This window comes from Panthera onca, chromosome D4 (genome assembly GCF_046562875.1).
Source record: "Panthera onca isolate mPanOnc1 chromosome D4, mPanOnc1 haplotype 2, whole genome shotgun sequence".
NCBI lineage: Eukaryota > Metazoa > Chordata > Mammalia > Carnivora > Felidae > Panthera > Panthera onca.
In genome coordinates, this window is record NC_138351.1 from 5655563 (window position 1) to 5727224 (window position 71662).

General features: G+C 48.8%; 1 protein-coding gene and 1 non-coding gene across 3 annotated transcripts; both read right to left on the reverse strand.

Moving 5' to 3' along the window:
- Positions 1-2434: 2434 nt before the first annotated feature.
- SPTLC1 (serine palmitoyltransferase long chain base subunit 1) lies at positions 2435-56573 on the reverse strand. 2 transcript variants are annotated; one of them, XM_078436075.2, is made up of 15 exons: positions 56443-56573; positions 53750-53857; positions 51961-52055; positions 41238-41331; positions 40595-40667; positions 32548-32680; positions 24580-24709; positions 20364-20453; positions 15857-15964; positions 13832-13927; positions 13091-13187; positions 12002-12056; positions 8578-8695; positions 5264-5337; positions 2435-3789 (listed from the first exon to the last, which is right to left on the reverse strand). In XM_078436075.2, the coding sequence occupies exons 1-15, from the start codon at positions 56497-56499 to the stop codon at positions 3534-3536; spliced, it is 1584 nt and encodes a 527-aa protein (XP_078292201.2). In that variant the 5' UTR covers positions 56500-56573; the 3' UTR covers positions 2435-3533. The 2 variants fall into 2 exon arrangements, with proteins under 2 accessions (XP_078292201.2, XP_078292200.1); XM_078436074.2 differs by having other exon boundaries at positions 3612-3821.
- On the reverse strand, positions 28400-28506 carry LOC132664012 (U6 spliceosomal RNA). The gene has a single exon (XR_009603383.1). It is a non-coding gene; the product is annotated as a U6 spliceosomal RNA (small nuclear RNA).
- Positions 56574-71662: the final 15089 nt, after the last annotated feature.

The following is a 71662-nucleotide window of genomic DNA, read 5'->3' on the forward strand; positions in this document are numbered from 1 at the left end:
CTACAAACGTAAATAGGTCTGCTCCAGTCAGTTGACTGTACTGTTCAGGACTTCTTTACGTATGATTTTCTTTCTTGTTCTCAGTTATTTAGGGTGGGCTTTTTCAAATCTCCCAACTATTCCTGATAAATTATTCTTTCAATTATGTCAGTTTCGCTTCATGTATTTGAGGACTCTGTGTTTACGAGCATATATACACTTACAATTGTTGGGGTTTCACTACATATTGATACTTTTATCATTCCGAAATGTCTCTGTTTGTCTGTAGTGATAGTTCTTGAAAGTTCTTTCTGATACTGATACAGGCCACTCCAGCTCTTTCACGGTTGTTTGCATGGCATACTTTTCATCATTACTTGTGTCTTTGAATGTGAAGTTTCTTATAGACAGCACAGGTTTTTTTAAAAAAAATTTAGTCTGCCTGCTAACCTCAGCCTTTTGAATGTTTTGTCCATTTACCTTTGAACGTAATTCTCTATATGGTTGGGTTTTTGCTATTCATTTTTGCACCTCTGTCCTTTACTGCTTTCTTCTGTGTTGAATAGTTCTTAGTTTACTATCTTAATTCTTCTCATTTCCCCAGCGACTTCTTGACTTGATGGAGCTTCCCCCTGGCAGATTCCTCAGAAGGGCTTATGAACATAGTACCGAGCTCTTATTTTAAATTGTTTTTCTACCAACTTCTTACTTGAAAGACAGCTTTTCTGGATATTTGATTCACATTTCTTTTTCCCTTGAATCTCTTGAAAAGGCTGCTCCCCTTTTGTTCTGCTTTGCAAGTTGCTTCTGGAAGACGACTTTTTGCTTTACGTGTGTTCCGTCATCATTTAGCCGCCTACCCCGTTTTCCTCTCTACTAGGCACTAGATAGGAAAATAAAGTTTACGTATTCTCCACAGCATAATCCGTACTGTGGGTGTGGGTAATGGGTGGTTTTGTTTGATGTGCTCATAAGGACAATGTTTTGGAAGGGTAGAGATAATGGAAGACTAGGTGGCTACAATCGTCCTCACACACCGTGTTCTGGGACACAAAGGTTTTACATCCACAAGGAAAGAGGGCATCAAGCCCGCACAGCAGCAGATCACTGACTTATCCTGCAGATTTTAAGATGCACCTTTTCCACCCATGTGACGATACTTGTTACTGAAGTGCATCTTACAACTGGCATATTACAGAGCCGTTCTAGTGGTACCTAAAACAAAAGCATCCAGTCCCGTTGGTGCAGTTCTAGATTGGAAATACCGCTCTCGTTTCTGTCCCAGCTTGCTCAGAGCCCCACATTTCCTGAGTTGGAACCCAGCTGTAGACATCACAAAGGGAGGAGTCGTTTGGGTACTTCCTCTCCTGTGGATGACGATGCCGAGTGAAAACGGTCCCCGAATGGTTTCCGTGCTGCCCACCCCAGCCGCCGATGGAGCCTTCCAGAGCCCTCTTGTGGTTTCTTGGGAGAAATATGTGCCCTGCTTCAGGTTTGAGGGGAGTTTTCTCTCAGCATTCTGCCTCAGTTTTACGCAAGTTTACTGTTCCTAGCATATGTTTCTTTTGTGGTGCATGTACCTGGATGCTGGTTATTGTACAGTTTTAACAGAAAGACTTTGGTTTTGGGTTTTTGTTCAAACTGCTGCTATGTTTCAAGGGCTGATGTCAGACAACATGCGTTGTTTTCACCATCTTTCCCAGGCACTTCTATCATTTTTAAAAAGTAGCAATGAACATCTGGATGTTGATTTACAAAATATTTTAGAAGTAGCTGAAAAGTTGCTATCATCATCTGCTAATAAAAATGATAGCTCTGGGGCACCTGGGTGGTGCCCAGAGTTGAGTGAGTTGAGTGTCCAACTTGATTGTGGCTCAGGTCAAAATGGATCATGGGACTGAGCCCTGCGTCGGGCTCCACACTGATCGTGGAGCCTGCTTAAGATTCTCTCTCCCTCTGCTCCTCTTCCCCTCTGCTCGCACTCTCCCTCTCTATTAAAAGAAAAACCCCACAGCTCTGGCATACGTGTAGTCATAGAGGCCTAGGCTCCCATCAATAGAAGTCTAGGGAATTCCAGATAACATACACTGAAGAAAGACACTAAGAAATGTACTTAATATTCTTTTGTTTTTTTTGATTTTTAAATGTTTTTATTTATTTCTGAGAGAGAAACAGAGGACGAGCAGGGGAGGGGCAGAGAGAGAGGGAGACACAGAATCGGAAGCAGACTCCAGGCTCTGAGCTGTCAGCAAAGAGCCCAACGTGGGGCTCGAACTCTCAAACCATGAGATCATGACCTGAGCCAAAGTTGGAAGCTTAACCGACTGAGCCACCCAGGCACCCCTGTACTTAATATTTTCTAAACACAGACACCAAGACTACTACCCTACCTAGGTGGAAAAGTGAAAATCCAGAGGCTATTCTGTTGAACACATTACACATGCATATAGACTGATTATCAGGAATGTAGGTTTATTTCATTAAAAAATATAACGAAAAGATACATCCCCCAAAGACAGTACTGTATCCTTTAAAGCAGCAGCAATCACAAGGCACATATGTACGAAATACCTCAAGCAAAATAGAAACTAAACATTAAAAAATATGTTATTTAAAAAGATGTTGAAGACCATTTGTTAATATGAACTTCACATATTATAAAAATGGCATTATTACTTTTTTTTTTTTTTTTTAACAATTTTACTCCTTTACCTTTACTAAGAGAAGAAACAACAGTGTAATATTTACACACTACCTTGTGGCACACGGCACAAGAAAAAACAGATAGCTAAAGTCCAGCTTAAAAATTTTATTTTTAGTGCATTCACATTTTTAGATATTTGGAATTCATAAGCTGAAAATAAAAATAATTTTGCTTCGTTTAGAAAAAGACAGTAGTTATATGTCCTTAGGCAAACCCACTCTACAAAAAAGGAATACATTCAAGATATTCTAAAATATCAAGGACATGATTTCTATTCTGGGATCGTCACAGTAACCCTCCTCCTAAAACAGATTAGAAGTCAACACACAATAAATGTGAAGGTCAATTATATTAAACTAAAATAGTATTTGATTTAAATTATTGCTCACTTAGGAAATACAATGAGTAGTCATTCTCCAGTTAGGGATGCTAAGGTAAGCTGTTAGAAATGTATATAAAAACTCTAGGATTCAAATATAATGAAAAGGTTGTCGCAACAGCACAAAGAGTGCTTCCTTACACGTTAGCCACCACTGGGCTTCACAGGATGGAGACCGCGTAAGACGTGGCTGAATTAGATCCTCACAGATACGCTTTGTCTCCTAGACGGTGAAGTGCTCCTCTAAGCTTTAATGCTGCAGAGATGCTTTGCTAGGAAACGTTAGGAGTGCTCGCACAATTACTATTAGAGGGAGAAGAGATAAACTGAAGCTCCATTTTTAAACGGCAACAACAAACGAATATAAAATACTAGTATAATAAAACATTTAAATAGTACTAAACCGCACAATTTAAATATCGGTTATATGCTGTCATTAGTTTTCTTCTTAAAAAACCAGTTCCTGGGCTTTTAGGGGTGTGTGTGTGTGTCTGTGTGTTTAAATAACCAGCATCCTCCTCGTGGCGGCCCGCCGAGTCCACACCCACGCGATTGGTCGGTGGCCACCCTGCCAGGTACCCACAGGCCTCTTCCAGGTTGCTCGGCGGCAACTGGGAGGCCCGCGCGTGCCGCACGGCGACTGCCCACCTGGCCCTGGGACCCGCCTACAGCAGCACGGCCTGGGCCACCTCCTTGATCGTGCGTGCGGCTCTCTCCAGCTCTTCGTCTGTCTGTTCCACCGTGACCACGACCCTGATGCTGAGAAACAAGGACACAGAAAATCGTCAAAGGAGGCTGTGCCACCTGTCACGGCACGGCAGAGCCGAGCGACTGTGGCAGGGACCCTCTGCCCGCAAGCCCGAACCCTGACGGGCCATTTTCAGAAGTCTGCCACTTGAGGCCCGCCTGCAACCTTGTGGGGGGCTCTGGGTGCCGGGGGCCCTGCCTGAGGAGCACCGGGCCCAAGGCAGGAATTCACGTTTCTCAAATCGGGGAGTGTTTACGTGCTGACGCTCGCATTTACAACTCCGTGGGTCGTGTGCAAGTTCTAGAATACTCGGAGGCAAGGCAGACATTTTTAAGTTTTCAGGAAACTGAACACAAAACAGTATCAGCCCTCCTGGGCACTCCTCCCTCTTCTCTCCCACCCCCCCTGCAGACGTCCGGACGGTCCACTGGACACGTGCACTGAGCTGCACTGTGCTGGGCAGGGAGCACTGAGGGAACAAAGCAAGCAGGGACCCTGTTGTCCTGAGACAGAAGACCGCACCTTGCCTGGGCGCAATCAGAACGGGGTAGGCTCGTTAAGCCACTCGGGGCTGCTGCCCGTGGGCTGGCCCTCCAGGTCCGCACAGGCTCAGACTCCAGTCTCCCGGGTCCTCCCTGGGCCTTCCCTGCTCTCCAGCGTCTCTCTCGTCTCCCTCAAGCCTGTGTTCTGTCTCCCCAGATGCACCTGAGGGTCTCCACACCACTGCACAGCCTGCCGGACGCCGGCGTCGACAAGTCTGACTGACACACTCCATCTTCTGGGCTTGGCTTAAGTATCACCCGCCCTCGGAAGCCCGAGTCCCTTCCAGGCCAGAACGAATCGTGCCCTCCCCCTGTGACCTCACGGACCTCATGCTGTGACCCTGACACTTCATGCTCTGGGTGTCTACCTCCTTTGACTGTATTTTAAGTGCTACTGAATAGCGCCGATTGTAAATCAAGAGTCAAGGTGCCCTCCCCCCCTGCAGGGTTTCTCGAACCTCTCTAGATTTTCCCCACTGTTGCTTTCTTTTTCCCTGGGCAGTCTGGGAGCGTCTGCACTCCCAAATGCACCCCATGGCGTTCCAGCCAGCGGCCGGATGTGCCCCTCCCTCAGGATGGTCCTCCCGGTGGACGTGGCTGGCACAGCCCGTCACCTTCGAGGTGTGACAGACGCACATCTGCTCATCAGAACCTCGGCCGCCCCCGTCCAGTCCTGGGATCGCGGACACCTCTTCAGGTTAACTGGGAGGGTCCGGCGAGTCCTGGGGGGGCTTTACAGGTAAAATCTGAAAATGGCTACTTTAAGAACAGGAAAGAGGATGAGCTACATTTTAGCGACACACTTCCTTATCCTGTGGCAGCATTTCAGACGTTTTCGCAACAGAATACGCTTTATAGAGTTTTTCAAGTAGCAAAAGCAAGAGTCACGTCACATTTGAACGTCCACCCACCTCGGCGGAGGGAGGCACTTCTCCTCTTTCTCCAGGTAGCGTGCCTGAGTTAACGCGATGCTCCTGTCCATGCACTGCGTGAAGAGAAGGGACACGTTTGCGAGCTGGGCCGCAGACACGGCGGGCATCCCGACGGGAGGTACTCTGCAAGGCCATCCTTAACCGCAGGTTAGTTCATTTTCCCAGTCACAACAGCGAGAAGGCGGAACGCCACAGACGTGCCCCCAGCGGCCCCGCCACCTTCGGCGCCTCCGCCCAGACCTCCTGCCGGGCGTTCGCTCTGCGAGGCCCCGTGAGTGGCCCAGGCCGTGTGGCCGTCAAGCACTGTGAGTGAGACGCAGCCAGTGCCACGGACAGATGGGACTTTTCCTTTTCCTTCATTTACGTTTAAATAGCCACAGAGGACTAGGGGTTTCCATTTTCAACAAAGCACAGTCAGGACAAGGGCAACAGTACCAGCAAAGCCCCGTAAACTAACCAAAGCTGAACTTGGTCGTAAACGGAGGACGGTTTCACAGCCCAACAGCCTACACTTCAGGTACCAGCAACTCCTCTGACGGCCGTGGGCACCTCTGCCCAGGCGCTACCAGGCTTCAGAGTCTGGTGTCACCCACGTTTTGCACAGCGTCTCCACACATTAACCACTTGTTGATATTTTTACAAAGCTAAGATATACTCCTTCAAAATTAAGGATAAAAATCCTATCGAAGTAATGGTTCATCAGGGTTTCTTTTTGGGGGATGAAAATATTTTGGGCTGAGGCAGGGGCACAACCTTGTGGTACATTAAAGGCCCCTCAACTCTATCTTCTAAAAGCGAGAAGTTTCTGGTATGCGAATTGTATTTACAAACAGTCAGAGGGGCACCTGGGTGGCTCAGTCGGTTAAATGTCCGACTCTTGGCTTCAGCTCAGGTCACGATCTCGCGGTCCGTGGGTTCGAGCCCCACGTCGGGCTCTGTGCTGACGGCTCAGAGCCTGGAGCTGCTTCCGATTCTGTGTCTCCCTCTCTCTCTGCCCCTCCCCCGCTCACACTCTGTTTCTCTCTCTCAAAGGTAAATGAGCATTAAGAAAACTAAGGAAAAAAACAAAAACAGAACAATCAGAGCAGGGGTGGCCTCAAGGAAGGAACCGCTGCTCCCAGGCTGGGCAGTGAGGGAGTCTGCTTGAAGAGGGGCCGTCCCGACCGCTGCCGGGCGGGTCTCCCTCTGCGGGAAAGACGGGAAACGGCAGCGGGCAGCGCGGCCAGACGGATACGGATGATCCGTCTCAATGGACTTGGAGAAGTTAACTGCCTGAGAACACCCGGACCGGCTCTGACCCTAGGCCTGGCTAAGAAACGTCCTAAACCATCGCTCTTTATAAAAACAGTGTCTCGTCAGGCAACTCAACAAGAACTTAGCGAAACCGGGTTCTGCAAAGCTTAAGTGAGAGTTCCAACGCCACAACCATCCCTTCTCAGATACGGAACACGGAGTGTGGAGCGGAGCTTAGCGTGGGGACGCAAAGACACCGCAAGACCCCGCGTTTCTGCACAAATGCGGCTTCCGGACCGTGTGCGCGCCCCTCCCCCGAGCCCTGCCCGCTCTCCTTCAGCTCTCCCCAGGATGTCCTCCGGCTGGGGCCTCAAACGGGGTCCGGCATCGGTGAGCTGTGCAGACTGTCGCCTTCTCCTCCGTTCTGAGGACGGGCCCCCCTTCCGTCGCCTGCCCTCTGCAGTGTCTCTGACTCAAGGAGAAGGAGGCCCCCACGGCCACGACGTCTAGAGGACTGAGGACGGGGGCTCCCGTGGCAGTGCGGCCCTGGCCCTGCGGCGTGAAGCCCGTGTAGAGCCGTCCCGCGGGGGCCGGAGGAGGCGGGGGGGGGGGGGGGGGATCCGCGCGGGGGCTCGAGGCCCCGACAGGCTGCTCCGGGCTGCGTCCATCACACCAGCGGGCACTCCTGCTGAGAGCACAGGCTGGGCCGTCACATGGAGCTGGTGTGACTGACCTGACTCTCCCTGTGGCATCCACTTAGCCTGCGTTTAATGTACAAAGCGGTCGCGGCACGTCTCTAAGAGCCCTAACCTCGAGGATGCCGTCCTTTCTCTTCGGCCCGTACACACGTACGTGACATCGCAGTAAAAACGCGGACGGGGTGAGAGGCACCAGCGGGAGGTCGGTTCCCGTGAAAGAGAGTCTGTCTTTGTCGAGTTCGCAGAGCCGCACCCGGGGGGGCCCCTGTGGCACCTGGGCCCTGGGGAAGGGGCGTTGTGCCAGCCGGACTGCTCATCACCTCACACGGTTCCTGAGATCCCCTGAGCTGGGGATCTCACGTTCTGGGTCTGGTTCCGTTTTATAAGCTGACGGACTCCAGAAGGCCACCAACTGCATGAAGCCCCCCACCGACCTGTCCTTCCTGATGGCGGCTTCACACACTGGAGGAGGGAGGGCAGCTAAGAAGCCGAGATCGGCCTCAGCCCCGTTCTCCATACCGACCAGCCACACCACCACGGAGAGACCCGACCTCCCGGCCACGGTCAGCCAAGGGCACACGACAGACAACAGCCATCATCCTGACGTCCCGGTGACCTCGGGGCAGAGCCCCTGGACGGGACCACCAGGACAAGCAGGACGAGAAGGCAGAAAGAAGCCTGCCCCATTCCCAGGCGCATGCTAGCCGCACTGCAGTCGGGGGAAAGGCAGGGCCGTCCCAGCACGGGTGCTCGCGGGGTCCCAGGCCCTTCCATCCGAGCGTGAGCACGAGCAGCATGCGGGGGGAGGGGGGGGGGCGGAGGGGGCAGGGCTCCAGGGAAGGGGCCGGTGGTCTTCCCCAGGGAGCCATTTCTTAGTTAATAATGAAGTTACAATTAGTAGTAAAATCACTTTCAGGAGACACAGATATTTAAATCAACCTCCAAACTAGGCCTGGTGAAGAAGCGATCTTTCTTCCTTTCCAGTTCCAGTCTCAGCTGCGTTGGGGGTTCACCCCAGACGCCTGTCCAGTGCTGCCTGTGACCAGCACTCATAATGCCATCCCCACCCACAGGTATGAAAGCCTGGCTTTGAAAATGCCGTGCGAACGGGTTTTCTGGAAGGCTAATTATGTAGAGCGCAAGGAAAGTGTATTTGATACAACGGAGCACAGAACACGACAACTTCAACGCGAGCGGAACCTGACCGGGCAGATACAGTGCGGCCTGTCAGCACAGATGTGTCCCGAAGGCCTGGGGACCAGAACGGTTCCACAAGAGGGCTGCGTCCCGGGGCAAAGAGATCTTTCCTAAGACGGGACACAGAAGACGCTGCTTGGGCTCAGGGTAGAACTACACACTTACGTGATTCACAATCTCCTGAAGAAGTTTAACATCTTCTTCTCGAGACCCAGTGCTCTCTTGTAGCTGCAGGTGAAATGCGGGAGAAAATGACTCTCCCACCACTTTTAGCCCAGAAATGCTGAAAGGAAACACACAGCGTAAGTCCCTTCCGGGTGCAACGGTGTCTCGCAGAAAAATAACTACGAAGTCTGCATTCATGAGCGGAGCAGAACCCTGTGGTTTTCCCAGGAGGCGTCACACGGCGGGGCTCCGATCCCACAGAGACAGCAGGGATCCGTGCTCCGGGCGGTGCTCCCTGGTGTAGACGCCCCTGCCCCTGCAGGGCCCGCTGTGAGTTGGCGGGAAGAAGCCTCCCTGTCCTGGCGGACGTCACTGGCTCACACAGCACAGAAAACAGGAGTCATCCCCAGGCTTCCACCGGGAGGGGAGGCCCGTGGGCCCTGCTCCCGCCTCCCCGCCTCCCCAGCTCTGGCGGCCCCTCCTCACACACCCGCTGGGTCCCGAGGCCTGGCCCTCACGCCCTCTCCTCGCCTGTCCCTCGCTCTGTCTTCCACTGCTGGCTAGTAAGCCGGGTCCGGCCCCAGGATCACCTCCTGCGGCCTCCCTCCCAATTCGCTCCTTTCGGGAAGCGTCTACACATTCATTTTCTATTACTCTGCCTCCTTCACGACTACTTACTGAGACTGGTAATGTTTCCTTGCTCATTTATCTTGTCTTTCATAAATGATAGAGATGAGTTCTAACACTAAAGACGCTGCATCTTGACCACCGGAAGTATGATCAGATTACGAAGTTCCTTTCTTATTTGCATGTTTACTGTTAAGTTTTACTTGGATTATGATTATCTTCATTTTAGGATTAATAGCACGGACATCTGCAGCTTCTCAGGGAGGGAGAGAGATTTCTTTAGGCGTGAAATCTCGTGTTTTCAAATCATTATTACAGACGTCATGAGACCCGCACATCAGGTTCATTTACAGTCTGTGTTTATCCTGTGATGATAACGGTTTGATTTTTGACCCACCTGCTAGACTGACTACAAATGGTGGCATATGACTGTCAGAAACTGAGCTGCACGTTTTAAATTGCCTTCATTACCCAGCTTCCCTTAGAAAGATCTGCTTTTCCCTCAGAATATAATGGGCGCAAGAAGCACTTTCTAGTACACGGATTCCTTCAACATGTTTAGGACTCAATGAGCTTTCCGAAATGACCGTGTGCCATGTATCAAGGGAGGTGCGAGAAGCTAACTTCGCTGGCCTTTCAGACCACCAACCAAGACCGGTAATCTGGGTCTCCTTTCCTTAAATGTAATACGTGCTACTAGGCTTCTCAATAAACCAGGTAGCAGCACAGTGCAGAAAAATACATCATCAAATAGGGGTTTACTCCAGAATGCAAGCACGGTCTAACAGGAGACAATTCTAACAGTGAAATTCAGCATGAGACAAGTCTATGATTTTTTAAAAAAGTCTCCAAGTCTAGGAATAATCTGATCAATACCACCTACAAAAAAACCCGTAGTGCAACATTTCGTACTTTAAAACAACCAACTGAGCTACCCATGCGGCCGTGATGTTTCACACTTAATGAAGAAAGACTTTTAGGTTGGAAATGACAGAAAACGTCTATCACTACTATTACAGAAGATGTCTAGCGACCTAGAGCAACGCAATGAAAGAAAAAAAGAACTAAGATGTTTAAGAATTTGGAGGAAGAGAGAATAATTGCCGCAGACCATAGGACCTCTACATACATCATCACACACAGAATGATACAAACGTCTAGAATAAATAAGAGCTTGGAAAGACTGCTGGAGATCAGATCATGAGGACACAGCACAAATGCCAGAGAAGACTGGCTACCAGCTGGCGGGAAGGTGGGGTCACGGGAAAGAGGCAGTTAAGAGAAGAGAGGACAGAGCGTGCTTGAACGCTAATCAAACCGCTCGGAACGGGTGACGGCAGAAAGGGGACGGCCGAAGGCGCCGAGTCCTTACGGAGGAAGAGCTATGACTGCAGGAGGCAAGCCTCCCAGCCCACCCCCCGCCCCCGCCCCGGTTGTCACACCAGGGAGGAGCGGTGTGGATGCCTGCGTGCATGCACGTCTGTGAGGGAAGATGTGGAGGTCTGAGTGACAGCGTGAGGCCGGGCTGTCTGCCAACACCGGGCGCAGGGCAGACAGGGATCTGGGGGCTTCGGAGGAGAAGACGGGAGGGTGGAGGAGGGCTGGGCTTACAAAAGGGGCACACTGCTACCACCGGACAGAATGAAGGGCACTTCGGTTGGTGTTCCTGAGTCTACAGTGGCTCCAGTGTGCCGTGTTGGCACATTAACATTTCATAAGGCAACGTAACTGGAACCGACACGAACAATGGCTCCCAACCATAAATCATGCAAGAAGAACTTCTGTTACTATCGTGCAGACACACCCAGAACGGTAATTATTTCTGCCCCTACTTCATCTGCAACAGCCGCGATCTGCTCATTCATTCACTGTCCTTTCCTTTTAGAGAAGCTTCTAGTTCCCACATCTGGCAGTAAGTGGGACTTTCATGACTGAAAAGACACGTTTCCACCTTGGGAAAGACAAAAGGAAACACCTGGGCGACTGAGATCATTTTCGGTAAGACCAGAACTCTGCCTGGAGGCGTCACCTACCTGAATTTTTTCTTGACGCCAGAGCAACCTTAAAGAACTACTCTTGTGTCATTAAGACAGACACAAGCCAACACTCCTATGGTTCATTTCGATTTCACTTGTTTTTCTTCACTTAAAATAAACCTTAATAATTTTCTAAAAAGTATGGACGATATGAACCCACCCACTGTCATCTAATGACGCAGCATATAATGATATCATTTATGCGTACAGACGAGGAAAGATTCTCCATGTTGACCCGAGTTCTTACTGGTGACAGCGCGTTTGGTGCTTATCTTCACCTCTGTCCCTTATATACTGCTATCGCATTAATTAGCTTGTATCCCTTTAGAAAAACAAAGTCACGGTTCGTTAAGGCAACAACAAAGCAGGGCACCTGGGTGGCTCAGTCAGTTTCGTGTCCGACTCTCGATTTCGGTCCAGGTCACGATCTCATGGCTGTGAGATCAAACCTCACGTTGGGCTCTGCCGCTAAGCGTGGAGCCTGCTGGGGATTCTCTCCCCTTTCTCTCTGCCCCTCCCCCTGCTTGTGCGTGCTCTCTCTCAACAAATTATAAGTAATAAAATAAAACAACAACAAAACGATGCTCTGGTTTCAGGCCCACAAATTTGAAAGAACCGAGTTCCTCATTTCTTAGCCGCGAGTCAAACTGATCCAAGCCTATTAAATACACTCAAAACCAAAGAGGTGACATTCAAAATTTTTCACTAGTTGTTTAAACGTGGTACAGACTTTCAGTTCATTGAAAATATAGTTAACTTACCCTTGTAGAGCTTTATGGATTCGTTTGCACTTTTCCCTCAACACTGAAAAAATACCTGTGTGAAAAAAAAAATATTTGGAAGATGTGATATTACTAATCTAAACGTATCTCTAAAGATGTTTAGTGTTCAAGCTCATCAACTTAAAATGCGGCCACCCCCCCAGACAGGAGCGCCTCTGGAGGCCCCGGCCCGGTCTCGGCGTGCCGCCCTCACCTCCTCGCCCACTCTGAGCGCAAGCTGGGGGAGGTTTCCCGCAACAGAACGAGGGCTCTCGTTCCCATCAGGAGTCTATAAATAATCTAAGAATAAAAGGGTACAGATATAGTACTTATTTCTGGACCCTTAACGATTTGATAAAAGAGAAGACGCTATACTACCATTTGCTATCTTTTCTTGGACGTTTTCACCTCATTCACGGACAATTAAAAAACTAAAACGTGTGACCAAGAGGCACTCGTGCTGGGCCTTCTGACAAGCAAGCCAATCGATGTGCACGCAGACACACGTTTCCTGATTCTCTGAATTAAAACCAATGTTAAACATTTAAAGAGTTAAAGAATCTTAAGTTTAGAAATACCGGGTTAAGGCCTGCTTTTCCATTTGTTTCAGGCTCTGTGAGGAGGTGCCACCCCAACCCAAGGCCACGTTTGAAATGTAATCAACCTGGCCTAATAAGGAAGCTTGAACGGCCGGTGAACCGGATTTGGCTTCAGTACCAAATAACGAGTCAAAGGCTGAAGGGAAAACTGGGTAAGCTATAAATTATGTGCAAGGGCACCCGCAGCAGCACACTTCAGCTGACTTCTCGAATGACAACAGGCCCGGAGCTGACCCCTCCTCCTGGCGTCTCGGCCCATCCGCCCAGCCTGGGAGCCGGCCCAGCCCTCCGGCCGGGAGAGAAGCCCACACAGAATCCCCTGAGCGGACGACATCCCAGCCGCGATTCTCCCCACAAACGCCAGGCAACATCATCCGGAGGCACCGGCGTCTGGTGCACACGCCCCTCCGGCGAATGCCTCCGAGAGCGCGCCAGCAGCCTGGCTGACGTGAGCCGTGAGGCCCAGGGTCCTGGGGGCAGAAGACCGTACCTGGGTTCTCCTCCATGATGTTGAGAGCCTCGATCGCAGCGGCAGCCAACAACGGGGGCAGCGAGGCTGAAAAGCAGTAACCCTGGCCGGAGAGTCGCTGAGAAGAAACAAACAAGGTAAAGACATGAATACGCTTTTTTTTGGGGGGGGGTGGGGGGGGGGGCTAAAAACCCTAAAGGCACCAAATCTGCATGACCTGCTAACGGTGCCTACAAATGGTAAAGTGGGAGGAGCCATGCACGTGTAAAAGATACGCGTAACAAAAACGAGACCTTTTTCAGAAGATATTTTCCAAATACAAACATGTCGAGTCATTCTCAGACAAATTGACTTACTTTTTATTTATTTATTTATTTATTTATTTATTTATTTATTTATTTTTTTAAACAAGTTTCTTTAATCTTTATTTTTGAGACAGAGAGAGCGTGAGCAGGGGAGGGGCAGAGAGAGGAGGAGACACCGAATCCAAACCAGGCTCCAGGCTCCCAGCTGTCAGCACAGGGCCCGGCGCGGGGCTCGAACCCACGGACCGTGAGATCATGACCTGAGCTGAAGTCAGATGCTTAACCGACTGAGCCACCCCGGTGCCCTGACATATTGACTTTTAAATAAAGATTGCGACAAACCACGTCAGAGTGAAGCTGTGTGACTGGAAGTTACAGCTGAGTAACTTCTAACACAACCAGGGGGCATTAGTTTCAGGAGCTACTGTCTTTTTTTTTTTTTTTTAAAAGAACCCACCTGATGGTCAATTACAAAAGATCTGCCACAGCAGAAACCTCCAATAGAAGCGAGAGAATTCTCCATGTTGGCACTGATAAGGTCAATATCATCAATCTGCCAAAAAAGCAAGACGGTGGGAGTTATTCCTCAATTTAAAGAAAAAGTAAAGACCGACGTCAAGCCTGCAGACTGCAGCACTGATCACGTTAACATCTTGGTTCAAATGAACCACCTCTGTGCCGATGAAGGAGAAGCCACACAAAACCTATGGTCACAAGCACGGAAGGTTTCGAAGCGTGTCTCTAAAGAGGCCCTTCGGCGATTTACCCTCAGTGGAAGGACAGAAAGAAATTAAAAGAATAAACCCAAAGCTGCTTAGTACTGCATATATTCTGAGGTTCAAAATCAGTCATTTCCGTGCTTCAACGAGGGTCTAGTTGGCCATGCCCCCAGAAGGTACCTGAGATAAATACGAACAAATCTATCAGAGTTTTGAACACTTTATCCCTACGTTCACCTTTTCAAAAATGCAAGGGGAGTTTTTCCAAACATGGCAACTGGTTCTTTGGCCACGCTGAACCGGGCAACGGACAAACCCCACTGTGCCACGTGGCCTTCTGAGTCGCCACCGTCTCCTCCCCGACTCCGTCCTCCCGCTCCAGCCCCGGCACCAAGGTGCACCTGGGCACACAGCGGCCGTTCAAAGCCACCCACTGACGCCACGATGGTGAGTGGTCCAATCCCACCTGGGGCTTCTCAGTGGTCCACAGACCCAACAAGGAAACCTGTTGGCTCTTACTTTCTAAAAAAACCTTTTATTATGAAAAATGTCAAAGACACACAACGGTAGAGAGGACAGAATAAACAACTCTCATCACCAGATTCAGTCACTACCAGCTCATGGGACAGTCTTCCATGTACAGCCTCCTCCTGCTCTCAGCATTTCTTTAGAGCAAATCCCCCAACTTCTTAAGAGTTTCATCTGTAAATATTTCAGTGTGCGTTTCTAAAGGACATGGACCCTGTCAAAAGCATAATCGCGAAACCATTATCACACCTAAAAAATGAAAAATTTCTTAATGTTGCCGAATACTCAGTGTTCTAATACCTGCCTCACAAAGCTGGTTTTCTGCAGTATTTGCCGGAATCAGGATCCGATTGAGGTCCATCTACTCTGCACTTTTGCTCAGTGCATTTAATCACCAAATAGCAGTCTGCCTCTGGGGAAGGAGCATGTGTCACTCTAACTGGGGATACTCGCTCTGCTTCGTTATCGGTAGTGAGACGCAGATAACCTAAGGTGACTTCGTGTTCTTCAGTTCAACGTTTTGCCAGAGATCGGAAAGCTTTGATGCACAGGATCTGCAGAAAAGCTCCCCTCAGCTCCAGCACACGGGGGTCGGTGAACACAGGCTCTGTGGGCGGGCAGACGCTGCTCCTCCCCGAGGCTCCAGGGGCTCAAGCCGCCGAGACTGGGGCAGGTGGGGCTCATTTGAACAGAACACGCGACCAACTCCCTCCAGCTCTCTGGGACCTGAGGCTTGGTGGCGCGTCTGCCTCCAGTGTTTCTGACTCCGCGTCTCCCTCCGTAGAGAAGTCACGGCCATCTGACACCCGTACACAGAACCCACTGAGAACACACAGTTGTAAATATCGGAGAGAACATCCTTTCACTGCCCCCATCGTATTTTCTAAGGGACTACGTTAGGGAAGTCTTACTGACTTTAAGAAACACACGCAGGCAAGTTTATCCGTTTCTAGAGAAAAGACACGGAAAGCCAAGATCAAACGCTACAGGCTACACAGACCGCATCCTAGGAGGCACCGCCGTGAGTTTCCAGGCTCTGAGGGACGACAGGCCCTGGTCTGGCGGACCTGGTGCCCTGTGGGCTCAGTGAAGGGACGGAGCCCAGGGCGGCACGACCCCGCACGCTGACGGGGAGCACCGCCTCGCGCCCGTGGTACGTGAACGTGGCCGGCAGGACGGAACCGCGTGTTTTCCGCATGAGGACACATCCCAGAAAAGGAGCAAGGGGCACTTACGCTGATTCCAAAATGTTCGGTGACTCCTCGACCATGTTCTCCCAGGACTCCGAACGAGAGGCTTTCCTCCAGAAAGATTCTTGCTTTGTACTTGTACTTTAACTTCACCTGAGTGGTAAACAGAACGCCACGTTACAGTGCTGGTGACCAGCACCGTCAAGAAGATACTGGGGAGAACAGTTACACCTAGGAGGGAAAAAGCACATCTGGTCCCCAACACTGGTGGGTCTGTAGCTGTGCACCTGCCCGCTTGCTGGGCGCGTCCCGAAACCCCGAATCAACACACAAGGCAGAGTGCGGAGCGGCACGCACGGAGTCACCCGACCTGCCTGTCCCCAGCCGAGGCTGACTCCTGCCTCCGCTCACACTGGAAACACGTGTCCTTTTCAGCGTCTATTTATCGCTGTGGTTTTGTGTATCTTGTGCTTTTGGCCGGTGGTTCCGGTTAGGACGGCCCAGCACAGCGCTGAAGTGCGGGCTGGCGATCTGAAGCGCCAGAAGGCTGGGATGCGTCTCACGGAGGAAACGCGTGTGTTAGAGAAGCTTCGTCCAGGCATGAGTTACAGCGCCGGCGGCCCTGAGCTCAACGTGAACGACTCAACAGTATGTATTAAACAAAGGCGTTTCTAAACAGAGAACACATATACTGAGCAACTGGGGGCAGTGCCACGACCAGACGCTCGCAGCAAGTGGACGGCACTTACCCCAGGAGCCACAGTCCTGCGGTCGGCAGCTCGGTACCTGTGGCCCGCTTACGCACGTTTCTCAGAACTACACTTCAGAACACGGCCACGTACGCACGTTTCTCAGAACTACAGCTGGCCCTTGCGCGGGTCTGTTTAGATGTGAAGTGTTTTCAATAAATACAGTCCAGCACTGTAAATGTATTTCGTCTTCCTTACGATTTTCTTAATGTTTTCTTTTTTCTAGCTTACCTTAAGGATACGGTGTATAATACGTATGACATACAAAACACGTGTTAATCAACTGTTTACGTTATGAGTAAGGCTTCCAGTCAATAGTAGGGTATTGAGTTTTCGGGGAGTCAAAAGGTATGTGGATTTTCAACTGCATGGGGGTCTGCATTGTTCAAGGGTCAAATGTGTCATGATGGTGAAGAGATTATATTTTATTTACTAAAAAGTTTTTTTTTTTATAATGTTTATTTTTGAGAGAGAGACACACACACACACACAACATGAACAGGGGAAGGGCAGAGAGAGAGGGAGACACAGAATCGGAAGCAGGCTCCAGACTCTGAGCTGTCAGCACAGAGCCCGACGCGGGGCTCGAACTCACGAACCGTGAGATCGTGACCTGAGCCGAGACCTGAAATGAAGTTGAGGCTTAACCGACTGAGCCACTTAGGCGTCCCAAGAGACTGTACTTTAGATGCTCTAAATTTAACAACAATATAGACAGTATAAGGCCAATTTTTAAAGACAAAACTGTAAGACCTTATGAATGTAGACAGCATGTGTTAAATACTGGTTTGAGTACACATAAAACTCCTGAGGAAATGTACATATTCTTCCCTCAGTGGCCTTATGCTTTAATTTGAATTCATGGCACTGTTTTCTTAATTCAGAAAAAGTTTTCATTAATATGCCTTTCAACCTGTTTTCCCTCTTTGCTTTCAGGCTTGTAAGTCAGTCCTTTCCCTTCGAAGGTTTAGATGCATCCTTTTCTGAATGTTCTTCTAATTACTTCATGTTACTTTTCCATGTACATGTTGGGAAGCTGAACATACGTATGTTTGTATAGCTTTTGCCCCCTATTTTTTAATGTATTTTTTGAGAGAGAGATAGTGTGAGCGGGGAAGGGACAGAGAGAGAGGGGGACAGAGGATCTGAAGCGGGCTCTGTGCTGACAGCAGAGAGCCTCATGTGGGGCTGGAACTCACGAACTGTGAGGTCATCACAACCCGGGCTGAAGTCGGACACTCGACCGACTGAGCCACCCAGGTGTCTCCCCCAAATGTTTAACTGATTTACTCCTAAATGATATGAATGTGATCAGTTCCACAACTGAATTAAAATACAGCGATTATCAACCACTAAATATAGATGGATTTTTATTAACAATGAATCAGCTAATTTGGAGAGAATTATACCTTTGCAACACTGTTTTCCATCCATTAGTATGTATGAGATATTGTATGAATGAGACAATTTCTAAATATCATGTTTCCGGGGCGCCTGGGTGGCTCAGTCAGTTGAGCGTCTGACTTCGGCTCAGGTCACGATTTCATGGTTCGTGAGTTCGAGCCCCGCATCGGGCTCTGTGCTGATGGCTCAGAGCCTGGAGCCTGCTTCGGATTCTGTGTCTCCCTCTCTCTCTCTGTCCTTCCCCTGCTTGTGCTCTCTTTCTCTCAAAAATAAACAAACATTTTAAAAAAATCATGTTTTAGGACATATTTAAGAATATTATGCCAGTACTGGTACACAAATAGACAAGTCAGTGAAACCAAACAGGAATCCCAAAGTCATAATCCTGTAATCTTTACATATTCAATGCTAATACATACTTGACCTGTTCCTTATGCTTTATATTTTGTTTCAAGGCTTGGCTGTATATCTATCTATCAGTACTGCTTTACTATCGTAGCCCTACATATGCAATTCTGGTATCTTCTGGCCCACTATACTATCTCCCCCATATTATTCTATCAGTTTTTGACACTCACAAAAACAAGGAAAGGAAAACCAATACAACACATCTCTTTCACTGATATTTAGAATGTGTCTAGATTTCCTCAAGAAACAGTAAAACACTTTAAAAACAAGGTATGAAATCCTTATTCTGAATCCTCATTCAGTTGACGGGCTCAGACTCAAATTTCAATGGCTGAATTCAAGGGCGGTTCAACACGGGAAAATCAACTATACTAATAGGATGATGGAAGATCACATGATCAACTCATCACCTGATTCAGAGAAAGCGTCTCACAAAATCCAAATCTCTCATGGTACCAACACTCAACAAATCAGGACTAGGAAGGAACTTCCTCAACTGATAAAGGGCATTTATGGAAAACCATAGCTAATATCATATTCTGTGGTGACAGCCTGACAATCTTCCCCCCTCACCTCAGTCTAAACTGTACAGAAGGTTCTAGCCAGAGCAACAGGCAAGAAGAGGAAATACAAGACATCCAAATTGGAAAGGAAGTAAAACCACCTCTATTCACAGATTATAGGAGTTGATATATAGAATAAGACCCATAAAAATACTATTGGAGCTAGTAAGTTCAGTAAAAGTTCCATGATATAAGATCAAAACACAAAATCAGTTGTATTTCTATAAACTATCAGTGAACGCTCACCCCCCAAATCCCATTTATAATAATATCAAAAAGAATAAAATACTTAGGAATAAATTTAACCAAAAAGATGTAAGATCTGCACAGTGAAAACCACAAAACACTGCCAGAGAAAATTAAAGAGGATCTAAATAAATGGAAATACTCCCGTGTTCATGGATTTGAAGACTTAACATCAGTAAGATGGACAAACTTTCCACAGCAATCTACAGATTCAATACAATCTACAGATTCAATATAATCCTGATTCAATATCAAAATCCAATCTCTATCGAATATCTATTATCTGTCAAAATCTCAATGGCTGTTGTTGTTTTTTTTTTTTACAGAAATGGAAAAGTTGATCCTAAACTTCAAATGGAATCTCCAGGCACCTCAAATAACCATAACAATCTTACAAAAGAACAAAAGTGGAGAACTCACGTGTCTTGACTTCAAGATTTACTATAAGGCTACAGTAACTGAGACAGTGTGGTAGCAGCATAAGGACAGACATACAGACAAGTGGAACAACCCTGAGAGTCCAGAAATGGTCATAATCTCACGGGCTGTGAGTTCGAGCCCCACATCGGGCTCTGTGCCAACAGCTCAGAGCCTGGAGCCTGCTTCAGATTCTTTGTCTCCCTGTCTCTCTCTGCCCCTGCCCGGCTTGCACTGTCTCTGTCTCTCTCTCAAAAATAAACATTTAAAAAAAAAAAAAAAAGCAAGAGTTTTACAAAACACATCCTATATGATTTCATTTATAGGAAATTGCACAAAAGTCAAAACTACAGGCACAGAGAGCAGATCAACGGTGGTCTGGGGCCAGGGCTGGAGGTACTGACTACAAAGGCGTATGAGTGAACTTTCTGGAGATCGAAATGTTCTGTAACTTGACTGCAGCGGCAGAGATGAGGGTGTACAAATCTGCCAAAACTTACCAAACTGTACTGACAGTGAATGCATTTCATTAGCATGTCAATTACACCTCAATAAAGCTGGTTTTAAAAAGCTGAGTCTTGACTACCCTTTAAAGACCGGGCTGGCACGTAATGTTAATGTACTTCCCCGGTATGGCCTGAATGTGCTCCTGAGACCCGTTAGGCAAAGCGGTGCAGATGCGAGGCGTCACAAGTGCTCAGGGACAAGAGGCAGCACCGCCCGACAGCCCGAGTTCTAGAATCTGGAGTGACCGCGGCTGCTCACCAGCTCCGGGAGAGGACAAATAGTTCCCGTGTTCATGTACAGCCCCTCCACCACGATGAAACGTCGTGTGACCCGAGCCTTGCGAGGATTCTTTAAAAGACAAAAACAAACAAACAAACAATGACATTTTAAATTTCAGTAATTCCAAATGCAGAATCTGTTAGACGCTCCCTAGCACTCCCATCTGACAAGACTGATTCAAGAAGTAAACAGTCCGGATGCGTTTCAAGCCCAAGGTTTCGGACCCGATTATTCTGAGATGAAGAAAGTGCTTTCTTCTCTGTTTTTCAGTTCACACCATGCACTAGGTGACCGCACGCATGCACGCACACACGCACACGATTTAGGCACTCTGAGAATGACTGAGAAGGGGCCCAGGGGAACTTCCTGGGGAGATGGCAGCGTTTTAGGTCACAATGGAGCCCTCGTGGCTGGGTTATCCACTGGTCAAAACGTATGGCTACGATCTGCTCACTTCAACGTCTGTGAAGTTCACCTAACCTAGAAAGAACTGGAGCGCCTGGGTGGATCAGTGAGTTAAGCGTCCGAATTCAACTCGAGCCACAATCTCGCGGTTTGTGAGTTCAAGCCCCGTGTGGGGCTCTGCGCTGACAGCTTGGAGCCCGGAGCCTGCTTCAGATTCTGTGTCTCCCTCTCTCTCTGACCCTCCCCTGCTCTCTCAAAAATGAATAAATGTCGGGAAAAAAACAAACTAGGAAGAACTGAGGTGGGTGAAGGCAATCATCACCAGAGTTGGGGTCGGGAGACGCAGAGGCTCCGGTGATACGAGAATGGCAGGATGTTGCTACCAGAGCTGAGAGGAGGGTAGGGGCTGCACTATACTCCCGTGCTTCCTCTGAACCCGCCGGAGATTTCTCATGATCAAAACCTAAACAGACGAACCCTGCTCTCCATCTACCAAAATGCAGACAAGACCCTTTCCTTCCTTACTACTGGGTCAAGTAAAACTCAACTGTGCCCTCATCCAGGCATGTCTGAGGCAGCGGGCGAAGGGCCTTTTCAAAGGACACGCACCTCCCTGCGCCCCACCGATGGCAAGCCTACTCATGAAGCACTCCCCGGCACATGTGCACAGGCCGTGGGGGTGTCGGGCTGAAACAACAGCCAGATCCATAGGGAGGGGGCACCGTCTTCCTACTCCAAGGTTTCTTGCCTCTAAGCTTTTAACGGACAACCAGAAACCCAAACAGCAGAGCTAGGCTTTCAAGGACGTTTCAGAACCCACAGCTCAAACACTCAGAAAAGTGTCTGTTGAAGCATGCGGAAGGACATGTCGCAGAGTCTGCTCGGCCGCTTTTACTCAAACCGCAGTGACCATCGGTCTGCTGGGGGTCACGGGGGAGGCCATGAGGAGAGGTGAGCCTCTCCCTACCTTTCCAAAATAAAGTATTTTTATTTTTATTTATTTATTTATTTTTTTAACGTTTATTTATTTTTGAGACAGGGAGAGACAGAGCATGAACAGGGGAGGGTCAGAGAGAGGGAGACACAGAATCTGAAACAGGCTCCAGGCTCTGAGCTGTCAGCACAGAGCCCGACGCGGGGCTCGAACCCACGGACCGCAAGATCATGACCTGAGCCGAAGTCGGCCGCTTAACCGACTGAGCCACCCAGGCGCCCCCAAAATAAAGTATTTTTAACACGGCTTAAAAAATATTCAATGTAGGAATCTTGGGAAATGGGAAAGTACAAAAAAAATTTTTAACAATATAGCTAGTCACAGTACACATTGATAATTTTTGTCTCTCTTGCAAATACGTACCTTTGTAAATTACTTTGTTCAAATCAGGATTTTACTGCAATAGTTTAAGGACCTGAGCTTAAAAAATTATTTTAATTAGTAATTACTTAATGGGGCGCCTGGGTGGCTCAGTCGGTTGAGTGTCCGACTTCGGCTCAGGTCATGATCTCGCGGTCCGTGAGTTCCAGCCCCACGTCGGGCTCTGTGCTGACAGCTCGGGGCCTGGAGCCTGCTTTGGATTCTGTGTCTCCCTCACTCTCTGCTCCTCCCCCGCTTGTGCTCTGTCTCTCTCTCAAAAATGAAATAAATATTAAAAAAAATTTTTAAACATGATTTCCATGGAGATCTACTATTCTATCTGTATATACACCATAAATTAACTATTTCCCCAACACTGGATGTAGGCTGTTTCCCTCGTTTTGCTTTTTTATATCACGTTGTATCTTTAATCTTTAACACCACTTCTGATTCTCTTCTAAAGACAACACCCCAGATACAGGTCCAAAGGTACGGACATTTAAGAATTCTGGAATATCTTTGTCCATGTACCCTCTGGAAAAGGTGTCCTGACGGGCACTCTCCCCAGAGTTATAGGAGGGCCTTTGTTTGATCACCCAGACCAGTGCTGACACAGATTATTACCATGAAAAATGTCCTCTGGTCAGATAGGTGAAGGCTCTTTGCCTAATTTTGCTAATTATTAGGAAGGCTTGAGTAATTTTCACTTGCTCACATCTATTTGTACTTCTGAGAACTGCTGTTTTTGCCTACTGTCCTTTTTTAAAAGAAGAATGAATATGGAACAAGAGAACCTTATACGGAAGTGAATGAAAAAACATCTATGAACTATTTGCAAAGTTGACAAAAAGAACCTGGATGAAACGTTTTAAGTCACTTTCAAATAAAAGACAAGTATCTAAGAAATTTTTCACACATTGAGCATTTATTATTTATGTGAAAATGAAACTGAAAAAAAATTCTTTCTAAATACCAAAATGTAAAGTGACTTAGAAAGCCTGCCCATGTCGGGAAAATGTGGTATAAATTAATTAGTAAAAGGGTAAAACTATAAAATAGAAACACATTTCAAGATAATTTTATTTCTTGTTATTCATAAGAAAAAGTTCCAAGGATTATAAATCTAACAAAACACGTGCGCGCGTGCACACACACACACACACACCCCACCTCTTTTCCAAATTAGTACAAACTTAAGAAAATAAACGCTGCAGGGGACTCGCTCGCTGGTCACACTGCCGAGGCCGTGTTCTTCAGTGGGGTAGCATTCTACTGCCGAATCAGAATAAGGGACACCTTTTTACAATTTGTCAAAAGAAACTCATCAGTGGAATGCTCTCCACTTGAAGACTTTCCCGACAGATTTTTCTAAATCCTGCAGCCAAGAAGCCCCGGCCTGCAGCAATCCAGCATAAACCAGCGAGAGCCTAGAGCCTATGCGCTTTCATCGTGACAAGTGCATATTCACGAGGGGCCGCTCCTCAGGCTGTCCCCTGAACAAGGAGGCCAGAACCTTAAAGGAACAATGCGTGTATCTGGAAGGATGAAAGTTAACACAGAATTGAGGAACGCGGGAGCACTCCTTAGCAGGCACCCTGGGAATGACCGAGGTGGACCGGGAAAGTCCTCTTCAAGTGGTGTTTGCGAGGAAGGATGCGGCTTCCGTGCGGTCTGCGCACGATGGTCCCTACCGCGGAACCACAGACAGCACCAGCGTCCCCCTCCACGCCATCGCGGGGCCGTGAGTGACAATCCCGCCAGAGACGCTCTGAGCGTACGTCCGCCGCGTTGGTTGCCGTCTCTGATCAGAAGGCCGAGGAGCCGGTTCCGCCCCCGGCCCCCCACCCCTCAAGGGTCTCTGCACAAGCAGGTGCCTGCGAAGCGGCAGTGTAAACGGGCTGCGGTGTGGAAGGAAGTCGCGCGGGGCAGGTGGCTCGCACAGGAGGAGCTGCTCGGAGCTCCAGGGCGAAGGTGCGGGAGGGAGAGAGTCACTCTGTTCACACTTTCATAAATGAAGATGGGCCGCTGTTTCTTCCAGTTACCGGACACGTGACTTATCCTGATATAAATAAACCTATTTTGAATTCACGAGGTGCGCCCTGCTCCCACCCTAATGAGCTCCGGTGTTATTTCTGCAGAGTGGAGAGCGAGCCCCTCCCACCCCCACCGCCAAGGGCGCGCGGTTTCTGTCTCTTTTAGAAAGCTGCCTGGATTGCCTGCCCGCAAATTTGCCAGCTGTAATTACGGCAACGACGAGGCAATTACAATCAGACCCGGCTCTCCGACACGAAGTACATTTAATCAGCAGGAATGCCCTCACTTCATATCCAAATGCGATCCGCAGGCAAGTTTTCATGACAAATTACCGTTTCATATATGATTTAGCCGGTTACCGAACACAAAAGAGCTGTATAATTTTCTTGCAAAGAATCGTACCTTTTGATCTTCGATCTCTTGTTCTTTCAGTAGTCGCTCCAGGTCGGCCATGTCGTTATGCTTAAATAACTGAATGTCACTACGTGACGCCTGTAATCCTTTCTGAATAGCAAAGCACGCGGCTCTGTCCCTGCAAGGAAGAGAGACCCACAAACCGGGGTTTAACAGCCTCGTCACCATTCTCGGGAAAGGAGAGCCTGCTCTGGGCCGACCAGCACCTACCCGTCGGCCTGAGCACGGCCGATGAACAGAACACGCTGGGCCCTGGACGCACGCGCTCTGCGCCCATCTCCGTGGGTCCTTCTCTCGGAACGGCCTCGCTACCTCTACTCCACCAAGCGCGCCCTGGCCACACTGTAACCGCTCCAGAACCAGCCTCCTGTGCGGCCTACTGTGGGGGGCACGTCAGTTTACTCAGCAATTTTCTCTTTCTGAGAAACACAGGAAACACTGGTGGTCTCCCCCCCCCCCCCCCCCCAGTGGCGTCTCTGGTTTGAGTGGCACAGACTCTGCCGTTAACTCTGCTGCAAGAAGTAATACTGAATCGTGGACTCTATCCCACTCAGTGCAGAACTCTGGGTCCTGCAGATTAAACTTTGGTGAGATCTCCTAAACGGAGTTAATCAGGGAGGGAATCACTTTTGAAATTAAGGTATAGTATTTAAAAATATAGGGGCGCCTGGGTGGCTCAGTCGGTTAAGCAGCCGACTTCGGCTCAGGTGATGATCTCAAGGTCCATGAGTTGGAGCCCCGCGCCGGGCTCTGTGCTGACAGCTCGGAGCCTGGAGTCTGCTTTGGATTCTGCGTCTCCCTGTCTCTCTGACCCTCCCCCGTTCATGCTCTGTCTCTCTCTGTCTCAAAAATAAATAAACGTTAAAAAAAAATAAAATTAAAAAAAAAAAAATAAATAAATAAATAAAAAAAATAAAAATATATATAACACTTGTTCTGCCAAGATGGGACAGTCCTATCTTCCCTATCTTTCCAAGTACAACCCCCACACCGGATATTACGTATAAAACAAACACAAGGAGACTCTGGAAGATGGAGAGAGATGGCAGACAGGCCGAGGACCCGAGGATGACGCGACAGGACTCTGGGGCCCTCCCTCATCTGGAACCGACAAGGCCGGCCACACGCAGGTGCCGGGGCCACGGGCGAAAAGCGCTCACAGAAGCCTGCTCTGTAGCCAAAGGGCAGGACAGGGGGCGGCCGGGTAGGTAGAAATGACGGCAGCCGGACCCCAGGAAAGCTGGGCCCCGAAAGTCTGATCCTCACGGAGCTAAAAGGCACCCCAACAATGGCCATGGTGGTATCGGAGAAGGGAGCCGGGACTTTTATCCCTGCGAGGTGGTACCAAGCGAGAGCGGGTGGGGAATCCTGCCGTGGCGGCCGTGTCAGAGGAGGCCTGAGGGAAAGCAGGACTCTCACCAACACCAGCAGAAACGAAAACGCCCCCACTGTGGCATCCATGGAGGCAGAAAGGGGACCGTGGACTTGGACCCGGCAGCGATGAGGCAGCAGTGCCCCCCTGCCCCGACCGGAAGACTGACGGAGAGAAAGCCCGTTACAACATGAGGTTTAAATAAAGCACAGGCTGTAACAGCATAATATGAAATCGTCCTGGTTTCAAGTATCACTTGCCGTACCAAGAACCAGGAGATCTCAAACAGAACGAAAGAAAACAATCAACAAACGTCAATCCGGAGAGGACAGATGTCAGGGATGACAATTTTAGAGCAGTCAGGACAAAAATGCTTCAATGAGCACTCACGAACATGCTCGGAACAAGTGAAAACCAGAAACCTGAGCAAAGAAACAGGAGGCGGAGTCCTGCAGAGATACTAGAACTGAAAAACACGGCAACCTCAAGAAGAGCACAGTGGGTGGGCTCAGCCGCAGACTGGCGGCGGGGGTGGAGGAAAGAATCAGAGAACTGACAGATGTAACAACCGAAGCTAGCCGTGTAAACCTACCCGCAGAGAAAACGGACGAGAGAGGGCAAGCCTCAGGGACCCGTGGGGCCACGACAAAAGACGCCACACTGCGTCAGGGGATGCCCAAAGGACGCAGATTTGGCAAGAAGCTGAACCCTATGGAAAAGATGAGCGCGGGGCGCCTGGGGGGCTCAGTCGGTGAAGCGTCCGACTTCGGCTCAGGTCATGAACTCGCGGTCCAGGAGTTCGAGCCCCGCGTCGGGCTCCGTGCTGACAGCCGGAGCCTGGAGCCTGCTTCGGATTCTGTGTCTCCCTCTCTGACCCTCCCCCACTCATGCTCTGTCTCTGCTCTGTCTCTCTCTCAAAAATGAATAAACATTAAAAAAAAATTTTAAATAAAAAAAGCTGAGCGAAATTCATATGGGTAAACCCAAAGAAATAAACACCAACATTATAGTAAAGCTTCTGAAAACTGATGACCAAGAAAAAGTCTTGAACGCAGCCCCCTAAAATGACACTCTACATAGAAGAGAAAAATAACAGAGCGACAGATTTCTCATCAGAAACCATGGAGACCAGAAAAAAGTGCCAAAATATATTCCAAATACTTGGAAGAAGAGAGCTGTCAACCAAGAACTCTGTAACAAGCACAGATATCCTTCAGGACTGAAGGGGAAATCAAGGCTTTCTCAGTTGAAGGACAACTAAGAGAATCTGCCCCCAGCGGACCTCCCCTAAAGGAATGGCTAAAGCAAGTTCTCTACCTAGAAAAAATAAGTAAAGAAAACAAAAGGAAGAATCTTAGATTATCATGAAGCAAGAAAGAACACTAAGTAAAAAGTATGAACAAGCACACTAGGGTTTTGTCACCCTCCTGAAGTTTTCTAAATTATTTTGGATGATTTAAGTAAAAATTACAACACTGTCCAGAGGCACCTAGGTGGCTCAGTTGGGTTGCGTGTCTGTCTGGCTCTTGACTTCAGCTCAGGTTATGATTTCTCAGACAGAGAGACGGAGCCCCAAGTCGGGCTCTGTGCTGACAACGCGGAGCCTGCTTGGGATTCTCTCTCCCCCTCATTCTCTGCCCCTCTCCCACTAGTTCCCTCCTTCTCTCTCTCTCTCTCTCAAAATAAATAAACAAACATAAAAAAAATTACAACACTGTCTGATATGGCTTTCAATGTATATACCAGAAATACTTTAGCAATTACATTAAAGGGACGCCTGGGTGGCTCAGTCAGTTAAGGATCCGACTCCTGATTTCGGCTCAGGTCATGATCTCACAATTCGTGAGTTCGAGCCCCACACTGGGCTCTGCACTGACAGTGTGGAGCCTGCTTGGGATTCTGCCTCTCTTTTTCTAGCCCTAAATAAATAAAAAAATAACATTAAAAAAATAGAACAATTATATTATAAACAAGGAGCAGAGAAATGTAAAGGAAGGTACCGGTTTCTCTACTTGAACTGGTAAAATGATGAGACTGGCAATGTGATAACTTATGTGTGTACATAATGTCATATTCAGAGCAATGACTAAAAACAAACAAACAAAAACTATGCAGAGCGAAACACTCAAAAACACCATGGGTAAGTAAAAATGGAATTCTAAATAAAACACGTTCACTTAACTCCCAGAAAAGAAGGAAAAAGAAAACAGACAAAAAAAAAGATAACAAATAAGAAACAAAAAATAAAACGCCATAAGAAATGCAATAATGATTTTAAATGTAAATGGCCAAAATACACAATTTTTTTTTCTTTACAAGATTTAAAAAACTTCAAGTTAATTAACATATAGTGTGCTATTGGCTTCAGGAACAGAACTTTGTGATCCACCACTTACATATAACGCCTGGCGCACATCACAAGTGCCCTCGTTAATAAAAAACACGGAACGCTTCACGACTGTGTGTGTCCTCCGAGCACAGGGGCCGGGCTAATCCTCTCTGTATCGTTCCAACTTCAGTACATGTGCTGCCGAAGCGAGCACCAAAATACACAATTGAAAGAGAGACTGGCAGGGTGTTATTAAACATGACCCAACAATATCCCGCCTATAAAAGAATATACAATAATAATGTCGTAGTGAAAGTATACATATTACATACGATAAATACAGCACGCAAACATTCACCAGAGAAAGCAGAAGTGTCTATGTTAATATCTTTCAAATCAGACTTTGGAACGAGGAAAATGATCAGAGACCAAGAAGAACATTATACAATGATAACCAGGATCAATTACCCAAGAAAACTTATCTTGAATACGTGCCGAACGACAGCTACAAAAGATGAGAAGCAAACAGTGATAAAAGTGAAAGGAAAAATAGACAAATCACAACCACAAAAACCGTAGAACTACCATACAGAAAACCACGGGTAAGGTTAGATCCGATCTCAACAACGTCGTCAACTAATGGGATCTAACTGGCATTTATTTATAAAATAGTCCACCGAGCAACGGCAGAATATTCTCAAGTGACCGGGGAACATATTCCTATATAGACCACATCACGAGTCATAACACAAACTGCAACAAATTTCAAATCTCCAAACACTTGGAAGCTAAACACAGCTTCTAAATAATTTGTGGGTCAGAGAGTCTAAGGTAAAATAAAATACGTTGAACTCAATGAAAATGAAAATAAACACATCAAAATGTGTGGGGCAAGACCAGAGTAGTACTGGAGAGGGAAATGCAGAGCACTAATGTATCAGAAAAGAGGGAAGATTCAAGTCAACAATCAAAATTCCCAACTGAAGAACCTAGATGATGAGCAAAGGAAACCAAGAGAGCAGAAGGCAGGAAGTAATGCAAGAAATCGATAGGGCTGAAACGAACAAGACAACAGAGAAAAGTCAGTAAGACAAAGAGCTGATTCTTTGAAAAGATAAATAGAATGGACCATCTCTAGCAAAACTGCCTAGGAAGAGAGTAGACAGATTACCAGACAGGAATGAAATGGGTCATCACTTCAGGCTCTGCAGACGTTAGAAGAATAAGGATATATTAAGAAGAATGCGACATACATATGTTTGATGACTGAGAAGAAATGTACCAATTCCTTGAAAAACACAAACCACCCCAACTCACCAAAGGGACACTGATAATTTGACCAGCTTTGTAAGTACTAAACAATTGATTTCATATTTAAAATACTTCCAAAAATTAAATCTCCGGGCCCAGTTGGTTTTACTGGAGAATTCTACCAAATAAGGAATTAACAACAACCTTATATAATGCCTCCAGAAAATACAAGAGGGAATACTTCCCAATAGATTTTATGAAGTGGTCTCCTGATGCCAAGACTAAAGTCTGAAAAAAGTAAACATCACTAGCCATCAAGGAAGGAAATGTAAACTAAAACCACAGTAAGGTATCTCTACACACTTGTCAGAATGGCTAAAATTAAAAAAAAAAAAAAAATAGTGACAATACCAAATGCTTCTGAGGATGTGGAGAAACCTGACCATTTATATACTATCTATGGGAATGTAAAATGGTACGGCCACCCTGGAAAACAAGTTTGGCAATTTCCTAAAAAACTAAATCTGCAATACCACGTGACCCAGCAGCTGAACTGGGCGGCATAGAGCCCAGGGAAATGAAACCTATTTTCCCAGAAAAACCTGTACAGAAATGTTCATAGTAGCGTTATCTGTTAGAGCCCCAAACTGGAAACTGAGATGTCCTAATAGGCGAGTGGTTCAGCCGACTACGGCGCCTCTGTACCACAGGATACGACCCTGTAACCAAAAGGAATGAATTCCTGATCCACGCGATGTGGGTGGGTCTCTGGAGAATTAACGCTGAGTGAAAAAAGCCGATCCCCAAACGCTACCTACCGTATGACTGCACTTGTACAACAGTCTTGAAAAGACAACGTTACAGAAAGGGAGAAGAGATTAGTGGTTGCCAGGGGGCAAGAAGTGGGGGGTGAGGGGTGGGGGGGCAGGGGTGTGGTGACATGAGGGACCCTTGTGGTGGTGGAAATGCTCTGTATCTTGACTTTTTCAATGCCAACATCCCAGCTGTGAAGTAACCACTGGGGGAGACCGAGTAAAGGGCACACAGAATCTCCGTATTATTTGTCGTAAGTGTCTGTGAATGTACGATTACGTCAGGGTACACGAGAGGAGCCTGGGTGGCTCAGTCAGTGAGCGTCCAACTCTAAGAGTTCAACTCAGGTCATGACTCTAGGGTCAAGGGATAGAGCCCCACATCGGCCTGCTTGGGGTTCTCTCTCTCTTTCTCTCTCTGTCTCTGTCTCTCTCTCTCTCCCTCTCCCTCCCTCCCCCCCTCCGCCCCTCTCTCCTGCTCATGTGCACACACTCTCTCTCTGTCTAAAATAAAACATTTAGATATATAAAAAACGGATACACGAAGTAATGTGCACACAGACTCAGCAGAGTGACGGGCACAGACTTAAGAACGTGAACAGCCACCGTGCTGAGCCTACTACCGGTGAAGCTTTATTAGCGTTTACTAAAAAGAAGAAATACAGCCCTGGACATATGATCTACGCGTAAGAATTTATCAAAAACAATTTGTCGAATAATTTACTGAACACCGCCTCTAGTGTTCCTGCTTCCGAGTGAATTCCGGACAGAATACTTGAAATTATGAAATACTTGAAGACAGAGACACTTGACCTCATGTATGGGAGAATCATTAAGTTGCCTCACTGACTAGAAACTGAAGCTCTAAGCCACTGGGCAGGGCAGCTGGACGTGAACGCAGCCTGGGTTTGGCGGCCATGAAAAGCACAGGATTTGGGACCTGACGGAGGAATCCCACAAGTTCAGCTGCAGCTTTTTTGGGGCTTAGGATTCACAAAAGGATTCAAAGTGAGGCTGGATGACACCGTACTTGCCACACCTAGGCTTTTACTAGAAACCTAGGGCTACGGTTTAAATCGGCAGCTCTCAAGCTGTGAGGAGTCTGACTCTCTCACTACGGATACGACGTTCATAAATCCCCTGCTTCCACAGTCAGGTCGGGAAACCCTCACCCTGACGCGGCCACAGGCCGGTGCCCCGGCTGCCGCAGGCTGTGGGGAGGAAAGGCACACTTGTCCGGGAGCCCGGGCAGGGCCAGTGCCGCCGCGTGAGTCCCCCCAGGGAGAGGCCGCGGGGCGGTGCGGGCGCCACAGGAGGCTGGGCCCCGAAGCCTCGTCACTCGGACCCTCTTCTAAGCTCCGACCTCTGTTCGTTCGCTTACCGAGCTGGTGCTCACCGAGCACGACCAACGGCAAACGCCAGGGGAGGCGACGCACTCGTACACCCCGCTGGAAGGGCCACGGGGAAGAGGGGCGGGGGGCGCGGTGCGGGTGCCCACGTGTGCGTGCGGGGGGCCGGAGAAGCACAGGGACTCTGAGGGGCGGTGTGAGTACCCACGTGATCATGGATCACACAAACACCAGACTCCTCTGGCTCCAGGATCTTCTCCCATGCGGCGGGAGGCCTCGGCCTGGTCTGAGAGGCTGGGGAGGGCTTCCCCACAGAGGCGAGGCATGTGCAGGGTGAGCAGGAGCAGAGAGGAGCAGCAATGTTCTAGGCACAGGACTGGCGTGTGCAAAGGCCCCGTGGTGAGAGGACACTAGCACGGGAGGCTGACAAGGCTACAGCACGAATGCCTGAGGAAAAGTGTACAAAATGAGCCTGGAAAGGTAATCTTGAATGCAGTAGTAGTTTGAGCAACCAGGTGGGTGGTGATCACGGACCCTTCAAGAACACTACCGTCCTGTCACCGAACCGCAGAGAGAAGAGAGATCGCTGGCCTCACCCGTGGCAAGCTTGGCCTTGTGGACGTCAATAAATAAAATCAATAATTAAAAACGCTTTAGGCATCCTTACAGGGACAGTCTCGTCAATTGCGTACAATCACCTCGCTGAAGTTACTATATATTTCTTTACCCAATAAAAAGTCAGGATTATCTCAGGCAGAAAACCTCCAACAAAGGCATCCTCCGGGAGGATCAACGTCATTCCCAAAGGAAGTCTGCCCAGAAACGTGGGTAAAAGTTACTCACACAAACACAATGTCCCCTCTCTTGGAGTACGCAGGAATGGCACTGGCGATGGTGGCAAATCCGTACGAGTAGATAATGGCTTCTTCCGTCTGCATGAACTTTGCCAGGCGGTCTTCCAGGTCCAAGTGCACATCTACAGCAAGACGTTAAATGGTTAAGACACCTTCTAATTCCTCTTCTTTAAGCAGAAGGGAGAGAAAGTAAGTTCAGTTTATTAAGTCTCGTTAACGATACCGTCACCTTACGGGCAAAACGAAACTGCTTCTGAGTTATAAATGATGGGAGATCCGTTTAGATAACTCTGGGCCGAAACGATTTCTGAAATCGGAATGGGATCAGCTACGCCTCTGTCCCCGAAGCGTGCTGGGGGGCAGCTCCAACGCTGGGTTTCGCTTCTGTGTCAGCCAGCGCGGGGATTCGAGGCCCAGCGACCACTGCTCTGACTTCTCTCAGCCAACCGCACCGAGGCTTCACCAATGTGCGACACGTGAATCTATGAAAGCCTTTTTTGCGTGTTAGCAGAAGGTACACGCCGGACATCAGGACAAGCGTTAGCCAGCTTCAAAAAGGAAACGTCAAAGAACCCACGTACTCCAATCAAGGCGGTGCCCCCTCGTCTACTAGCTTATTGGGACTTCCCTGTGCACCTGCTATCACTCCGCAGCACTGACTTTTCTGTTTGGATTTCTATTTAAGCGGACCGGGGACTTCAAACGTATGGCACAAAGAGAAACGCGGTGTTCTATAGGAGCCGCTAGAGAAGAATGTTGGTTAAGGTGGGAACACACTGTGCTCGCTACACTGGTACCTCTCTCCTCCCTGCCCTGCTTCTCAGGGCCACTCACCTTCCCTGGCCCTGCCACGAGGCTGAAGGCCCCGGCATGGAGGGCCCAGCGAGGTCTAGAAGCAACAGTGCACTAACCAGCTTTGCCCTGGGGCCCCCAAATGAGGCATTAGCTGGGAGAGAAGAGGACTTTTCAAATTTCCTTTAGCTCTTTTAACTACAGCAGGACCCAGGTCTGGAGAAGGAATCAGTCCCGCCGCGTGCCCCGTGCAAGCACAGGAGTGCTACAGGAAGCATGTGGCCAGGCCCGCCAGCCCCGGAGCTTCAGGGGAGAAAGGGAAATCGGAGGTAGGAAAGGCAGACTGAGAGGCCACGAAGGGGAACACTGGCACATGGCTCAGGGGACCTGGCACTCCGGGCAGTGGCGGGGGATCCAGACGGGTCCCGGCGAGGGTGCCGCAGAGGGCGGATGGCCCGACAGAGCTATCCCAGACCATGTCAAGGCCGCGTGCGGGGAGCATCACTCCAGGGGCCTGCCCTCCACCGACCACGGGTCTCCCGGAGAGCAGGGAGTAGGAGGGGTGCCCCACAGAGACACGTGAGAAGTGGGGAGACACGAAGCCTGAGCGACTGAGACCCGCCAGACAGGATTTACCCTAGCTGGTTCAAGCCTGACCGGACTGAATACTCCCACCATAAGGGATAAGACACACAGTGAATGGTCAGGGTAAGGCTTCCACCACCTTCCAGACAGGAATAAGTGAGCTAAGTTAGTGTAGCTATAAGAAATACGGAATCAACTTCTTGGCACATCTGAATAAAGTGTCTCAAATCTGTAAACCCACTCACTGGTCGATTAGGGACACACTAACCTTATTGTGATGCTTTTTAATTAGTCAAAGAAAATTAAGAATGAAAGAAGTTTCAACTTCACAACGGGTTATATTTTTAAAAGACGGGGGGTGTCCAATAATCTTCTCATTCGTTTATCAAACATGCAGTGACTGGGGCGCCTGGGTGGCTCAGTCGGTTAAGCATCCGACTTCGGCTCAGGTCATGATCTCGCGGTCTGTGAGTTCGAGCCCTGCGTCAGGCTCTGTGCTGACAGCTCGGAGCCTGGAGCCTGCTTCTGCTTCTGTGTCTCCCTCTCTCTCTCTGACCCTCCCCTGTTCATGCTCTGTCTCTCTCTGTCTCAAAAATAAATAAACGTTAAAAAAAAAAAAATGCAGTGACTATCACAAAAAGACAGGTGGTCTGACGAGCACAGGATCGGGGAGAAATACAGGGTTTCTGGCACCTGACAAAGCGACACCTCCAGGAGAGGCAGGGTGCGGCTGGCACAGGGGAGCTCCACGCCCGGGGCAGAAGGTTCGTGCCCTCAGCCCCCTCTGTACTCACCAGTACCACACACGCGCCGTGATTTCGGACTGAAGACCGAGAACGCTGGGCTGGGGATGAGGGATGGGGTGGGAGCCAGCTACTGAGTGAGGGGATGGCAGGACACAGGTGCCCCCCACCAAACCCCAATTTGACGGCCAGAGACGCAGAGTGAGGAATTCGAGAATGGAGCAGTACCCAGAGAAGAAAATAAATTGAAGCCCCCGGATGCACGTGCTTCTTAGACGATGCTACCGAACTGTGAACACGAACGGTCTCTCCCGCTCCACTCAAGTGATGACAAAAAAACGAAACCCGCTTCTTCCTATTTGCAGGTAAAACGTACCCCCACAGGGCCTGTCACAAAAAGCACACGAAGGGCCGTCTGATTTCCATTACCAAAAGGTTACCGCCATTCGATAGAGCAGACATTCCACGACACGAACGTTCAGCCAGTCAGCGTGGAATCTTACAGTAACATTAAGAAGACCGCCTCCCATTTGATCGAAATGGTATCGACAGGGTGCTGAGCTCTTCAAGCACAAGGTCTGTGACGTCCACACCAGGGTCCGAGGACACGACCCTGACCCTGGCGCCGCCCGCGACGAGACGCTGCCAGTGGGATCTCTCAATCGGACAAGAGAGAGGCAGGCGGCCAAACGCTCGAGAACAGGCCCCCCCACGCGGAGCGCGGGTGCCTCCCTCATCCCTAGAGCTGTGGCTCCTGCCCTGCAGGCAAGTCCCCGCCACCCCCGCTTCTGATCAGAACAGGGCGGGTCCCCGCAGGAGGCCTCCGACGAATCCCAAGTCTGCCCCGCATCGTCCCCATTTAGCAGATGGATAAGCCGAGCCACAGTGAACTGCTCTCACTCACCAGGTCCATTTCAAAGGGAAAAAACATGCTATGGACACAAACGTTTTTGCCAACTACAAAAAGGACCATAAATCATTCTGTAGACTCCACTTTAAATGGCTCATTTTTTTTCACCGATTAGCGACGAGAAAGTAAAACAATCTTGGCTTACTTTCAGGGCTCTAAGAGTTAGTTACCCCAGCTGATGAAAACTGTATGGTAGAAAACGCTGTGTATACTCATGACCGTTTTTATGTCACTGCCGTAACGTGGTTAAGAAAATTCTCCACAAGAAGTCAATGACTTACTGATTCTCGTCTTTCCCAAAAGTTTGAAAAAGACCGGCCTTTTCCTCTTCCGGTCTTTACCTAAAGACACTGGGTTTTTGCCGCCGGCAGCCTTGCAAAGCAGGTTTTGTGACAGGTGGGTACGGACAGCTGCCCTTGATGTGTGAGAGCTACGTCGTGAGACACAGGGAGGGGAGGCAGCAAACAGGAAAAGGGCCGTGCTCTCCCGCTCCCGACGTCTGTCCTCCGTGCGGACGATCCAGTCCACCCGCTGGTGCCACCGGTTTACAAGGAGCGCGACGAAGCGCACATCCTCTGCTTCGCCGCTAGGAACCAGCGCGGTGGGGACGACCACGGAGGCGGGTGCCCAGAGAGCCCGTGGGCCCTCCCCGCGCCCGCTGCCCTTTCTAGCACCTGCCCCGGAACCAGAAACCTAGAGATGGGACGCAGGGCCGGGACAGGATGCCTGGCACCCAGGGTGGGGCCTGGCCGCAGCAGTCCTCCCAGGGGGCTCCGGCTCTGGCCTCCCGCCTCTCCCCAGGTGGGGACCCAGGGCAGGCCTGACACTGCCCTGTGCCTCTCCAGCCCTCCTCTGTCAAACAGGTCACAGTCGGACCTGCCTCAAAGGATCGTTACCAGAACCACGAGTCACGGCCCGTGAACACTCAGGAGAAGGCCTGGCATGCAAAAACCGATAAGCCGTTTAAGCGCTTGTACAGGTAAACCAGTATTCGTAGAATAAAAAGAGGTTTCCTTTTAAAAAGAAAAAAGCAGTTACACTCTTCTACTTGAGTTGTCCAAACCCCGGATGTTTAAGAACTATCACGTTACAGGCACTTTTCTGTTTTCCAATTATACAGGATCCCCTGTTTTATTCTAATAAGAGCTAGAACAGCTTTCTGGGTTGTTTTCCAAAGGAAAGACTATAAAACAGTCAACTTTAGAACAGTTTAAAAACAACTACATTTTTTCTTAAGGCTTCTATACTTTTGTGCTTCACACTTTTTTTTTTTTTTTTTAAATCCCTCGAGACTTGGACTTTTCTTAAAAGTACAAATAATATCAGTTATGCACTCATTACAACATAAATACAGTGCTGAACGTTTTCCACAATGTTTTCACATGCAGTATCTTCTGTGATTCTTACCAAAATGTTCTAAGCTGTGCAAACAAGGATTGTTCCCCTCCTACACTGCAAAAACAATCAATCCCAGACCGGCTGCTAAAAAGAAGTGGCATATGTAGGAATTTTATGACCAAGTCTTCTTCCCGATAAAACATGCAGTCAGGGTTCAGCTGACGGCTTTGAAACAAAGCAAGAAAATATTTTGAAAAATAAACGAACGATTTACTTGTTTACGATTGGCTCTAGAACACAATTATCCCTCGCCATGAAACGCTGCCACTAATTGTTTTGATTTAGTTGAAGAGCAAAGAGCCAAGCAGGCATTGTATATGCAAAGCAGATTCTGGGAAACCAGCGATAAACCTCAGGCCAATGAGATCTGAGCCTATTCAAAGAAAACAAACAGAGAAGTTGGATAAGAGAAAGCATCAGAGTGCAGGGGACCTCATCAGCCCTAGAGGAAGGGATGTGCACTCTACAACCTGACAAATCCACTGGCTCTGTTCTCAAACACACATTCAAACAATAAAGGGGAAGGTGGGGAGACTTGTCATCACTGGTCCTTAGGATGATAAGAACTTGCTGAGTACCACTTGCCAGAGGCAGGACAACATCCAGCCTAAAAAACTAGATGATGTTTGATTTGTATGTTTGATTTTTTCTGTTGTTGATTTTTTTTCTGTATTAATCATCTAATATGTTACTATGATATAATAATTAAAAAGAATATAACATTAAAAAGAAAATTATAATTTATAACATAAAGGAGATTTACAAGTGATTTACGTTTATTTTTGAAAAACTGAGGAAAGAGCTCAACAAAGAAGTATTTTCATCTTTAAAAACAGACATCTGAATGTGTTATTTCCAGGGGGAAAAAAAGGATGAAATTAAAAATAACTTTCTGGGGGCCCAGGGAAAGAGGCCTTCGGCCACAGGGGCGCACAAGCAACTTCAAATGAGAGGAAAGGGGTCCTCAGTTTGCTTTGTTGGTCAGAGCAAAGGGTAAATATACCATAAATATTCAGAATAACTTAATTGTGGAGGTTTATTCTAGAGATTTAAAATTTAGCCTTCACTTACCTTAAGTACCTTCTCTGTACCCAACACTGAAATTTCAAGGTAATTTAATATAACTGTAATATAAGCAACTCCTTCCAGAATAAGGAAAAATATAAAAAACATACTGTCAGGGACATCTGGGTGGCTCATTCAGGTAAGTGTCCAACTCTTGATTTCGGCTTAGGTCACGATCCCAGGGCCATGGGATCAAGCCCCGTGTCGGGCTCCATGCTGAGCATGTGGCTGGGGATTCTCAATCTCTCTCTCTCCCCCACTCTCCCACTCATGCTCTCTCTCTAAAATAAAATTTAAAAAAATAATAATGACATATAAACTATCCTGTCGGAAAACCAGAACGTGAAAACGTGGACAATAGCCACACGAGAAAGAACAGAGGTGACAGGCGCGGGCGCCTGTGAAGGAGGAACGACATCAGCTTACCAGAAGGACAGCGCACTAGGACCCGGGTGCTGTCACAAGGCCATCACACCGCAAGCCCTGCCAGCCCGCCTCCAGCCTCCGCACTGACGCCGCCGTCCGTCCGAACCTTCCGCTAGTTACGACCCGGGAGACCCGGCCGAGGACGCACAGTACAGAGGGGGTGACACACAGATGTGCGCATTACTCTGCCCCTGGGGACCCACTCAGACCCCTGAAAATCCAAATCCAGTTTAAAGTTCCAACAAAATCACTCCAACTGCGAGGCACGGAGCACGTGCGGGGTATGCCACCATTGGTTTGGGGAAATGTGTGTACGGAAGGGGTTTGCATTTGCCGAAACAGGTCTCTGGAAGAATGAACAAGCAGCTAACTACTGACAGCAGCTGTCTTCTGTGGGGTAGAGACAATGGCGGGGAGAAGCCTTTGACTCTCTACATAAACCTTCTGAAGTTTATAGCATGGGCTGAATTATTCAATCAAGAATATTAACTTACAAACCATCCACTACAGACCTCACGTTTGGGAGCACGTGACAACCTACTAGGTGATCCAAACAGAAAGCTGGCTGGGCTATTCTACCAGCTCTGGAAAAACTGGTTTGGAAAAGCTGAAACATTTTTTTTTTCGTGACTTGATTTGGCATTAAATCTGCTATCTATCCTCTGAAATGAACTCCGAAGCAGGGGCCAAGGCCACACGTGCAAATAAAATCCACAAGAAAGAGAAGCTTGTAAGAAAACTATTTTTTTTTTTTACCCCAGCAAGCAAATCATAGAAAATACTGTTGATCAGATAACAGCAAACAACCCCATAAAAAATGCCTTTTCTAGTTTTCTAATACTATATCTCTAGGAAGTAATTCCCTACCAATAAAAACCAAGCAAACCAACCGTGTTTGCACTAGACTGGGGCAAAGAGGGAGGCTGATCTGCGCTCTTGATGTCTCTGATCTTCCCATAAGGACTCGCAGTCAGGATACTTGGGTTTCTGGCCATAGGCTGAAATTAACGAGCTGTGTGACTGTCAGGAAGTCAGGCAGCCTCTCTGAACTTTGTGTGCTGCTTCTAAACGGCCGCAATGCTGGAATAAACGATTTTGCAGATCTTTTCCAGCTTAAGATGCTCGGACACCAGCTCTGTTGTCTGTTTCCAATAAAAATCACTTAACTTCTAAGCTAGCTAAGGAATAAAAGTGTTCCCTTAAATAAAAACACCTAATTGTTTAAGTGAAAAAAAAAACCACACGAAGGCCTAGAAATGGAAGTACAAATAGAAGACGGAAGAGATTTCCCGGCTGTCTTCCCCACACGCTGACGCTGCTACGCCAGGAAATTATTTCCAGTAACATCTTCATTTGAACAATTATGTAACGAGGAGGCTGCCCGGCTGGAGGCGTGTCCCAGCCCCTCCACGGCGAGGCCTCACCTAGGTTCTGTGCCACACTGGAGTGTGGCAGTGACACGCGACGCCCCCACCTGCCTCGAAGGGACCGCTGCACGCACCCCTCCCCCACACCCGTGGCGCGACTTCAGCCAGGCGGACGAGCTCGGTGCCCCCTGGCACTGGAGGAAGACGACGAGGAAGAACTAGGTTCCTGCACGACTATGTCACACACACAGACACAAACTGGGTCTCTCGGGGCACACCCAGCAGCAGCAGCAGCAGCGTGGGTCTCGCCCTCCGGGAGACGGTGCACCTAAGGCACCTGCGTCTTTTCTCGGTGAGCGACGCTCAGTCTCAGACCAGGGCCCCTCCCGCCACGATGCCGAACACGGACAGCACTCACCCACCCAATGTCACAACGAATCCAGGATATCTTTCCCAAGGAGCTTTGAAATCAGATCGAGTCAATTCTTAAAAGCAGCAGTTTGGAGGTGCCTGGGTGGCTCAGTTGGTTAAGCATCCAACTTCTGCTCGGGTCATGATCTCGCGGTTCATGAGTTCGAGCCCCGCGTCAGGCTCTCTGTCAGCACAAAGCCTGCTTCAGATCTTCTGTCTCCTTCTCTCTTTGCCCCTCCCCTGCTCACATGCACTCTCTCTCAAAAATAAACATAAACATAAAAAAAAAAAAAAAAAAAAAAAAAAAGCAGTAGTTTGGAAGAGAGGGCAGAAACATACCGAATGTGCCGTAAAACCCTCTAGGCCCGCAGGTCCCCACGCCGTACTTCCTCAAGGACACCAAAGCCGCTGCCTTCGTGCATGTAAGAAAAATCAGGTTTTAATAACGTATCTTTCAGAGTTCAAAACTGACATATCCTGTTCTCCAACCCACATGGCAACCCAACCCCCCCCCCCCAACTTTGCTTCCTTTCTTAGAACCGTGGCCATTCTAACAACAGGATATAAAGAGCAGACACATGTAAAGATTTAGGGACAGAACTTAAAACGAGGAAGAGTTGTGTTTTAACCTATCCAAACTTGGTTAACTCAATGCCTTTATACTTCGTGGCGTTTCCGGGCAAAAGTCTGTCCTCCAAACAGCTTCCTGGCCCGTACTCCCAACGGGAGATGGACTGGGTTCCCAGACGTGCCTCCCACGACTACCTGGGCCGCCTCCCGCGGGTCTCTGCGTGTCACCGCCACGGAGCCACGTCAGACGCCCGTATCGCCCACCCTCTGTCGAGACCAGGTTCCGGCTCTGCCGGGCGACGCTGTGACAGCAACCAGCAGCAGAGAGAGCCCTTCCCGACGCCCTCCGTTTGTCTATTTCAGGCCCAGTTTCGCAGGGAATCCTGCTGCCTCCAGCGCGGGGGCCACTTACCTTGACCCGAGGGTCATCCAGCAATCCAAGAAAATTAAACGAGGCGAAGTTTACACACTTTTTTCCATTCACCACAATGTTGTGGCTCGGAGGGCTGGGGAAAGAGAGGAGAGAGGTACGTGTGACCAGACGACGTTCACGTTACAGGGACGCGGCACCACCCGCCCTGGTGGCTCACGAGACACACAAGTGTTGTCACTCTACCCGACCTGCATCCTCGTCTTCCAGCTCTTTTCGTTAGTTCTAACGTGTACAGTTAGCAAATGGTACGTTAAAAATCGGCCATTAGCTCTATTCATATTAGGCTACTTTGTTCCACTCAAGTAAAAAACAAAAGTGAGTGATAATTCCAACACAGATTAGTGGTAAATCTTCATTTTGATTTTAAAACTCATGAAGAAACAAGTACATGAGGTACCTCAGAAAAAACTCTGGAATAAGACAAATAGGAAGGAAATCTAAAAACAGCACCATCAAAAGCAAGAACAGGCAGAACAAGCTCAGGGCTTGCAGTTAAGTGGCTCAAAAATACACGTTAACTCTGGAAAGCCACCGAAAAAAGTATGCAGGGGTTCTGAAGTTGGTGTTGGATTACTGCTCAAGAGGTAGGGTGTGGGGCAGACAGGGCGGCCAGCAGCCCGGGGGTGTGGATCGGAGTTGGGACGGGACAGGAGACAGCTACTGAGGCCACCTGCCACGTCCCCTGCTGCCAACACTCCTCAAGGCCACGCTTCAAAAACACGGGGCCAAACCGGGGGTCACGAGCTAGTGAAGCCAACGTGGTCTCGACCAGGCTCTCGGGGCCGAAGGAAGCCGCGGGCAGAGCTGGACGGAGGCCGTCAGAGCACAGGCCCAGGGCAAGGACTGCGGCGCGAGCCTGCCTCAGTTGTACACGTGCACCGCTGTGCACACGCGGTGCTCTGGAAGACGCGCTGCCGTCAGAAAAGACTGGAAACACGGCTCTCGGGACGTGCGATCGGAACCGGTTTCTTATGCGAGAAACAGAAGATGTGGGAACGCAGGGAAGGAAGAGAACGGGCACTCGAAGTAAATTCACAGAAGTAGGTGAACCTGTACAAGAGGCAGGAGGACGCAGGGAAGGGCTGCGGTCAGCCAGACAGACGCCCTCTGCCTCTTGGCTCCCGGCGGCTCCAGGCGCTCGGGGACGCTCCTCGGCCGCTGGGGGTCTCGGCTTCTTCATCTCTAAAGTACGGAAGGAACCCACCTCTGGGGGCCATTGCTAGATAAGGTGCTCTCTAAATGTCTCCCTCCCTCTTCCCTTTGGCCTCAGGGCTTCTGCTTCAAGCCACCCACTCTGCTTCTGAATCCAGCATCCATTCGGCCTCCTGCTTCTCGCCCTTGAGCTTCCCGACGGTCCCCGCGTGGAGGTGCTGGCGCTCCCACAGACATGGAAAACCAAAACACCTGCGTGGACAAGTCTGTACTAAGGCTGCTGCTGGAAAAGTCACGGCCGCTGTACGAAAACTAACACGCAGAGAAATCAAACCGTCAAAAGGAAGTACGCCCAAAGCCCCTAACCACAGCCGGCAAGCCGCCGAGAGGCACCGCGGCATAGGGACGCGAGGATCTTGCTTCTGTCCGGCACTGGGAGCGGGGAGGGAAACCAGTCTCCAGCAAGAAACGGAAGCTCACGCCTGTGCTCCACGCAGGCTAGCAGGAACGTCACGCTGGGCACGTAACAAGGAACGCGGGAGTATGAGAGCCTTCGGGGTCTCTCCCAGGAGCAAATAAAGCCAATCTAGAAAGACATCTCCATAATCAAGGCCTCAGAGGGCTAGCTGCAGGAAAAATAAAACCCTTTCCGATCCAAACTCACAACCTCACTATTAGTGAGAGTCGGTAATTTCAAGTGAATTTAGAAACAGGATGATGCTTTACCAGAAGGAAACTAGTATTCCAGAACCCCATTAACAATGGGTTGAGGGGGCGCCCGGGTGGCTCAGTCGGTTAAGCACCCTGACTCTTGATTTCGGCTCAGGTCGTGATCTCACGGTTTGTGGGCTCTGTGCTGATCGCGAGGAGCCTGCCTGGGGTTCTCCGCCTCCCTCTGCTCCTCCCCTGCTCACTCACTGTCTCAAAAGAAATAAACATTAAAGAAACCAAACAAACAAAAACGATGGGTCGGGTAGCAGTGCCAGAACAGGCACCCAGAGCGAGGAAAGACTAGAACTCAAGAGAACTGTGCACACAAATACCTGTGAGTGACAGCAGCTGCCCCACAAACTACCAAATTACACACCTCTCTTCCCCATGGAGAAAAATCAACTTGGATAAACACGTACCCAGATTAATTCTAGACATATTAAAACCACAAAAGATGTTTTGGAAGACATAACAGATGAAAATGTAGAAGGATGTCCTTGTGACCTTGGAGTAGAAACCGTTGCTGGTAAGTCCCCAAACACTGAGACCAAAATGGATGAATCTGAGTCAAAATGAAGAATTTTGGTTCGATGAAGACACCACACAGTCAACAGCCGGTGATAAAGAGATTTACTGTGCTTCAGTGAATCTAAAATGCCAATGGTAGGTTTTTACCTAGCGCCAAGAAAGAAAACCAGTGCCAACTAAAATGTAATGTTCTGTCGTGTTAGAATTTTGTAGTTTACGTTTAATGAACGGTCCTACTAGGTACGCTTCGACACAGATTTGTCCCAGTACGTCTGTACTTATGAAAAGGAAAACATAAGCAGGGTAAGTCCATCAACACAGTCCTAACCTCTTCGCCCAAGTCTCCACTGTTCGTCCTCCCCTAAGTCGTGGATTTCACGGGTGTTCAGACAACACGCTCCCCCCGCCACCGGGAGGACCCCGTGTTGTCTAGGATGCTCCCCCACCATCTCTGAGGTTACCTGGCAGGTTAGTGTCCCCCACGCTCCAAGTTCTGACGCCGGGACTTCCCTACTGGACTCAACTCATCTTTCCCCTGACCGAATGACAATTCTAAAAGCGAGCCGGGATCACCCACAGGCAGAAGTCTGACAAAGGGACGTTCAAAGCCTTCGTCAGTGCAGCCTCTCGTCTCCGGCTTGGAGGGGTCGGGCCCCTTCCCCCGCCAACCGCTGATTTACCTGCCAGCAGTGTTTGTAAAAACCGAAGTGCTGGCAGTGGGCACAGCCGTGAGCAAGTGCTCGATACACAGGTGGGGACACCACCCCCCCCCCCCCGCCCCCCCCCCCGGTCACTGCTGACGACGGTTCTCAGCTGCAGGATTCATCCCCACTTCAGAGGCTGTGAAACAGGAAAAGCAAAAAGAACGTGCGTCTTGAAGTCAACATAATAGAATACTACCTCAACAAGTGACCACAGATTAAAGTCTACATGGTACACGGGATTCGTGCTAATCAAATACAGGCGAAGAATGCGGTAAAAGAAGAGGTGAGACATATGAAGGGGCACTCACACAAGGGGAAGACCCCGGCAGCTAGTCAGTGGATGAAATGATACTCAAAGGCTGCGATAATCAGAAAAATACAAAATAAAACAATGTTAGCCAACAGGGCTATGGGGAAACTGGACCCCATAGACTAACTCGGGGGAGTGGATGGGTGCATCACCATGTAGAGAAGTCCCCCAGGGAAATGAGACAGGCATGTGTTAGCCCCCCACTCCTGGTTCCAGAGAGAGTCCCCACACGGGGATAATCGCCAGATTTTTTGTGGCAGTGGGGAGTGGGGAGAGCTGAGATGCCCATCGTGACGGAAACAGCGAATACACAACCGAATGGCACGCAGCAGTCAGAGGAACTGAACAAGAAGTACATCGGGAGTCCCCGCGGCGTCTGTCTGCCCTGCTCTGAGGTTTCCCCGTTGTCACTTAACACCAGCTAACATCCTTTTTACTTGACTGTTGGGCTGTCTGTCCCAAAAGAAGCAAGATTTTGATTTATCGCATGTGCTCAGCACATTCCTAGAACATAGCAGGCACTCAAATGCATGTTCAAAAAGCAAGTGTGAATAAAAAATCAGAGTGAAGTCTGCAGCACAAGATTAAAAACATACATTCACAAACCGTTAAGATGTGGTTCCAAAGGCACTGTGAAATTAACAAAGGCAAACCCCAAGTGGACCCCGGATGCCAGGAGGTGAGGCTGGGAGGGGAGCGGCACCACTCAATGTCAATCACGGGAAGGACTGTTGACTACAGACCCCGACAGAATAAACCACCAATTACAGGCCCCAACAGGAGAGATGGACAGAGCATCTCCTATAAAAAACTGACCCTCCCTGGACTTTCGCTTTCCTCCAGTGGACTTTCATTAAAACAACCCCTCTCGACTTCCTCCTCCTCCGAGAAATAACATTCTTCTCCCTTCTTTGCTGCACTTGCCTGTGGTTTAGCCATAGCTTGCTGGTCCGAAATCGCAATCTTCTTTTATTCCCAAACAAACCCGTTTTTACTGGCAAAATAACTATTTTTAAGATCAACGATACATGCATAATAATAAAATGTATCATTTTAATAACATACAATGCGTAACATCAAGTGACGAGTGACGGCTCAATGGAAGTATTACAGTGGGGAGGAGAAGGGACGGAAGGAAACCAGAGAGGAGGTGCATGGAGCTGCCCTGTGTGGGCGCTGACCGGAGAGGAGAGGGTTAGCACCTGTGTCTACAAGAGGCCCCTCGTGGAGAAAAATAACACAGGGCCTCAAATGAACCAGAAGACAAGCTCCTGGCACATCTGGCTGAGAAAGGCACACAAACAAGGGAAACGTGACCCCACAGATGTGCCCCTGTACTCATCCGCATGCAAAGGACTGTGTGTGCTTTACATCTGCACGCTCAACATAATCCTATCAACTGCTTCCTGCCGATACATTGGAAAACATTAAGAAACAGACAATTACTAAATGACTGTAGCCAAAACTTCCTTTAAAAACTTTAAACAGCTTTAAAAACTCACTGAAGGGGCACCTGGGTGGCTCAGTCGGTTGAGCGTCCGACTTCGGCTCAGGTCATGATCTCACAGTCTGTGAGTTCGAGCCCCGCGTCGGGCTCTGTGCTGCCAGCTCGGAGCCTGGAGTCTGCTTTGGATTCTGCATCTCCCTCTCCCTCTGCCCCTCCCCTGCTCATGCTCTGTCTCTCTCTGTCTCAAAAATAAATAAAAACATTGGAAAAAAAAAAAAAAAACCAACAAACTCACTGAAGACGTCAAATCCAGGATTAAAAACCTAGGATCAACAGAACACACACCACAACAAATACATACTTGTTAGAAGGCGGAGGAGGGTCAGTAAAGTACCTTCCAGACTGAGAAGGCCTTTAAGATCGAAAAATGATGACACTGCTGACAGAGTTTCCTCAGGGCAACTTACTGACGGGGGTTGAGGCCGGTGGACAGTCCAGGCGGCATGCAGCCACTCTCTGCCCCACCCCCCCCAAAGCCAGACGACCCTAATCCCCAGCTTTATGGAGCTGGGCCACAGTGGTGAGGTCACAGGGTAGTTCTCCAAACCAGAGCCTTCCGTGCGCCCGTGATCCCCACCCGCTACCTAAAGCGCGCCTTCTTCAAGGAAGATCGGAACAGCCTTCCCCACTGCGGTCAGGGCACACGTGAAGTCCCCGGGCCCGGAACACGCAGCCCCGAGGGAGGGCACACTGCACGGGCTGAAGATGGTGCCAGTGTTGTGAGCACTGCCACGGCACTGTGGCTAAGGAAGCGGTAAGACTCGTTACATCTGACACCAGAACCGGACCAGGCACGGGAAGGGAAAGCAAGAGAAGAAACTCATTTTTCCACACACGTGTTAAAAATCCCAAACATCAGCGAAACAAATGCAGCAACGTACACAAACTAACCAAACGGCCCTGCTTAGATAGAGTTTATTCCAGGAACGGGAGGATTTCGTATTAATACAAAGACCTAGCAGTGACCTCCGGTAAACAAAACAGAAGGAAGGGAAAAACCCCTTTCAACCTGTGGCCTCTTCGATGGCACATAAAATGCCTCCAAGGTCTGTGTATCTGATGCTCGGAAGACCAGGACCCAAGGAGAGAGGACGCGTTGTGTGTGAGAGGTCAAAGCAGAGAGAAAGCTGCGTGTGGGCGGGCAGTGAGGAGCCGGGCCCCAACTCCTGGAAAATGCTCCCACGCTGGGGACAAGGCTGCCTGTGCACGTGGGGCCAGGCGGGCGGGCTACAGGGCAGCCTGAAAACCTTCTTAGGAGAAGCAGTCATTCACACAGATCCCCTTCCCGCTCTGCAGAAAGATAGGAGACTGACTCTCTGATAAGGCATGACTATAAACTCAAAGTCCGAAGGACAACTGGAGGGAGGGGGCCCTGCTGAAACCAGAAATCAGATATAAGTCTACAGAATGAAAAATGGGACACTGAGCCGTCCTCTTTGAAAACAAAGGAGTAAATCTTGGTAATCCCGGATTAGAGGAAGGAAGATTTTAAGATCTAACACAAAAGCGCAAGAAACAAACGGACAAAAGAGACAGACTGGACTTCATTAAAATTAAAAACATTTGTGCTTCGAAGCACAGGATCAGGGAAGTGACAAACAGAATGGGGGAAATATCTGCCTGTCATATATTTGATAAGGGAATGGCATCCAAAAAATATAAAGAACTCTTACGATTCAATGATAAAAGACAGCCACCGCCCGCCCCGCCCCCCCTGCCCCCCGCAAAAGGGCTTAAGCGGGTAATTCTCCGGAGAAGATATATAAGTGGCCAAGTAGCACATGAAAAGACGCTCATCTTCATCAGTCATCAGGGAAATGCAGTGGGGTCCCACCTCCCACCTCCCGCCCCCCGGGGGGCTGTGATGAAAGACGGTAAGCGTAGGCCAAGAGGTGGAGAATCACAACTCTCACGTCCTGCTGGTGGGAACGGAAAACGATGCAGCCGCTTTGTAAAACGGACTGGTGGTTCCTCAGAGTAAGCTCCCGTATAACTCAACGAACCCCATTCTCAGGTACACACTCAGGAGAAACAAACACCCGTGCCCGCACACGCAGCCATTCGTAGGAGTTCACATACGGATATACTTTTTCTTCTTTCGGGTGGAAACAATCCAAACGCCCAACGGCTGACAAGTATACAACCAAAGTGTGACGTGTTTAGAGTGAAATTATTTTATTATTCCGCCATAAAGCTGAATAAAGCACTGACACAAGCTATGACACAGGACGAACCTGGAAAAGATGCCGCTAAGTGAAGGGCCGCAAACTGCGGGACTCCTTTGGGGCGAAATGTCCACAAGAGTCAAATGCAGGGAAAGCAGATGAGGGGGCGTCAGGGGCTGGGGGAAGGGGACAGAACAAGAGTGGCTGTAGGATTTCTTTCTGGGGTGATAAAAACATTCTGAAATAAGATGATGTCCATGGCTGCACAGCTCTGCCAACATACTAAAACCCACTTAACTGTGGTGAATTAAAAGGGTGGCTTTTACGGTCCGCGGATGATACGCCAATAAGGCTGGTTTTTAAAGAAAAAAATCTCTCCAGGCTAAGTAACTTCACTTTCTCTTGCGTCAACTTGGCACTGAACGAAAAGCCCTCCTGCGTGAATTGAAAAGTAACCAAGATCATCAACCACAGCAAAACGGCCTTCAAGATTCTCTGTGGTTTTTACGACTGTTTACACACCGCTCGCGACGACAGTGAAAATGTTGCACACGGTGACACAAATATGGATGCTGTGGGTCACCAGACGCTGAGGTGTCTGACAGACCAGTAAGAACCGGTAACACGAGCACACCAGGGCCAAAGAGAATACGAAGCCATTTTAGGATGCGTAAGGTCTCCAAAAACGAGTTCCACAGAGCTTCCTCGGGAGGCTCTGCGGACGTCCTGACTGCAGGTGGGGGGCCAGGGAAGGCGGCTCTGGGCAGCAGTCGGGCCGCTACGGGCAGCGGGTACGTGTGACCATTCTGAATGCAGACGGCAGGACGAGTCACACCGACGTGGGGAAGCGAGCAAGCGGGCCAACGAATGAGGAAAACAGGAGCGTGCGAGCAAACGTAATCCCGATGCCGAAAACAAAGGATGCCGAGCTCCACCAATGAATGATACTGACGCGGCCACAAAACTGTGTGCGCCAAGTAATCCAGGGACACGCGGTGCGGCCACAAACCTGCCAGGAGGAGGGCGGAAAGGCCCGCGGGTGCTCGTGGCAGGTGCCCAGGAGGCCACACCACAGCCGGGGCCGCACAGGCCGCCGACCTTCTGCGGCCGCCTTTCTCGGCCACACAAAGGTGGCAGAGGGGCGACTGCGGCCTGGGGAGGGCGGGTGTGCGTGTTCTCGGAGAGCCGGCCTTTACCTCCTGCAATTCACGGACAAAATGAAAACCGGAAAAGAACGAATATAATCAAGAAATAACAGCATAAGCAAGTTCCTTAGAAAAATACAGGAAAATCGCAGAAAAACAAGAGAGGCTAAAGAAACACCGTGATCGCTTCTAGACAGTCGGGATCTGGATGATTCGTGAGGACGGACGGCACGGCGGGTGGCAGTTTTTCTCACACAAACTTACGCGTGTGCATAACTTAAAGACCCTATCGGTATAATCTGACACGGTAACTGCTTGGGGCAGAAAAGCCATCTGTCATCTCAACAGACACAGGAACACTTGGGATAACAGTTAATATTCTGATTTTAAAAAACTAACGAAGAAGTTCCCTTAGCAGATGGAGAAGAGAAAGGAAGACCGTAACTTGATCCAGATGATCTCTGAGAAGCCACCGAGACACTGAGGCCCCCGTCACCGCTCCCATCCGACACCGCACTGGGAGGTGTGCAGTAACACGGGACCAGAAAGACAAAGATGCTCCTCCCGACAGAAATGAATACGCTCTGGTACCTAGAGACGAATCTATTAAAAGATACACAACATCCACGTCCTGGTTGTTAAGCAGGCGTTACCATGGGTGGAAACCGATGAAGGGTACACGCGGGATGTCCCTGGGTTATTTCTCACAACCGCATGTGAATCTCTTATTTCAAAATAAAAAGTAGGAAAAAAAAAGATAAGCAGTCTTTATGAAGAAAGCTATGTAAATTTACTGCAGGACATAAGAGACCTAAGTATATGAGTGACACCCCGGGCACGTGGTGACAAGATTCATTATCAGCAAGATTCCAATTAATCCAAATCGGTGCACTGCCTGGCCGCAAACCCAAGCTCCGTTTTTGGTCAAATGTGATCAGTCCCAGTGACACTCACACCGAAGGAGACAGTTGTGAGCAGTCCAAGCAATTCTGAAGAACAAGGAGGTGCAGGACTCACTCTAGCCAAGGCCTGTTCTTTTTTACAATGTGTATTTTGAGAGAAAGAGAGAGAGAGAGTGCATGCACAAACACGAGCAGGGGAGGAGCAGAGAGAGGAAGAGACAGAAGGCCAAGCAGGCCCCACGCTGTCAGTGCAGAGCCTGATGCGGGGTTCGATCCCGCTAACCACGAGATCAGGACCTGAGCTGAGATCAAGAGTCAGACGCTCAACCAACCGAGCCTCCCAGGTGTCCCAGAGCCTATTCTTAAGCTGTGCTATTTATATGGAGTTCTGGCAGAAGGAGAGACAAATATACCAAAAGAATAGAAATAAAGCCAGAATCAGACCCGTTAGAAGGACGTGGACACAAAAGAAGGGAAATCTCTACTCAGCGGCAGAAAGTGGACAATTCAACTTAGGAATGCTGGGATAGCTGACCACCATACAGAAACAGGCGGATTCGGCCTCTGGGGTGGGGGAAGGACTCCACCACAGCGTTAACGACCAGTAAGTGCGAGGCGAGAACACGTAAAAATTCCGTAGGACCAAAGAAACCACGACGTGAAGAATACAAGACTCCCTAAGATCAGACCAGAAGTGGAAGGATACACACTCAGGAGACAGCCTGCATCACAGTTTTATAGACAAAGTACTGAACCATCTCCTGGCGTCAGGCAGACGTGTCAAAAGTACAAAGATAAGCAAAGGAGAGGCATCCACCAACTTCAAGGTAACGGTTATCCTGTGTGGGAGCTACGAGAAAGTGGTAGATGGGAAGGGGTTCTTTCGCAGTAACTGAAACGTTTTCTTTCTTTTTTAAGGTGGATTCGAAGACAGCAAAATGTTCACGCCTATTGATTCTGGGCGGTGGGTACGCTTGTGTCAGGTATTTTCCGTAAACTTAAAACACTTCTGAGCTGAAGAAAGCAGATACGGCAAGAAAGATACGCAACGGGGGAAGCCAAGTCAAAGCTGGAAAAGACCCTGGAAGCGGGGAGGGAGGCGGCGCAAACAGGCTCAAGGGTCAGAGCTGGGACTGGGAGTCAGCGTCGCCCGCAGCTGACGAGTCAACGGCAGTGAGCGCACGCCGCTAACACCTGCTCACAAAGGTACCCACGCAGATCTAGACTCAGAAACGACCACGGTGAGGAAAGCAGGAGCGCCGCTTTTCATTTTAAGGGTGTCTCGCTATTGGACGTATTACTGTGAGCATGTATTGTTCCCAAAAAAAGCATTTTTTTTTTTTTTAACAGAAGAAAGGACGAACTGCAATGCCCAAATCGGAGACTATACACAACGGCCACACCATCCTTAGAACAGAGTTATATACTGGGATCTAAAGCAGAGCGTTTCCGATCTCCGGAAATTTCCGAATGTTTTATTTCTGTTAAAAAAGAAACACTACACAAACCAGTGTGTGCTTTGGTGAGTATACCCACGGGAGACCAAGTGCAAGTCCGTGGAGGAGTGAACCAACTTACCCTGAAACGACGTTGTAGTTGAGAGCAGGATGGTCTCCGGAGACGGGAGGGACAAGAGGTTCCGGCTGCCACTCTTCAATCAGCTCCTCCTTTTCCTACGGGAGGAAAGGAGTTAAAATACAGCAGGGTCTAGTCACGGGACGGCGACCGTTCTGTCCCCAGATTTCTGCTACAAATCAACCAATAAAGTCCTCATCTGCTTCTGCCGACGACCGCGCGGCAGAGAGCGGCGGCCCCGAGGCCACCTGCGGCCGTGGAGACGGGTGTTAGAAGCGGCCAGCGATCCCCTCGTGTGCGAGAGACTGCAGGTCTACAGAGCCCAGACCCGGGCACTGCGTCTGTGATGCCAGAAGGGAAGCTTTACAAGCACCACTGCCATGGTCACAGTTTGTGTTCTTCCCTGGCTTTCAGGGGAAGATGGCCACGGTTACCGGATCTTGCTGAGTTTGGCTTTCAGAGGACCGCCCTAAAATCACGGTTGGTCATTCTTTAAAAAAATGTCTATGTGCGTGGATTGCCATGTGTAGAAATGAAAACTCAAAAGACTGGGAATGATCCACCCCTTAAAAAGCTGAGCTAGAAACCAGCTGCACGGCCACCCGATCACTCTCGAGGAGTTCTGAAACGCCAAGGACCTCTGCCCTGGATGGCCCAGTCTTCCTGCAATGCTGTCCAGAGCGTTCCCTGGCATGCTAATCCCACAGGTAGTCAGGATAAGAGGGGGGGAGGGCGGGCATCTCCGGTCAAGGTTAGCATACGTCTCCAAACACAGGTTCAAAGATCCATTGGCCTGGAAAAGGTTATGCAAAATCGCGCAATGAGATCTCTCCTACTCTGCTTTAGTCAGGCCTCCAAAACGCTTTTGCCCTCAGAACAAAACGTTCCGATGGCCCGGGGACCATCTGCTGCACGTCCCCGGGGGGACACGGCCTGACACCTCCCCCACGATTAATATTAACGACCAGGATGACCGCAGCCAGGGAGTGCAACCGGGGAAGCGAAGGCCACGCCGCTGCGTTCATTCTGTTCCCCAGCACTTGTTCCTGGGACGGCTCGGTCTCCGTGCTGTACTCAGTGCTGCCGGGTGAGCCCAAGCTGTTGGGCTTTTTATAAGCATTCGGGCACGGTGCTACAGGGGCCGGGCGGGGAAAGAGTCGGAGCGACAGAGACCACACCACAGTCACAACCGCTCTTCCCTCTTGCACTGGGGCACAGTTCCTGAGTGCTCCTACTGAGTGACCAGGATGCACTTCCTGTTCACAAGCGCCCTCATCCCTCCGGCGCACGGAACTCCTCGTGGCCTCTAGACGCTTCTGTTTCCTAAGGTTCACCCAGGTAGGCCTTGGGCTGGGCCCCGTACCAGAGAAGGCATCAAAACTGGGTTTGGGGTAGGGAGGTGGGAAGATTCTTTTCAACCCCGAACTTCCTTTAGGAAGAACACAGGGAAAACTTTCATTCGGGTTTCAGAAACCATGGTGGTTTTCCTGAGCAACTCATGTAATCCTGCGCATCGACAATCGAAATCCAGAAGCTTCCCTTCCACCATCTATTCCTAAGACTGCTGCTGGCCTCTAGCCACGTGCAGAGGTCTCTGACGTGGTATTCCTCTCGGTGTCGACTTTGTTCCTGGCTTCCCTGTATTTTGGTACCCTGAGGTTTCACTGTCTTTGATTTGCTTACATAACAGAAAACATTTTAGCATACCTAGTTCAGTCGCCACAAGTACTTTTTGGAAAGATGTAGCCACTGTAATCATACAGTGAATAATAAAAGAAATTTAATTTCTTACCTTGACTGTGAGATCAGATCGTTCTTGCAACTTGTAAGTTTTAGAGAAGAGAAGTCTGATTATCCAGAGAATTAGAATTCCTTCCAAAATAAGATGGTAAGCAGGAGCCTAAGAGTGAGTCAAAAACCAAAAAAGAAATGAAGTGAACCCTTCCAAAATCTGCACATAAAATGTAATGCACCTGTATGTATCGCCTCCCATGACCTTTAACCTATTATTTCTTAAGAGTTATTTTCAAACTCTTTTCATTTCCACTCATTCCTTTCCCCATTTCTTTCTTTTTTTTTAATCTTTTATTTTATTTTTTAAGACCGAGAGAGAGTGTGAGTGGGGGAGGGGCAGAGAGAGAAGGAAACACAGAATCTGAAGCAGGCTCCAGGCTCTGAGCTGTCGGCACAGAGCCGGACGCGGGGCTCGAACCCACAAACTATGAGATCATGACCTGAGCCGAAGTCAGACACTCAACCGACTGAGCCACCCAGGCACCCCATCCCCACTTCTAACAGTTGGTAATTTCTCCTTCACATGATAAATCTTTAATAGTGCAGCTTTAAAACCTCTGTAGGAAAGGAATTTACTTTTTAAAATAAAAGTTTATGCAGAATCCCAACAGGTCAAACAATATCAACTATCAGATCCGTCAGACGATGTACCTTCCTATTGGTGGGAAAGGACAGTAATGAACGCTTCATAGCTTCACCCGCCTGCTACCACCCTTGTCTACCCCAGGTCAGTTAAAAGAGTTACGTGGAAATCAGTTTCCACAATTCTTAAGAGTTCTGCACATCTCACTCTATTCTATCTGATAAGCTTCTAATAAGCCTCCTTAAATCCTTCTGGGAACATGGCTGGGGAAAAAAACAAACAAAAACAAGACTGTATAAATGACTAAAGGAACGTCAGGTCTTTTTTCTGCAGTAGTTCCCCACAAGTATGCAGTGTGTTTCATGTCAATAGGCACACAGACACCTTACTGAAATCATCCATGCCACGTCTTCAAGCGCACATTTCCAAGATGTACAGCTGACTTTTGTGTTTTGCACAACTGGACACGGTAAGTACATGTGGAAGACTCCAGATAGCAACTAAACCTCAGTCAGTTACAGAGTGATCTACTCCAACAGGCCGTCATTGGAAAAACCACTTAAAAGAGACAGTCAGAAATGTAAATACAAACTATTTTGAAACATCAGACAGAAAGGAAGTGAAGATGATTTACCATAGTTTAAAAAAATTCAGAATATGGAAACAGGAAAACTGCAGATTCAGAGATGAACTCCTAAGTCAATGTGCAAATGTCTTTCTGACTACGTACAAAGGTTACATACACGATTACTTCTTTCTTTTGCTTTTCTCAATAATTATATTCCAGTAGGCAAACATCTGCCTAAATCACGAAGCATCCCACTCCAGAAAGAAACCATCCTAAGAAAAACTGAGATACCAATTGTCTAGTGAATTAATCAAAATCACAAATGCAGCTTCTTTTCCTGGAAATGTTACATCCAAGAGGACACCTGAGTCTTGGTCAGTTACGCACCCTTCAAAAAACAAGCAACAACATACAACAGAAAATTATTCATTTTTTAAAAAATTCAATTTCAGTGGCTCTTCTCTTAGTTACCGTAATTAGCTTAGTATTAGCCATCACTTACGCCACACCTGTTCTGTCAACTGTTTTTCAGGAAGCCCTGGTAAGTTCTTTGGGGAAGACACCATGGTCTCCCCTGGCAGTAGGCAGCTATGTTAAGTTTTTAACAAATCATCAAAAGAAAATTGGTATTTGCTTTAAACAAATACGAGCTCTATAAGCACAGGCATTTTTGCATGTTTGTTCACTGCACTATCCCTAGTGTCTAGATGTGTGCCGTCCCAATACCTTGGCCTCTAGTCACCACGTAACTATGTAAATATACATCGAAATGAAATGAAATGAAATACTTAGTTCCTCACTTGCACTGGGCACATTCCAAATGCCTAACTGCCACCTGTGGTTAGTGGCTGCTACACTGAATAGCTCAGATACACGACATGCAGAAAGTTCTACCGGATGGGGTATCGAAGCTCAGTAAACACATGTCAAGTGAATGAACATTCTCTAAGACTTAAGTTCTGCTATCATAGCTGTCACCTGACACACGTGAAACAGACAGCCTTTGAAAGCACTCGTAATTGTTCCGCCTTTAAAAATCTCTAAAAAGTGTTCTATCTTTACAAGACAGAAAATGAGACGCCTGTGGAAGAATGACAAACTATTTCATATTCCTCATTCCTAAATCATTCGGCTTTCCTAAACCCTCGCCCCGACAAAAACGAACTCCTTTCTACTGCGATTCGTTCCCCTCTTACCTGATCCACAGTCCCGAGGACTTGAAACCCCTAAGACCTTCCCAGGCTGAGATCTTCCACTCCATTTTCACCACCCTGTTTCACCATCAGTCCCAACTCTGGTTTCTAAGGACCAGCCTCGCTCCTGCGCCCCCTCCCACCTGTTCCTTTCCCGTGCCCGGACGGAGACCCTCGGTTCCCGCTCCCGCCCGTGCCTCCCCCGCGAGCCTCTCCAGCGAGGGACGACGAAGGTCCGGGCGTGACCCAGCCAACCCTGCCCGGGACTCAGACCACAAACCCACAGGGGCCGTCCCACCCCTCCAGGGCCGGGTGTGGTCCTGGGCCGCTCGGGCCGCCAAGCTCACCTCGTAGAGCGCCTGGACCATCTCCACCAGCACCCACTGCTCCGCGGCGGTCGCCATAGTCAGCCGCTGGGGCCTCCTTCCGGAAGGCGGGTCTCAGGTACGTCAAACAGAGCGCGGCGCAGCTCAGTGACGTTTCGCTCCTGGGGGCGGGGCTGGCGAGCGCTGGGCACGCCTCCTGGCGCTTGCGCACTGCAGGAAAGCGAGAGGTCGGGGCTTAAGGCGGTGGGTGGAGACCTTGGGGTCTCGCCTGGCGGCCTAGACGGGTGGGAACAGCGGGATGGCTTTTGTGACAGGTGTTCCCCTGTGGCTGTGAGGTGGCACACCCCGTGCCGGGGCTCTCTGGAGGGAGGGATTAATAATAAATGGCCTTGCCCTGGGCAGGCAGTGTTAGGCAATCACAGAAGTCCTCTTATAAATTACACACGTAACCCAGGAATGCATTATTATATATTTACAGAAATATAAATGCAAATGGCCACCTCTAACACAGCCCTTACCATGTGTCCTGCATAGACGAAACGCTTGGCCTGTATTAAGCCCTACAGCAGTTTGGTGTGAAATCTAGAACCTTCGTAGGCACCTGCAAACATGGTGTGCGTATACTTACTCGGTTTGGATTTCTTAAATGTCACTGGGACCCTGGGGACAATATTGATCTACAGCTTGCTTTTGCTTTTTTTCTCTTCTTTTTTTCTTGTAATGTTTTTTCCATGTGTCTATACATCTTATATTGTTAATGAAGAAGACTATCTCTTGGCATAACGTGTTGTATATACATATTTCTTGTCCCATTTTATTTAAATATTTTCCTGTTGGTAAGCACTTAGGTTGTTTTCCACTTTTCCCTCTCTTACCAACAATGCTGCAGTCTACATCTTCCTGTTTCTGTGGGAATATTCCTGAAGCGCTTTCTCAAAGTGGAATTTTAGAGTGCGCAACAGTATTAACTCTGGTGACTACCACCAAGCTGTTGTCCGGGATGGCTCAACCAATTTAAACTGTTTGCAAGTGTAGTCACACTCTAGCTCATGATGGCTATAATCAATCTTTTTAAAACTTTTGCCCATTTAATGGAGATAAAATGGTACCTCACTGAGTTTTATTGTTTATGCTTCTGGTTATTCATGAGGTTGAACAACTTTTTATTGACATTTGTAGCCTCTCAGTCACCAATTCATATTCTTTGCCCACTTTTTTTTATAGGGTATCTTTCAGGTTCTTACGGATTTACAAGAGCTCTTTCTACATTCTGAGCATCTTCTATCTTCCTCTTTCATATGTGACATTTTTGCCCCACTTCTTTCCAGCTGTTTGTTGTCCTCTGTCATAGCTACATTTTAGGTTTTATGTAATGTGGCAGTCTGTTCCTTTATTGCCTCTGGATTTGGATCTCGCTTAGAAGGGCCATCTCCACCACACCTATGCTTTCCTCCCATGCTTGCATCCGTTTGTTGTTGTTGGCAGTTAGCTCTTTGATTCCTCTGAAAATTGTATTTTTGTATGACGAGAGGTACGGGTCTTGTAATTATTCTTTCCTAAAGGAATAACAGATTTCCCCAAGGCCACTTATTTGAGTAATCCTGACTCTCCCCAATACCGTGAGCTGGCACCAGCCCCGTGCACTACATTTCCACGTGGAATGGGCACTACGTGCCTGATGATGGAGGTGCTCTGCCAACATCCCCTGGGACCCAGTACTGTACATGTGCCCGCTGCCTCCGCAGGGGCTTTTATTCCCAACAGCCAGCACCTGCACCCTCAGGCTACCGAAACCCTGCTGACGTGTGGAGGTCCTCCTGTTTCCTGCTCTCATGGAAAACTGGAAGGATCCGGGCACATAGATTTTCCCAGGCAGCCAGCCCTTAACTGGGTAGATGATTCGCGGTGGCTGGGATGTACACGTTGCAGCTTCCTTGTCCCCCGTAGCAAGGTAATGCTGAGCGCTGAGCGGTCGACTCCACCGTCTCTGCTGGATTGAGTTGGTAGTGCCATCTGCAAATTCTTGGATACACCCATCAAGAGGGAGAGGCTACGATTCCTCCCGTGAGGCTGGGCAGATCTTTGTGGTGGCTTCCACAGTAGGATTCAGCTGGCATGTAGAGAGATCACGTGGGGACCACATAGAGATAGAAAGAGACGGCCGAGGGACCCCGAACTTCTCCCACCCCCTCGGTTGCAAGCCGCTGCTTTGGGAGTGTTTGTTATGTGGGAGTTAGCTGCTACAACAGGAAGAATCCTTCCCCGTCTCATCCGGCTTCTGTGGCTCTCCCTTAGCTCATGGCTGCATAACCACAATCTGCCTCTGTCTTCGCATGGCCTTCTCTTCTCTGTCTGTCCTCCATGTGCCTGGTAACAGACATCTGTCATTGGACTAAGGACCAACCGTGATGACCCACGATGATCTCATCTCAAGGGTCTTAACGTAGTCACATCGGCAAGGAAACTTTTTCTAAATAAGGCCATACTCACAGGTCCCAGGATTTAGGATGTGGACATGTCTTTTTCGGGGTGGGGGGCACCACTCAACCCACTATAGTCTAACCTCTGGCCACCCAATTCACGTCTGTCCCACATGCAAAATACATTCACCCCATCCAACGGTTTCAAAACCTTAACTCACATTTACATATCACGATCTCAGAAAGTCCCAAATATCATCATCTTAATCATCAGAATCAGAGATGGGTGAGTGCCGGCCCAATGCATCCAGGGACAAAGTTCTTCTCGATGTATTGGCCAATGAAACTCGAAGATCACGTACAAAATGCAATGGTGAGACAGGTGTGGGATAGGTATTCCCATTCCAAAAGGGAGAAAATGGAAGGAGCAAAGAGGTCACCAGTCCCAAGCAGGTTAAGAATGCTGCAGCAGAACCAGTTACATTTGGTTTCAAGGTCTGAGAACGGTCTCTGTGGCTTGAAGGTGCACTGTCTGGGCCCACAGCTCCGGCCTCTGTGCCCCGGCAGCTCGCTGAGCCTCTGCTCCCACCCCCTCCTACCTCCAGCTTCACGGCTCTGCCCCCAGAGTCATTCTTGCTTTCTCTGAAAGGGCAGCATAGAACTGAGTGGCTCGATCAGCCCACTTTCTGGCTACAGAATTCTGGAAATCTGACAGCCCTCTTTTACTTTGTCCCATCTCTGTCCCTCAGGCCAAGCTGGCAGTGCCCTGCTGACACGTTCTCAAAAACTTTGTGGGTCTCCCAGGTCTGTCATGAGGATTCATGCCAGTAGGCAAGAGGGTCCCCCACAGATCCTTCTGGCAAACCCCACGTCTGTTCCTGGCTCTGCTGAGATGATTGAGTGGATCCGTGAGTCCCCTGCTTACCTCTTCAGCAAAAGGTTGTCCGGCCTCATCCCTGGCCCTCTCTCTTGAGCACACTTCCCCAACAGGAAAGCTACTCTTGGGGCGCCTGGGTGGCTCAGTTGGTTAAGTGTCCAACTTTGGCTCAGGTTACGTTCTCGCGGTTCATGCGTTCGAGCCCTGCGTCAGGCTCTGTGCTGACGGTTCGGAGCCTGGAACCTGCTCCGGATTCTGTGTCTCCCTCTCTCTCTGCCCCTCCCCTGCTCGCACTCTGTCTCTCTCTCTCTCTCTCTCTCTCTCCCCCCCCCCCTCAAAAATAAATAAACATTAAAAAAAATTGAAAGACAAAAAACAGTGAAGCAACTCATTTTTCATCCTTTGCAATGTGGATAAGCCAAGAATCTCCTGAATCATCAGGCACTGGTTTTGTTTTTGCTTAACGGTGCCTTCCTCGACTTACCTCTTTCCTCTCCCATTTTCTTATAATCGGCAAGGAGGGACCAGTCCGCACCTTCAACGCTTTGCTGAGAAACCTCCGCTAATTGTTCAGGTGCGTCACTTACAAGGTCTGCTTTCCACACGACTCCAGGACACGAGTCAGCCAAGTTCTTTGCCGGCGGACCGCGAGGAGAGGCTCACCTTTCCTCCAGCTTCCAATCCCATGCTCGTCATTTCCTTCTGAGACTTCAGCAGACATGCCCGTAACGTCCGTGTTTACCACCATTGTGCTAATGACGAGCTACGCCTTCTCGGAGGTGACAGAAACCTTCTCTCCCCACGCTCTTCATTTCCTTCGGAGCCCTCACCCGATCGCCTTTAAAGTCTCTATTTTTACTAATAGTCTCTTCAGGGGAGTCTAGGCTGTATCTCTCATGCAGCTCAAAATTCTTCCAACTTCTACCCTCGCCTAATTCCAAAGCCACGTCCACACTTGGAGGTATTTGGCACAGCAGCACTCGGCTTCCCAGGACCAAAATCTGTATTAGTTTTCTAGGACGGCCGTAACAGATTACCATAAACTGGGCTGCTTAAAACGAGAGAAACGTATTCTCTTACAGTCCTGGAGGTCAGAAGTGCAAAGTCAAGGGTCGGTAGGACTGCACTCCCTCGGAAAGCTCTAGGGGAGAAGCCTTCCTTGCTCCTGCTACTTCTGGTGGCTCCCTGTGTCCCTTGGCTGGTGGCTGCTTTGCTCCGGTCTCTGCCTCCACTTTCACGTGACCTTCTCCTCTTTCCACGTGTCCCCTCCGTGCTTCTTATAAGGACACTTGCCATTGGATTTAGGGCCCATCTGGATAATCCAGGATGATCTCGTCTTGGGATCCTTCGTTACACAACCACCACCTTTCCTTCCTGATTCGACTACCAAATCAGTATTGCATAATATTATATAATTATTGCATAATATTGTATCCGATATTGTATAATAGAGTTGTATACCCAATATTATATAGCTGTATAATCTAGTATGTACCTCACCTCTGCACATAGTATCATGAAAGTGCCTAACATTAAGCTTTTGATTGCTGAGGCGTCCATTTCAAAAGACACCCATTCCAGGGGCGCCTGAGTGGCTCAGTCAGTGGAGTGTCTGATTTTGGATTTCGGCTCAGGTCCTGATCTGTTTGTGGGATCAAGCCCTGCGTGGGGGTCTGTGCTGACAGCATGGAGCCTGCTTGGGGTTCTCTCTCTTTCTCTCTCTCTGCTCCCCACCCCTGTCCTCTCTCTCTCTCTCTCTCTCTCTCTACTTGTGATCTCTACCCTTCCTGACCTGTGAGTAATAAATCTTGTTCCCTGAAGTTTCCTGATGGATGTCACTGAGGGGCATCCTGCAATCATAATAAAAACCACAAGGGCAGCACGAGCCACAACATTGGCTCTGATCAGGGAAATGTCTGGGGGGAGGGCTCAGGTGAGTATCCCAGGCAGTCTCTGCTGAGGGCATCACTACCCACAGTCTGGAGCGACACAGCACACAGACTTAGGTATTATATGCAGTAACGTGAAACATTTTTCAATTCTTCTGCGGGCACTAGGTGGGTCCTCTCGAGCTGAGGAATTGTGTCTTTCTTCAGTCCTAGAACAATTTCTTGATTATTTCTTTGACTATTTCTTCCACATTATTTATGATCTCTCTTTCAAAAGCTCCCATTCCTGGTCGAAAATATTTGCAAACTATACATCCGATAAGAACTTAATATCCAGGATACGTAAAGAAATCCGGCAACTCAATAACAGAAGCCCACACAATCCACATAAAAAACGGGCAAAGGATTTGAAGAGACATTTTTCCAAAGAAAATACACAAATAGTCAAAAGCACATGGAAGGATCTGAATCATAAACTCAAATGTGGTTAAAATAGTAAATTTTGTTATGAAGGTGTGTTTTACCACAGTAAAAAAAAAAAAAAAGCCCTGCTTTTTCTTTATATGTATACATTTTTCTTTTATATAAATTGTTTTCAAAATTTCTGATCTTTGTTCTTTCATGATTCATTTTGGTAAAATTTCTTTCGTTTTAAAGTCTGTATTTCTTTATTTTGAAAGAGACGGGGCGGAGAGGCAGAGAGAGGGGGAGGGAGTTAAAGAGAATCCCAAGCAGGCTCCAACTCAGCACGGAGCCCGACATGGGGCTCGATCTCACCACCATGGGATCATGACCGAAATCAAGTCAGACGCCCAACCGACTGAGCCACCCAGGCGCCCTGTTTTTTGGTAAAATTTCTGATGTTGGTGTTCTAGTCCGCTAATTTTATCTGTGCTAATGCAGCCCATCAGACCAGTGGTGTCCACTTGAATTTCAGTGAGCATGTCTAGGAATGTTAATTATTTTAAATTCTAGACATAGAATTCCCCCATCCATCCATCCATCCATCCATCCATCCATCCCTTCATCAACAGATACTCACTGAGCCCTCCCTCGGGCACTGGAGATACAGAACTACCAACAACAGTGACATCCCTGGCCTCCTAGAGCATTCGCTGTAGCAGGTGGACAGACAATGAATGGACACAACTAGAGATGTGGCTTAATGTCCCAAACGCTATGTAGAAAAGAGAAGTATGGAGGGAAATGGAGATCATGCATTAGAGAGGGTGGACAGGGCAGGCCTCTCTGAAGATGTAGCATTTGGACAGAACTCAATGAAGGCAGGGAATGAAACCCGTGAGTGTTTTGTGAGTGAGGGAGGCCAAGGGAGGACAGAGTGAGGGCAAATGCCTGGAGGGTTCAGGAAACCCCGGAGTGTGGCTGATGTGGGGCGAGGGCGGCGGCTGCTCGTCCCCAGGCAGCAGGGGGGCAGCGAGGAGGGGAGCCGCCCTGCCGGACACGCCACTGGAAGGTAGAGCTGTCGGGGTTCGCCGCTGTGGGAGGACAAAAGGGGATCAAGGACGCCCCGAGGTCTTTCGCCCGAACCACGGAGTGAATGGCATCCCGTTTTCTATGACGGGGAGGATGGAAAAAGAGCGAGCTGGGGGGTGGACGTCAGACAGCCACGCGGAGATGTGCCAGGGGCAGGTGGATGTTCGGAGGAGAGGCCGGGAACAGAGATGTAAAGCTGACGGTCTAGTGGCCAGAAGAGATTCCGAAGCCGGAGGGAATGGGTGTAGACGCGGGGAGGGGTACAAAGCCTGTGCCCCGCAGCACCCCGATCTGCTGAGGCAGGCGTCCTCGAGACACTCCCGGTGACACGCAGCCCCCCAAGGAAGGAGCAAACAGGAACGAGGCCGGGTCCCTCGGGCAAGAAGGGGAGGAGGTGCGGGGCGGCAGCCTGGGGACAGGCCTGCTGTGTGACCGGGTCACGCTGGATCAGGGGGAAGGGCCTGGGTTGGGCCCACCACCAAGCAAAGTAAGAAAAAGAGGCAATTAACCCCAGAAGCAAAACGTTACAGAAAGAAATCATTGTTTGGCTTAGCGGTGAGCGACACTGAAAGTCATTTGGCCATGAAAACACTCAGAAGGAGCTTACCAAATCGGGCAACACGGAGAAGCTGGGGGAGCCGGTGGAGAGGGTGCGGGGGGTTCACAACGCGAGCCGGGACAAAGCCTTCCCGTGTAAGTCAGTCTGGGTTGCCTCGGCTGTAAGAGACTACATGTGACTTCTACGGACGTGCTCAGTGACCCCACACACCAGGAAGCTGGCGGAGGCAGTTCCAGAATTCGATCAGCGGCTCGGCCATGTCTAGGACCCAGACTCTTTCTAGTTTCCGCTAGGCCATCCTCAGCACGGTGGCCTTGCGTCATGAGGACCGTCCCCAATTCCCGATGGCCACGATGCCACGCAATCACGTGCAGTCCGGACGAGCGAGGCAGGGCAAAAAGTCCTCTTCTCTTGAGGTCTGAGGTTTTGTCTGGAAACCTGCTTTTTCCCGGGACTTCTCCAACATCCTTCCCTTTATACTTTACTGGCCAGCACCGGCCATATGCCCACCCCTGACCCGTTACTAGGAAATTACTAGTTACTAGAATTAGCCAACCGATTACCATTCATCTTGCGGGCCTGTGGGCTGGGTCTGTCCTCACTGTGCTCAAGGGGTCTCTGCCCACTGCCTGAATTCGATGGAGTTCTGTTTTCAGGAAAGGGGGCGGGGCTGGAATTGGATGCACCGTAGCGTCTGCGGCCCCATGAGATCAGGCCAAGTCCTTAACTATGCCTGTGCCCTGAGCCCCAACCCCACCAGCCTCTCGTCTCCTTTCCTCCTGTCTGTGCATCTTGGCACATGTACTGGGGAGGTACACTCTGTATCCAGAATCCTCTCTTCTCCCAGCCGACATCTGAAATACGCACACTTCAGATATCAGCTCAGACACCGCGTTCCCAGGGAGCTGCCCGCTCCGAGTTACATGCTGTCTTAGAACTCGGCCCCTCTCGGTTTCGTGTAGTAAAACTGCAGTGTTGTGTGTGCACGTGTGGGACACTGTCCCCTCCACACTCCAAAGTGGTGAGCTGGGACAGGATCTTTGTCACCATATCCACAGGCATCTAATAACAGACACTCAATAGTTAGTAAATAGCCAAACGGTGGGTTTGCTCCCTCAACTTCGCCCATACCTCCTTACGCTGGTGCTCTGCCTACACTGAAGGCATTTTTAAAAAGTTATTCTGTATCTCAATCCCGAAAAACTTCAACAGGGTGATCTTAAATTGCCCATACCGTAAGTTCCGTTTTGCTTAAACAGGAGTTTATTTTATGCTCGGCGAACTTTGTAAGTTTCAGCTCAGGATACTACAAAGAAGCCATTTATAAGGACCCAGAATCCTTTTCATCTTTCGAAGTTTGGGATAACAGCAGTTACCCATTTTTAAAAAGTCCAGGGGTTGGGGGGCCTGGGGGGCTCAGTCGGTTGAGCGTCCGACTTCAGCTCAGGTCACGATCTCGCGGTCCGTGAGTTCGAGCCCCGCGTCGGGCTCTGTGCTGACGGCTCGGAGCCTGGAGCCTGCTTCGGATTCTGGGTCTCCCTCTCTCTCTGCCCCTCCCCCATTTGCACTATGTCTCTCTCATTCTCAAAACTAAGGAAACATTTAAAAAAAAGTCCAGATTAACATGACTAAGAGACTCCCCTTAAAGAAGGCCTAAACTGATAGTTCTAGAAACCAGCATGTTTTACTAATAAACCTGACCTGCAGTGCTCTGTGCTCGTAGTTTATCATAAAGAAGGGGAAACACGGCTCTAGGGATATCTTATCGATATCCCTCCTACACGTACTGGCTCTGTGACCTTGGGCGGGTTGCTTAACCACTCTGGGCCCCAGTTCCCTCAATTGCAAAAGGGGCCGAGCCGTTGTGAGAGTCAGGCAGGCCGGCACACGCCAAGTGCTGACAACGGTGGCCAGGCCCCGACAGGGACTGTCCAGCCATGCCTGTTACTCATCTGGCACAGCCACCGGCTCTCAGCATAGACTCATCAAAAGCATGGGTTTCAAGGTTTGGACCCACGCCCCATTGCTTCACCAGCTCTAGGACCCTTGTTAACTTATGTAACCCCTCTAAACCTCTGTGTTCTCATCTGTGTAATGGGGGTCCTAATATCCACCTCACGAAATAGGGTTGAACTAGGTCAAGTGTGTCCATAAGCACCTAGCATACGGTACTGCTCTCGCCCGGGGCCCTGACTGCACCTGAGACCTCAGGGCGTGAAGGGCATTCGAGTTCTGGGTCAGTCATTTGTCAGAAGAAACAACTCAGCCCCAGAAGGACAGGGATAAAGTGACTTGCTGAAAGTCACCCAGCTGGGGAGAGAGGGAGAGAGAGAAAGAGAGCACAACCCTGTTGTGAGAGAGTGCCGCTCTGGGTTTTACGAAGAGAGGTTTTGTTTCACTGTGTTTACATGGTGCTGTTATGCAATCGCCTTTCCTTCTAGGGGTTGCTGGTCCTGAGGTTCTGCTGTGACCCAGCGAGGCACAGAGAAGCAGTGAGAAATTAGCCCTGTGAGCCAGCCCCCCTACCCTGTCACTGTGCTCTGGGGGCCCTGTCACAGACGATGGGTTTTCTCCGGTCCTCCGCAGAGGAGGGACTGATGGACAGGGCAGCTCTGGGGGACCCTGGGGCGGAGGCCGGCCTGGTTCCGAGACCCCTGTGCTGTCCCCGGGCCAGAAGTCCCGGGTCCTTGGCAAATCTCTATCTCTCTTCCCTGCAATGGGCAGAATATAATTGTTCCCTCAAATGAGAGCATTGCTTTTCAGTGAAAGTCTTCTTTTAATCAGTGACCTTTAAATACTGCCATTGTGCGCCTAATGAGTTACCTACAAAGGGCTCCGGGCTGTATCAAATAAGTATCTGGAATGTGGAAAAGAATCCCAGTGCCTAATCCCTCTCGAAGGTTCCCTGAGCCAAATGGGGTTCCGAGTGACCCCGGTGTGGCCTGTGAATGCGCTGGCCATGGCATCGGAGGGAGCTCCAAGCCTGAGCGCTGGGCCCTGACAAGCTGGGGTGATGGGGGGCTCACCGAGGTGGCAGGACTAGGATTCTCCTCCTGCATGTGAAGTGGGGTCCAGGGGGGCTGCTTCTGAATCAGGCCGACCCGGGTCCGGCATCACCTCCTGCAAGAACAGAATCGTACCTGCTTTTCCAGTGTGGACGCTGCTCGGTTCTTCCAAAGGGGACAGAATGTAGTCATAGTGGCATTTCCAAAACAAGACAAGACAGAATCCGATGTCCTAGGAAAGTTGAAAATGAAGAGTTGACACGAGGTCAGAGGAGTCAAAGGGAATAAAGAAATTGCTCACGGAAAACTGCATAAATGCACTGAAACAGCTGCAGTGAGCGAGCCCAAGAGAAAGGCCTGGGGATTGCGTGTGTCCGTCCGTCCGGGGCTATGTCCCTGTGCAGGCAGACTGTTCTGGAGGGGAGCCCCGGGGACGCTTCCGTCACACGGACATGTCTGGAGATCACCGGAGGCCCGTGTGTCAACCGGTCCTGCTCCACCGGTTGAGATGGGCAACTGGCATTTGTCATTGAGAAAACAGCTTTTGAAATTTAGCATTTCCACCCATTTCAAAATGACTCACACTCAGGGAGTGCACCTGTCGTGAGGAGCACCAGGTGCTGTGTGGATGGGCTGAGTCGCTCTATCGTACACCTGAAACTCCTCTCACCTGGCGCGTTAACTAACGGGAATTACAATTAAAAATTAAAAAAAAAAAACAAAAAAAAAAAACAACCCAATCAGGTTCCCCAGGAATCTCACCAGTTTTTAGACATTAGAGTGAAATGTACACATTACATATACATTCACACGCCTACACACCCCTGCGTGTGCTCACACATTCATGCGTGTGCGCGGGTACTGACGCACTATTACACACTACTACAGACACAACGGTAACCCTGATATAAAGAGGTTTTGCCCCACTATCTTTCTCCCTCCCAGAGCAGAAGTCCACCTGGATGGGTCTAACCTCCAGTCCTGGCTTTTAGGGTCTCGGTAGATTTTTATTTTTTATTTTTTAAAATAATTAAAAAAAATTTTTTTTTAAGTTTATTTATTTATTTTGAGAGAGAGAGAGAGAGAGAGCGCACACACAAGCACAAGCAGGGAGGTCAGAGAGAAGGAGAGACAGAATCCCAAGCAGGCTCTGCACCATCAGCGCAGAGCCCGACGTGGGCCTTGAACTTATGAACTCTGAGATCAGGACCTGAGCTGAGGTCAAGATCGACTACACCACCCAGGTGCCCCTAAAATAATTTTGAATGTTTACTTATTTATTTTGAGAGAGAAAAAGACAGGGAGAGAGAGAGGGAGGGGGAGAGAGAGAGGGAGAGAGAGAGGGAGGGGGAGAGAGAGAGGGAGAGAGAGAGAATGCTAAGCAGTCTCCAAGCTTAGCTTGGAGCCTGACGTGGGGCTCCATCTCACAGCTGTGAGATCACAACTTGGGCAGATATCAAGTGTTGAACACTCAACAGACTGAGCCACCCAGGCGCCTCTCAGCAGATTTTTATTTATTTGTTTGTTTGTTTATTTTTGAGAGAGAGAGACAGAGTGTGAGCAGGGGTGGAGGAGGGGCAGAGACAGGGAGACACAGAATCCGAAGCAGGCTCCAGACTCTGAGCTGTCAGCACAGAGCCCGACGCGGGGCTCGAACTCACGGACCATGAGATCATGATCTGGGCTGAAGTTGGACGCTTAACTGACTGAGCCACACAGGCGCCTCTCAGCAGATTTTTAAAAATCCCTCTGCCTGCTCGTTTTCTTTTCCTCATCTGTCCTATGGGAATGGGAATGCCCTCTTGGGTTATCGTGACTGGTTTAATAGATATGAAGCACGTAGCATAGTAATAGGCAGTAGTAACTGGAAGTTGTTGTCATTAGAAAAGTTCTAGTTTCACTGAGGACAGAGGGCAGGGAGCCTTCATCAGGACACTGGAGGACGTGCCCAGAGCCAGTTCAGGGAGAGACCAGGTGGCCTGATAGGATCTCCTGCCAAGATCAAATCAGACACACATGCCAGTGGCTTCATCTAGTTCATCTAGGGTGAAGAAAGCATTCATATGTATGAGCTGAGAGAGGAGCTCAAAGAAGTGGTGGTGGAACCAGGGCAATACTTGCAGGGAGTCCGAGGGGGGCTCTGAACTCCTCATGGCCCCTATCGGTAGTACCCCTCTCCACTCCCCACATTGGCTTGATTTGGAAACTCGGCTTGTTCTCCATCTTGTACAAAGTGCCCTACAAATTCGAGGCCCAGCCCCTTCCAGGTGGAGCCTGGAAGTCACCCCTTCATCCAAAATCTGGACTGAGTTGGGTTCAATTAGGTTTTTCATGTGAAAACTCGATTGTGTTTTCCTGCAACCTCAAGGTCTCACACAGAGTTAAATTTTTTTTTTAATGTCACAGACTGGAGGAAATTAATAACCACTCTTCATTCCAAACATGTGCGTGTTCAGGTGTGTGGCAATGCGATTCTGAGTCCAGAATGCATCTTGTTTGGGTGCAAAAGGGTGAAGGAGCCAAGGAAGGTGGGAGTGTCCTGTGTCTTCCCGAATATCTTGATTAGAATTAAGTGCAGCATTTCTAGAGTCGAACATTCAGGATCCACAGGAACAAGACAAGTTTGACAAGATCATGTTCCCCATGTGTTAGATTCCTTTGAGCTGGATTTCTCAATAGCAGGTTTGCATAACAGCATTTAAAGTGCTTACAAGGCTACCTGTTTTAATGCTGTCTTCCCTGGTTATTCCTCTGATTAAAAGTGGATTTAAATCCTGGAGCTGCATTTGGTTTTCCCAATCTAAACCATTGTTGTCAACACACGAGTTCTAACACCTCTTGGAATTCCAGAGGAAATGAGAAGGTGGTTAGGAATTTACTGACTAGCCTGCCTGAAACATTTCCTCACTCCCTGAAGAGAAAATTGAAAATGGAATCACCACAACAATAATTACAGAACAATGTTGCTCATGTCTTTGTTACTCGTCCTTATGTATATATATACTTTTTAATTTTTGAATGTTTATTTATTTTTGAGAGAGAGACAGAGACAGAGCATGAGCAGGGGAGGGGCAGAGAGAGAGGGAGACACAGAATCCGAAGCAGGCTCCAGGCCCTGAGCCGTCAGCCCAGAGCCCAATGCAGGGCTCGAACTCATGAGCCGTGAGATCATGACTTGACCTGAAGTCGGATGCTCAACTGACTGAGTCACCCAGGCGCCCCATGTATATTTTTAAATTAATAAACTCTATTTTTTTGTGTTTTAGGTTCACAGCGAAATTGGGCAGAATGTACAGATATTCCCCATCTACCCCTGCGTTCCCTAACCTCCCCCACTCTACACCTCTCCCATCACGATGGTACATTCATTACATCTGGTGAATCTACACGGATACATCACAATCACCCAAAGTCCATAGTTTACCTGAAGTATTATACAACCTATGAATTTGGACAAATGTATGACGACAGGTTTCCGCCCCTGTAGTACTGTGCAGAATAGTTTCACTGCCCTAAAAATTCTCTGTGCCCTGCTCTTCATCCCCCCCTCACCAAGACGCCTCCTGACAACCACTATCTTTTTACTGTCTCCCTAGTGTTGCCTTTTCCAGAATGTCATAGGGCTGGAATCATACGGTGTGTAACCTTTCAGACTGGCTTCTCTCACTTAGTGGTAGGCATGTAGGTTTCCTGCATGTCTTTTCATGGCTCAATAGCTCATTTCTCTTTAATGCTGAGTAATATTCCCTTGTTTGGATGGACCGTAGCTTATTCATCCATGCACCAACTTGGTTGACTCCAAGTTTTAATAATTATGAATACAGCTGCTATAAACATCCATATGCAGGTTTCTGTGTGGTCATAAATTTTCAGTTCATTTGAGTGACTATCAAGGAGCAGGATTCTTGGATTGTATGGGAAGAATATCTCGATTATACACCCATACATAAACAACATAATCAAATATATTGTGGCTATTATTATTTTGAACTGTTACCTGTTAGATCAATTAAGGATAAGAAAAATAAAAGTAAAAACAAATTCTTTTAATGTTTATTTATTTTTGAGAGAGAGACAGAGTGAGCAAGCCAGGGAGGGGCAGAGAGAGAGGGAACAGAGAATCCCAAGCGGGCTCTGCGCTGAGAGCAGAGAGCCGGATGTGGGGCTCCCACTCACGAACCTTGAGATCATGACATGGGTTGAAGTCAGGTGCCTAACCGACTGAGCCACCCAGGTGCCCCAGAAAAATAAAGGTTTTTATATTACCTTCACTTATTCCTTCTTTGATGTTCTTCCTTTCTTTATGTGGATCTGAGTTTCTGACCTATTTCATTTTCCTTCTCCCTGAAAAACTTCTTTAACGTTTCTTACAAGGCAGGTCTACTTACAATAAGCCCCCTCAATTTTTGTTGAGAAAGTCTCTATTTCTGCCTCATTTTGATATGCCTAAGTGTAGTTTTTTTGGACACTTATCCTCCTGGTGATTTCTGAGCTTCCTGGATCTGTGGTTTGGAGCCTGACATTAACGTGGGGAAGTTTCCGTCATGATCGCTTCCAATATGGCACCTGTTCCTTTGTCTCTTTCTTTTCCTCCTGGTGTTCCCATTACACATATGTTACAACTTTGTCCCAGTCCTGGGATATTCTTTTGTTATAGCAGCACATGCTACTATTTCCTTGTAATTTTTTTTTAAAGTAGGCTCCATGCCCAACACGGGACTTGAACTCACCACCCCAAGATCAAGAGTTGTAAGTTCTACCTAATGAGCCAGCTAGCCCCCCCTTGATATTCTTTTGTATTTTTTTTCAGCCTTTTTTATCTTTGATTTTCAGTTTGGGAACTTCTATGGTCATGTCCCCAGCTCAGAGATGCTTTCCTCAGCCATGTCCAGTCTCCTGAGCCCATCAAAAGGCATGCTTCATTTTCGTTAAAATGTTTTTGACCTCTGTTTTTGATCTTTTTAACCTTTCTTACAATTTCCATCTCTCCGCTTACA

Bases quoted from the DNA above. Each gene is read 5' to 3' on its own strand.
- SPTLC1 (XM_078436075.2), bottom strand. From the start codon at position 56,499: ATGGCGACCGCCGCGGAGCAGTGGGTGCTGGTGGAGATGGTCCAGGCG. The intron at 53,858-56,442 runs GTGAGCTTGGCG...ACTCACTCTTAG, and splicing joins TGGTCCAGGCGCTCTACGAG to GCTCCTGCTTACCATCTTAT. The intron at 32,681-40,594 runs GTATGTTTCTGC...GTCTTGCTGTAG, and splicing joins AGGGTTTTACGGCACATTCG to ATGTGCACTTGGACCTGGAA.